General features: G+C 36.1%; 11 protein-coding genes, 1 long non-coding RNA gene, 1 other non-coding gene and 1 pseudogene across 14 annotated transcripts; 8 read left to right on the top strand and 6 right to left on the bottom strand.

Annotated features, from left to right (window-relative positions):
- Nucleotides 1-4,036: 4,036 nt before the first annotated feature.
- LOC112747843 (uncharacterized) lies at nt 4,037-6,329 on the bottom strand. The gene is made up of 4 exons (XM_025796050.1): nt 5,852-6,329; nt 5,699-5,766; nt 4,768-5,626; nt 4,037-4,689 (listed from the first exon to the last, which is right to left on the bottom strand). Exons 1-4 carry the CDS (start codon nt 6,327-6,329, stop codon nt 4,037-4,039), a joined length of 2,058 nt encoding a protein of 685 aa, XP_025651835.1.
- A 1,130-nt stretch (nt 6,330-7,459) lies between these two features.
- LOC112748789 (norfluorocurarine synthase 1) lies at nt 7,460-8,583 on the top strand. The gene is made up of 3 exons (XM_025797032.3): nt 7,460-7,945; nt 8,025-8,147; nt 8,215-8,583. Exons 1-3 carry the CDS (start codon nt 7,580-7,582, stop codon nt 8,512-8,514), a joined length of 789 nt encoding a protein of 262 aa, XP_025652817.1. The 5' UTR covers nt 7,460-7,579; the 3' UTR covers nt 8,515-8,583.
- Nucleotides 8,584-10,684: 2,101 nt separating this feature from the next.
- Nucleotides 10,685-11,440, top strand: LOC112747844 (uncharacterized GPI-anchored protein At4g28100-like; annotated as a pseudogene).
- A 272-nt stretch (nt 11,441-11,712) lies between these two features.
- LOC140179091 (formin-like protein 8) lies at nt 11,713-12,447 on the top strand. Its single transcript, XM_072217701.1, has one exon. The coding sequence runs from the start codon at nt 11,713-11,715 to the stop codon at nt 12,445-12,447; it is 735 nt and encodes a 244-aa protein (XP_072073802.1).
- Nucleotides 12,448-12,976: 529 nt separating this feature from the next.
- On the top strand, nt 12,977-17,013 carry LOC112748787 (pentatricopeptide repeat-containing protein At3g50420). The gene is made up of 3 exons (XM_025797029.3): nt 12,977-13,648; nt 14,082-14,218; nt 14,568-17,013. Exon 3 carries the CDS (start codon nt 14,588-14,590, stop codon nt 16,721-16,723), a length of 2,136 nt encoding a protein of 711 aa, XP_025652814.1. The 5' UTR covers nt 12,977-13,648; nt 14,082-14,218; nt 14,568-14,587; the 3' UTR covers nt 16,724-17,013.
- A 183-nt stretch (nt 17,014-17,196) lies between these two features.
- On the bottom strand, nt 17,197-22,178 carry LOC112748788 (nuclear pore complex protein NUP58). The gene is made up of 6 exons (XM_025797030.3): nt 21,438-22,178; nt 21,222-21,336; nt 19,458-19,928; nt 18,576-19,104; nt 17,824-17,861; nt 17,197-17,631 (listed from the first exon to the last, which is right to left on the bottom strand). Exons 1-6 carry the CDS (start codon nt 21,716-21,718, stop codon nt 17,593-17,595), a joined length of 1,473 nt encoding a protein of 490 aa, XP_025652815.1. The 5' UTR covers nt 21,719-22,178; the 3' UTR covers nt 17,197-17,592.
- A 1,141-nt stretch (nt 22,179-23,319) lies between these two features.
- Nucleotides 23,320-24,895, bottom strand: LOC112748790 (dof zinc finger protein DOF3.4). The gene has a single exon (XM_025797033.3). It carries the CDS (start codon nt 24,399-24,401, stop codon nt 23,649-23,651), a length of 753 nt encoding a protein of 250 aa, XP_025652818.1. The 5' UTR covers nt 24,402-24,895; the 3' UTR covers nt 23,320-23,648.
- Nucleotides 24,896-27,110: 2,215 nt separating this feature from the next.
- On the bottom strand, nt 27,111-29,215 carry LOC112748793 (GDSL esterase/lipase At2g23540). The gene is made up of 5 exons (XM_025797036.3): nt 28,592-29,215; nt 28,380-28,510; nt 28,046-28,294; nt 27,711-27,966; nt 27,111-27,571 (listed from the first exon to the last, which is right to left on the bottom strand). The coding sequence occupies exons 1-5, from the start codon at nt 28,890-28,892 to the stop codon at nt 27,342-27,344; spliced, it is 1,167 nt and encodes a 388-aa protein (XP_025652821.1). The 5' UTR covers nt 28,893-29,215; the 3' UTR covers nt 27,111-27,341.
- Nucleotides 29,216-31,020: 1,805 nt separating this feature from the next.
- On the top strand, nt 31,021-33,455 carry LOC112748799 (uncharacterized). Its single transcript, XM_025797041.2, has 5 exons — nt 31,021-31,407; nt 31,546-31,779; nt 32,190-32,273; nt 32,629-32,758; nt 32,848-33,455. Exons 1-5 carry the CDS (start codon nt 31,127-31,129, stop codon nt 33,310-33,312), a joined length of 1,194 nt encoding a protein of 397 aa, XP_025652826.1. The 5' UTR covers nt 31,021-31,126; the 3' UTR covers nt 33,313-33,455.
- Nucleotides 33,456-33,720: 265 nt separating this feature from the next.
- On the top strand, nt 33,721-36,204 carry LOC112748798 (cytochrome P450 CYP82D47). The gene is made up of 2 exons (XM_025797040.3): nt 33,721-34,958; nt 35,165-36,204. The coding sequence occupies exons 1-2, from the start codon at nt 34,005-34,007 to the stop codon at nt 35,783-35,785; spliced, it is 1,575 nt and encodes a 524-aa protein (XP_025652825.1). The 5' UTR covers nt 33,721-34,004; the 3' UTR covers nt 35,786-36,204.
- Nucleotides 36,205-42,127: 5,923 nt separating this feature from the next.
- Nucleotides 42,128-46,308, bottom strand: LOC112748802 (uncharacterized). 2 transcript variants are annotated; one of them, XR_003175058.3, is made up of 3 exons: nt 46,136-46,308; nt 45,984-46,038; nt 42,128-42,442 (listed from the first exon to the last, which is right to left on the bottom strand). It is a non-coding gene; the product is annotated as an uncharacterized lncRNA (long non-coding RNA). The 2 variants fall into 2 exon arrangements; XR_011872938.1 differs by having other exon boundaries at nt 45,984-46,301.
- Nucleotides 46,309-48,375: 2,067 nt separating this feature from the next.
- On the top strand, nt 48,376-50,542 carry LOC112748804 (cytochrome P450 CYP82D47). The gene is made up of 2 exons (XM_025797046.3): nt 48,376-49,426; nt 49,759-50,542. Exons 1-2 carry the CDS (start codon nt 48,494-48,496, stop codon nt 50,386-50,388), a joined length of 1,563 nt encoding a protein of 520 aa, XP_025652831.1. The 5' UTR covers nt 48,376-48,493; the 3' UTR covers nt 50,389-50,542.
- Nucleotides 50,543-50,841: 299 nt separating this feature from the next.
- On the top strand, nt 50,842-51,038 carry LOC112752870 (U2 spliceosomal RNA). Its single transcript, XR_003177280.1, has one exon. It is a non-coding gene; the product is annotated as a U2 spliceosomal RNA (small nuclear RNA).
- Nucleotides 51,039-51,459: 421 nt separating this feature from the next.
- On the bottom strand, nt 51,460-56,828 carry LOC112748803 (extra-large guanine nucleotide-binding protein 1). Its single transcript, XM_025797045.3, has 8 exons — nt 54,936-56,828; nt 54,691-54,828; nt 54,479-54,583; nt 54,204-54,389; nt 53,913-54,090; nt 53,358-53,599; nt 53,061-53,224; nt 51,460-52,380 (listed from the first exon to the last, which is right to left on the bottom strand). Exons 1-8 carry the CDS (start codon nt 56,106-56,108, stop codon nt 51,789-51,791), a joined length of 2,778 nt encoding a protein of 925 aa, XP_025652830.1. The 5' UTR covers nt 56,109-56,828; the 3' UTR covers nt 51,460-51,788.
- Nucleotides 56,829-61,984: the final 5,156 nt, after the last annotated feature.

The raw sequence follows: 61,984 nt of genomic DNA on the forward strand, positions 1-61,984 counted from the left end.
TAGTAGTGGATATTTGGTTGTAAGTGTGTATCCTAATTGCCATATAAGAAATAGTGACACTAGGGTGATATTTGAGTGTGAGAATCCCATACGAAAAAAAAATGGATATTTGATTGTAATTGGATATTTTTTTTTAAATAAATAAAACAAATTTTATTTATTACTAAAATATTTCTTCACCCACCATGTCTCAGGACCACTGATAGTTGGAGAGCAGTTTCATCTGCAGCGTCATCCTGTCATTGATACAGTCCAACTCATTCTTTAGCATTTTTGTCCTACAAGGTGCAGTAAGGCAAAACTATCACTTCAAACCCTCGTACAGAAAGGTCTGGATTACGAAGTAAAAGGCAATTGTCCAGATATACAGAGATTGAAAAGAGTCATACAATAAAGTGCCAAGATTGCTGCAAGCACTACAGAGTTGTTGTCCCAAAACGATGTGTGAGATCAGTGCTGTACCATACTACGATGGACACCTTATGGTGCATGATTGCAGCATGTTTGATAAGGCATTTTGGGCTTTCCCTGCCTGTGTGGAGGCTTCCAAGCATTGCAAGTCGTTCGCCTCCATCGATGTCACGCATCTGTATGGAAAATATGGTGGTGTTTTGCTTATTGCAGTGGCATAAGACGGTAACAACATCCTTCCTGTAGCGTATGCTATTGTTGAGTTTAAGACCATGCAGTTTTGGTCTTTTTTATCAACCTGAGGTGACACGTAACCCCACAATAAGACCTGTTGACTATTTTTTATAAATCTCAGGTAATTAAGACTGCACTAAGAGCTGATGAAATATTAAAAATATTTATTTTGGTAAATAAAACATTTATTTTGTTTATTTAAATAAAAATCTAAAAACATTACTAGTATTCTCTCTATTCCTATGATACACGGACACTGACACGGACACGTGACACGACACGATACGGGACACGCCAACATGCGAATTTTAAAATCTTATAAGACACGGAAACACACATACATATAAAATATAAAGTATTTTTTAGATAAATCTCAATAATATTTTAATATTTTATTGATATTAAAATATAAATTAATTTTTTATTTATTTTTAATATCTTATTTTAATTATATCAAGTATTTAAAATATTTTTTTGTTTTAATACATAATAATACATACTATATCTAAATTTATTTCAAGAATATATATTAAAAATAAGAGTGGACACGTTGACACGTAATGGTATTTAGGTGTGTTTAAGTGTGTCCAGAGAAGAATTTTTTATTAAGACACGATTGGACACAGCAGACAAGCATGTCAGACGAATGTCAGTGAGTATCGTATCCAAAATGTGTACGACACACAAACACGACAACTCATCGAAATATCCGTGCTTATTCATAGCTCTATTCTCTAATTCTGCCCTCACTAGTTTATCCAAAACTTACCACGCCAAAATAACAGAAATTAATTTAGTAATGGATCAAATAATGGTGATAATCATCAATATGGGTGCATGGTGTGTTGTCCACATGTGGACATGCGTTACTCAGTCTTCTGCAAAATGCAGGTAACATTTTGCTTGGGACGAAAATCAAAACACTGCCATCTACTACAAAATGCAGGTTGCAATTGGCAGGGAAGGGAATCCAGAAATCGAAACGTGTCCGTTGGCTCCCTGCATGCAGAAAGGAGCAGCCTTTGACCAGCCTGGGATTCCCAAAACGCAGATTACGTTTGGCAGGTGTAAAAGGAAAGTCGCAGGTTGCGATTGGCAGTCTCCAGCCTTACATGCGCGACACGTGTTGACATGGGTGATGAAACCAGTCTTTAAAAACCAAAACGCAGGCAAGCAAGAGTGAAACATTGTGCTGAGAGTGAAAGGAAGGGTAAGTGAAACATTGTGTCGAGAGTGAAAGAGAGGTTAAGGGAGTTAAACATTGTGCTGGTGTGGAGGAAGAATAAAACGGTGAAGGGGTAGGATTTTAGTGAAGGAAGAAGAAAAAATGGTGCGTGATTTGACTAGACCTGAAGAACACATCATTGAATATTTGGATCATTCTCAATGAGTAAGTTTTTTTTTTAAATTTTATGGTCAATAAATAAATATATTTATTTGTATTTTATGTATTTGTGTTTTAATTAGTAATTTTATTATTAGTAGTTATTATTATTGTTAGTGACATTGTTATTATTGTTAGCCATTATTATGCTTAAGTCTCCGAAAAAAAATTATTATCATGGTTAATATAATAGAATACTGTTTAGGATAATAATAATAAATTATTTTTTTAATAATAAATAAATAATATTATTTAATAAATAAATGTTTATTACTTTTTAATAATTTGTTAATATTTTTCTAATAATAAAAGATACTGTTTAATAGTAGAATTTAAATAATTATCATTTTTCTTTTTGCAGCCTATCAGGAATTTGTTGTCCAGGAAATTCGATCCGCCAAATACCTTTAACGAGGTAGCTGCAGCGTCACTGGCCTTTACTGGGTTTCAACACGTTTCGCGAGTAGGCGAAATGAGAGGCCATTCTGCACTGCTGAGTGCATTGGTGGAACGGTGAAGGTAAAAAACTCACACGTTCTACCTTTTAGTTGGGGAAGTAACGGTGACGTTGGAAGACATTACATATATACTTGGCCTCCCAGTTAATGGGGAGCCCGTCACGGGTAGAACAAATAGCAGTCACCAGTTTCTGGTGGAAAACTGCATTGCTTGTTTTGGTCGGAAACCAGGTCCGTGGGATTATGTCTTGGGTAAGGTGAATCTTGCATGGGTTCGGCAGTATGAGCACCACTATTAGGTCCCGGCATATGAGCACCAGTATCAGATGCTGGCATATGAGCAGCAGTTTCTGAATCCAGCATATGCCCAACAGTTTCAGGATTCGGCATATGCCCAGCAGTTTCAGGCACCGGCCTAGGCCAACAGCAACAGCAGTGGCCAACATATGAGCAGCAGGCACCATACATACCGGAACCACAAGCACATCAGGCACCTGAGCCTTACATACCACAGTTGGTAATTTCAGCTGATGGTTAGTTTAGTCCGTTGGGTGGATCTGACACCCTCTGCTTGTCTCAGGTCCTGAGAGATACAGATTATCTATTTCCGATGCCACCGAAGGAAGGGCATGCTCCATCTCAACAGTCTGGTGGTCGTCGTGCCACATCAGGTCATGACAGTGACTTCGGCTTTGATCGATCGACGGGTCATGTAGATCCTCTCGGTCCTTTCGCACCATCGCGTACCTAGTTGTTTGACTTGAATGAATACCCGCAGCAGGAAGATGGAGATTTGGGGCATGACTTGCAGCACTGGTATGATCTTGGTGGAGCGAGTGCTCCGGGAATGAGTGGTTCCGGTTTGTATGACACTGGTGGTGCGAGCATGCCAGATTTTAGTGATCCTGACGTTGGCAGTGGTCTGGATGTCGGTGTGTCTCAAGGTCATCCGTAAAACTTACAGACACAGACTGCGTCTCTGGACAAATACACCCCATCCTTGTATTCGAAGAAGGCGCCGAGAAAGTAGTCTGTTACCGTTGATCTTGTACTGCTTGAGTTTATATTTCTTTTCAGTGTTGTATCTTATATTTAGATGATTCTGTTTAGTATTATTATTATTATATATTTAGCTTTATTGTCGTATAACTCTGTTTGAGATGATCATATTGCACTTTTGTAACGAAATATTTATTTATTATTCAGTGTTTACCGCATACATACATAAACTGCGCAATAACATAAAAAGTTACATAACGAGGTTAAAAACTTTATTTATTATAAAGTGTTAACTAGGTTAAAATAAATGACGAGATTACATAAAAAGTTACATTTAATTGTGAAGTAGGTCATAACAAAGTTACATTAAAAAGCTTAACCACTAATGACCTCTAGAGGAGCTTGGACCTGTGCGTTGAGGACATCGGCTGCGGCTATGTCCCTCGCGTCCACATATAGTACACCGGCAAGGACCACGCATATCCCGCGAATCCATCTCATTCAAGTAGCGGGTTGACTTCGGTCTTCCTTTTGTCACACGTCTCAATGTTCAGTTGGCGATCACCTTCTCTCCTTCATATCTATCCCATGTAGATGGGTCACCCATCGGAACAAACTCGCCTTTGTACACCTTGCAAATTTCAGACATCTTGTACATGTCGTGCACATATACTTGCCAATCAAGACGCTGGTTAGCGCAACATGCAAGAACGTGGCGACATGAGAGTCGCTCGACCTGGAAATGGCCACAGTCGTAGTGTCGTTGCGCAAGGTTAACAGTGTAAATAGAATCATCTTGCATTTCATGAACCTCAAACATCTCATTGCGCCTATCGAACCAATTGACCACAATGTTTCCTGCACGTCGAAAGCTTTCTTCAACTCTCTTTATTGCAAATTCTGAATACGTGAATCCGTTGCGGACATGCTCATGAGCCTCGGCACTCTTCCGAGTAAACAATTTATTCAGCCGATAGAAAGTAGACCTAACAATGGCAGTCACAGGAAGGTTGCGTGCACCCTTCAGGACAGAATTTATGCACTCTATCAAGTTTGTCGTCATATGTCCCCCAACGATGACCCCATCGAATGCCAACACCCATCTCTCAACACCGATGTCATCGCACCATTGAGTATATGCCTCACCCCACTCTTTAAGCCTTTGGTAGTTTTTGTTGTACTCCTGTTCCGTCCTAGAGTAGCCTGTTTAACAAACCATTTAATCACAAGCAGATGCCACAAAATTACTATGAATAGAACCATAACAGCAAAATGAAATACCTGTGTTCACCACGAGTTTATGCAAATACGGAGCCTTGAACCTCCTTAAGAAGTTGGACCCGATGTGCCTGATGCAGTACATGTGCCACGCTCTTGGTGGTGACCATGCACCATTACTACGAGCTATTGCAGCGTCGATGGAGGTATGGCGGTCAGAAATAATACCCACACCATCAATGGTAACAACATATCTCTGCAAATTGGTTAGGAAAAACTCCCATGCGTCTGCTGTCTCGCCCTTGACTATCGCAAATGCAATAGGCACAATGTTTTGGTTCCCATCTTGTGCAACCGCAACCAGAAGTGCACCTTTATATTTTCCGTACAGGTGCATGCCATTAACCTGCACCAATGGCTTGCAGTGTCTGAATGCTACAATACACGGATAGAAGCTCCAAAAAATGCAGTGCAACACTCTTACACCTTGAACCTCCTCACTCTCACGGTAAACAGAAAGCATTTTTATTTGAACACGAGACCTTGGCAACTTCGCAGTCATTGCTTTCAACCATATTGGCAGATTCTGGTAAGAAACTTCCCAATCACCAAAAATTTTTGCGACAGATTTCTGCTTTGCCAGCCAAGCTTTGCGGTAACTTACAGTGTAGTTGGACCTGGATTGAACTTCTGCAATAATAGACTTCACCTTTATCGACGGGTCTGCTTCGACCAACGGCCTAATAGCCTCTGCAATTGTGTCTGAGTCCAACTTGGCATGATCTTGCAAAATCATACCCATGGTGCACGTGTGTTTGCCATTGTATCTTCTGATCTCCCAGCAACCCTTCTTTCGAATCAAACTCGCTCGGATAAGCCAATCACACCCCGCACCATAACCCTTGCATTTCGCACAGAATGTCTGTGGCTCAAACTCATACACAGTGTAATCAACTCCTCTAGAGATAGTATAACTTTTGATTGCAGATATCACCGACTCTCTGGAACCAAATTCCATTCTGACACTAAACTCGCCATCTTCCGCCGGAACATTGCCTCCACCTGCGACGAACGAACCATTGTTAGTACAATGCAAGTAAAATTAATGGTAGTGGTAACTTTAATTAATAACCATAAAATAATATACCGATATTCGCATACTCAAAAAATTCTGGGGCATGCATGCCTTCAAGATCCAGAGTCCGCATAAAAGACGGAACGCCAAAGGAATGCTGACTTACAATCGCATCCGCCTCATTTTGTATCGCCGGATTGCTTGCCAAGTCTCCGTCATCATTTTCGTCATCGACTTCATAGTTGGCTTCAAACTCCTTTTCACTGTCATCGTTATCTTCTTCCCAATCTATATCCCCAAGCTCATCAACATTGACCTCCTCCCCAACCGCGTCCAACCCCGAATGCTGTTCGAACTCAACATACAACTCTATCATTGGCATGTGAAACCGGGTTTGTTGATAAATACCTAACATCTGCTGCATATTGGCATCGTCAATGATGTGCATTATTTGAAACTGTATCAACCCACCAAATACTTGTACAGGATTCCTGTATAAAATGTTGCTCACTTTTCGAAATGTGGCTTTGTATGTTATTACAAATCCCATTTTACAACTCTACAAAACTCATGGTACATGGAATAGCAAATGACAACGGACATTCACAAACAAAAATCACTCCTTCATGTGTGTTTGTTATAATCTCACCATTATAATACACTCACAAATTTGCAATACTTTCCATAACTTCAACCTCACCTAATCCGACTTTTTTGACACACCTAACTGCCAAAAAAACTAAGAACTATGACATATGTGCAAGAAAGAAGAATAGGATGAGTAGAAGTGAAGTGAGGTAAGTTGAACAAATCTTGCTTCGTATTTATAGGCAGGACTCTTGATTAAAATATTTTTTTTAAACAAAACGCAACCTACGTTTTGCATCTTCCAAAAAAAAGCTGACACAAAAAGCAAAAAACAAAACACAAGCTGCGTTTTGTTGCTTCAAAAAAAAATGCTGCCCATCACTAAACGCAGGTTGCGTTTGGGCTTAAACCAAAATAAAAAAAAATTTGAAAACCTTATAACAAAACCCAGGCTGCGTTTGTTTTGTTTTCTGATAAAAAAAAAAGGAGAGAGTAAAATATAGGTTATGTTTTGAGCTAATACTGTAGCAGTGAAAATTTTGTCCATATACCCATTTTATTGCATAACACCAACATGTTTTCCAGGACAAAAAAAATCAGCCCCAAAATAAACATATCAGCACCCCCAATTTATATATATGTTATTGGCGATACAAAATAAGGCTAATTATGGTATTTTTTAATTTTTGTTTAATTTATTTTTAATAACAAATTTTAAATATTTTAAATTTATTAATTTTTATATTTTAAAATTAAATATTAATTATTTAATTATTTTTATAAGTTAGACATTAATTTTTAAATATCATAACAAACATATTTTTTTAAATATCATACCAAACATATCTTTTTAATTTCTAAAAATAAAATATCTTTTTGTAAAAAAATTAGGTAAACCAAGTTGAAATTTGGAACATGTTTTAATTATACAACTTGCTCGTAGTTTTGCATACTTCAAGAAGACTTAAGCAAGTTTTAGTTAAGGTGATGTAATTATTTTTAGGTAAAGTTAATAGATAAAACATATGAAAACAACTCATTTAGAACGTTAGCTAAAAATTCTTCTTACATTAAAAAAAGCTTAGATATGTCATCATTATCTACAATTGTGAAAACAAAGTAAGATTTTTATATAAAGTATTATTAGGCAACAACCATAAATGGCAAATTATTAAGACGTAACCTAAAGCGGGTGCAACGAGTGAAGAAAAGATGGAGAGTATAAAAAAGCATTTCGTTGTGGTGCACGGAGTGTGCCATGGAGCGTGGTGTTGGTACAAGGTGAAGTCGGCGTTGGAGTCTAAGGGGCACAAGGTGACAGCCCTAGACCTAGCCGCATGCGGCATCAACACAAAGCAAATAGAGCAAGTTGAAACCTTTTCGGAGTATTCAGAGCCGCTGTTAGAGCTTCTGGCCTCGCTTGCTCCCAAGGAAATGGTTGTTCTTGTGGGTCATAGCTTTGGAGGAATAAGCATAGCCATGGCAATGGACAAGTTTCCCCACAAGGTAGAATTTGCCGTTTTCGTTTCGGCTTTCATTCCCGATACCATCCACAACCCTTCATATGTCTTACAGAAGGTATGAACTAAATATGATCTCTGCTTGTTTAAAATTTCTTGTAAGAAAAATTGGTTTTGATTTGGATTATTGTGTATAGCACACTGAGAGATATGGAAATAGGGAATCAGACAATGAGAGATCATGGTGTGGAGGCAAAACATTGATGATGCTTGGCCCCAATACCTTGTCTACCATGTTCTATCAACACTCTTCTGCTGAGGTACTTTCATTTTTCTTAATTAGCTTACTTAAAATAACTTATGATGATATGAAAATAATACTTGTAGGATTTGGAGTTAGCAAAGAGCCTAGTAAGGCGAGGGTCACTGTTTTTTGAAGAATTGTCAAAGGCAGAAAATTTCTCCAAGGAGGGATATGGGTCGGTTGAGTGTGCTTATGTTGTGTGTAGCCATGATTTGGCAATTCCAGTGGAATTTCAGCAATGGATGATCCAAAATTCTGGGGTTTCTGAGGTGCGACAAATCAACGGAGCTGATCATATGGTTATGATTTCAAAGCCCCAAGAATTGTCTTCATGTCTCCTTGTCATAGCGGAAAAAGCACAACTCAAGAAGAATATTTTCTAAATGATGCTTCTCTCCATGTATCACCTTCATCTTTTAATGGAATAGTTATATTATTGATTGGCGATGGTATAGAGTAAATAGTCAAATTTATTTTTAAAATATTATTTATTTTTTAAATTAGTTTTTAAATTTTTTTTAATTAAATTTGTCTTTTAAAGATTTTAAATTAGTCAAATTAATTTTTTTTGTCACTTTCGTTGTTGACGACAACAAAATTTACTAATATGAACATTAAGTGACACTACAACACATATCTATAGCAGTCCTAATTAACTGTAATATAATATGTTTATAAAATTATATAAAATCAATTTTAGATTAAAAAATTTCAATACCTCAAAATTCTCTTCAATTTAAGATTCATTTGATATAATTTTAAAAATTTATTATATTAATAACTAATTAAAACCATCAAATATGTATTATTATCAATGTAGTATCATAATTAATGTATCACATTAATAAATTTTAATATGGTCAATAACAAAAATAATAAAAAAATTAATATGACTAATTTAAAATTTTTAAAAAATAAATTTAATTAACTTTTTTAAAAAATAAATTTAATTAATTTTTTTTAAAATTAATTTAAAAAACAGATGATATTTTAAAAATAAATTTAACCATTTATTCCTCCACTATACATTGCCAATAACTTTTTGATAGAGCGCTAATGCCTTCCTATATTAAATAACACTACCTTTTATCGAGCAACTAATGCGGCTCATTTTTTTTTTGTGTCTATAAAAATGAAAAAAAAAAAAAAAGGTAATCTACTCAAATACTATGATTTTTTGTATTTTTAAAATTGTGGAAGATACACAAATTAAAAAATTCAATTTTCGTATTTCGAATTTTTTAATATTTTTAATACAAAAAATCAAATAATCTGATTTTTTTTATCCTAAATTAAACAATATTATATTTAAAATTAACGCACCAACCATTTATAATTTAAAAAAATACCATTATCAACTTAATATAAAAAAATGAAAAGTAACCTAATACAAGTAAACAAATAGCAAATATTTAATTGGAGTGGGTATCTGTTACTTTCACACGTATATTAAATACATAGATAATTTTATCTCCTGGATTAATAATTTCTTAATTTAACAAGACATGTTTGGAACTTTTATTTTTATATATTGAATTATGAGTGAGAAATTCTTTAAAGATTTTTAAATTATGTGTTATATATTGTTATAAGTGTTTCACGTTTTATCTTTATATAATTAAAATAATATTTTTTTTTACAAAACGTCAATAACGTACGTCAATAACATTTTGTATTATTATTATAGTAATGTAAAATACTAAAATGATCAAATATTATTATGTTTCATATTGAAAATATCCATATCTAAAAATTTTAACCAAATGTTTACCTGAAATCTATCATGGATTTATGATTAACTAACACTCATAGTTTGAGATCATTATAAACATTTAAACTTTTAAAAATAATTGGATCACAATTTGTTTTATGAAAAAAGTTTAAAGATTATCAATTTTAATTTTAAAAATATTATTTGCATACTAAAATCAATCCTAATATATTTATATACAAATACATATATAATTTATTTTATTTTTAATATATATTTTATATTTCAATCTAATATTATATTTTTAGTAAACATTTGTAAATATTATTAGCCAAAAATAATAATTTGTACTAATCTTATAGTACTATTGTATTTTTATATATAACAATTAAGTAAAATGATGATGAAGAGTAAGTGTTTTGTTTAGTTTATTTTAATTTATTCCAATTGGAGTTAAGAAAAAAAAAGTTGAAAGACTAGCATTTTTTATAATCAATTTAATATTTTTAGTTTAACAATATATTTTTAATTTATATTTTTAAATATTATTAATTAATTACTAAATAAAAATAATAAGACTAAAAGACAAATAGGTCTCTGACCTTTTAAAACAGGGACATTTTCGTCCCTCAAGATTGGAAAATACATTTCGATCCCCCACGTTTTAAAACGGGAGACAATTATACCCTTCTATCCGTTTTGGGCCAAAAACGGCAATGGAGCCAGCTGACATGGAGGGGCAGTGAATGACGTGACCGTTACAGTTGGTGAGGTGGATTGGGACGAAATTTTAGTGGACAATTATACCCTTTCTTTCTTTTTCTCTCATAAACATTTCATCAAACACCATGTCAGCTCCACTACCACTAACCCTTTTCCTCTTCTGCATTATCATCTTCTTCTTCCATTGCTACATGTGCAATGACTCATCATCAACAACAACCCTTCAAACCCTTAAGCCCATCCTCCCAAACAAAAGCCCAGGCCCAGGCCCATCTCATCCATCAACAGCAACCATCCCTGCATTCCCTGAACAATCTGATGTCAAAGGTTGCCCCTTGACACTCTAAGATGAACTCTTTGACGGTATAAAGAATGCTTGTGGAGGCGGTGGTGGTGGTGGTTCTGACATGGAGCTCCACCGCACACGATGCTGCCCTGTTCTTGCATCATGGTTATACTCTGCATATTCTTCCACTGCATTAACCCATAGCCATACCCACATATCATCATTGTCATATGAGATGCCATTGTTACCAGATGACTCAAAAACATGTGTGAATGACTTAGAGAATGCACTGAAAGTGAGAGAGATTCAGCTGAAAAGACCCAATGAGACATGTGATGTTGTGTTCTGTTTCTGTGGGATAAGGCTTCACCCTCTGAGTTGCCCAGATGCATTTTCAATTAATAAAAATGGTGAATTTGTTGGGGATAAAACTGTGAGAAGGTTAGAGAAGAATTGCATCAGTAGAACCAACAATTTCAATGGCTTTCCTGGTCTTGGTGGCTGTTCCAAGTGCTTGAACACACTCTACAACAGTTTTCTATTAATCTTTTCCCAAAATAGATAAAAAAAAAAGAAGTTTTTGTTTTGATTTGGGGTTGTTTGATTCGCTATTTTGACTTAGAATTTGATGGATCTTTGTTGAATATGATGAATTTGAGTTCATTTTATTGATGTTGATCTTCTTCATGATTTGGTGATTTGGTAAAGTTGTGTTTGTTTTATCTTTCTGTTTGAGAGTTTGGTTACTCTCTAAGTTATCTTGCAATGTCACCATCCTTCACACGCCTTTGGAGTTTGTACGCTTCACGGAAGTCATAAGAACCAATTGAAGCCAAAGTTCTTGAAAAGGGTTACAAGGAGATGAGGGCTAGTGGCCTATTACTGAAGTTTCTTGAGGCAATTCTCAAAGCTGGAAACCGGATGAATGCCGGAATTTCTAGGGGAAATGCACAAGGTTTCAACGTAAGTGCTCTTAGGAAGCTTCCTAATGTGAAAAGCATTGATGGGAAGACTAGTTTGCTACACTTCATTGTAGAGCAGGTGGCTCAGTCAGAAGGAAGAAGAGAAGTTATGAATCAAAAGCATAACATTCCCAAAATCAACGGTGATATAAGCAACTCCAATGAAAACAATAATAGCCTTGTGCAACACGAGACAGAGAAGGAGTATCTGATGCTTGGTTTACAAGTGTTATTGGGAGGTATAAATGATGAGTTATCTGAAGTAAAGAAAGCAGCAATATTTGATCATCAGAATTTCATTAGGATGTTATACATTCTCAATGCTCGTGTTAGCGAAATTCGAGAGATTGTAACCAAATGTTGTAGCGAGAACAATGAGAGAGGTGGATTTGTTAAGGAAATGAAAGGGTTTGTAGAGGAATGTGAGGATGAGCTTAAAGTTGTGAAAAATGAACACCTTAGGATCATGGAGCTTGTGAAGAAAACCAATGAGTATTATCTAGGAGGTGGAGGAGGATCAAATCCCTTTGAACTGTTTCTTATTGTGAGAGATCTTGTGCATGAAGAACCCCCCTCGCTCATCATGGACGATCGCACAAGCAGCGGCCATGACTTCCACCTTGCGTTTGGATGAAATAGGGCTCACTGGTGGAAACGGCGTCGTTTGGCACTTCAGGGATGAATTTGTCCAGTTAAATTTCGTCCCAATCCACCTCAGCGAGCGTAACAGCCACGTCATTCACTGCCCCTCCATGTCAGCTGGCTCCGTTGCTGTTTTTGGCCCAAAACGGACGGAAGGGTATAATTGTCTCCCGTTTTAAAACGTGGGGGATCGAAATGTATTTTCCAATCTTGAAGGACGAAAATGTCCCCATTTTAAAAGGTCAAAGACCTATTTGTTTTTTAGTCAAATAATAAATTTTATTGTCTTACTAGAAACAACATATAATACTCAAAACAAAAGTAGCACAATATAATGTTTATAGGAATCGGGTACTCTTTAAAGTTTAAATACCATCCATAGTTTTAAAAACGGAATCAGATCTACGATTAATTTTGGTTAACCGAAAATCAATCTAATTAATTCGGTTGAAATAAAAAAGCATCAGATAAAAATCGATGAAAAAACCAGTTAAACCGATTGATTAATTGGTGAATTATTTGAACCGAGCAGGTTTTTTTTAACATTTTCGGTTTTTAATAAAAAAAAAAAAAAAAAAAAAAAAAAAAAAAAACAGAAAACCCCCCTTCTTCCTCTGTCTCACAGAACCCTAACCTAAACTAAACCCTATCAGAGGCTCAGAGTTGCAGCCACCACTATCGCCGCCGGCGGTGACAGCCAGCGGTTGCCGTCGTCGCTCTCGAAGGTCTGCTCGTGCTCGGAGCTGTTGGCCTCGCCGTCTTTGTCCTTGTCGTCATATCAGACTCATCATCAACAAAAGTTCAAAACTCATTACCCAGCCCCCACCATCGCCGAAGGCAGCAGCCCCCACCATCGCCGAACTCCTCTCCTCGGCCGTGGGTACCGTCGCCGCCGGCATTGTGACAAGTATAGGGTGTCATCTCGCCGCCGAACGTCTCTGCCACTCACCCTCTTCTCGCCGTGAAACCTTTGCTCGGAGATCTTCTCTTGCCGTCGCGAACAGTTCCTGCTCGGCCGTATTCTCCTCGTCGTCGCGAACTCTGCGCCCAGCGTCACTGTCTTCAAGCTCTCTGTTACCGCCATGTTCCTCCGAGCTCACACTCTCTTGGAGATCACTCTGTCACCGCCGTTCCTCCCTCGCCGCCATGAGGATGATGGCTCTGATTTGGTTGGTTGTGCTCGCTCCAGTCAGGTATATGCCCTTATTTCTTAGCTCACATGCTCTGATCTGTTATTAATATTCTATTTTGGTTTGCCTGATTGGTAATGCTTCTTCATAATTGCATTTGCACGTGTTTATGTTTGTTACCGAATATGTTGATTTACCGAATTTCTGGAGTTTGAGTTTCAATTCAGTTCTGGTATGATAGGATACAGAAATTAATTAACATATTGGGAATTAGTGCGGCCTAAGAAAACCATGTCTGAGTTATTTGAAGTAATTAATTCTTTGGTGAATGGAGTCTCAATTGTGGCCTCGTATATATGACTATTAAGAGAGGTGAAATAGTTCCGATGCTATGCAATTCGATTTGGTTGAGAATTGTGTTTTAAAATTTAAACCTTTCTTCTCGATTGTGGCTTCGTATATGACTATTATGTTTGTTTCTTTTGTTGTGGATTAGGTGTATGTTGACTTTGAAGTTTGTGGTGGGGCAATGAGATTGAGTTCTTGTTGTTTATAATGGGACTCCATACCAGACTCGAGAGCAAGCTTAGGAGAGGTGTTGATATTATTGTTGGCACTCCAGGTCTCGTGAAGGTATTGCCTTTATAATATTTGGTTTCATGTAATGGTTTTTCTTTTGCAATATGATTAATACCTATTGGGTTTTGATTTTTTTTTATATTTAATTAAACTGGTTTAACTACGATTTAACTTCGATTAGACCATTAAACCAGTCAGTCGATCTATTTATTGACTGGTTCAGTTCTCGCAACCTTGCTAAATAGTAAATACACATATTTGTAACTTTGTATTATTGGGTTTGGATGTATATGTCCCCGCCAACAAAATTTTGTTAAGAGTAAAATATACTGTGTCGTTTTTAAGATACTTCAAAAATATTTTTGACTTTTAATTTGATTCTATTTGCTTGCATTTCATCTAGGCGATTGTTAGAACAGGTAAATGAACAAGGCATGTTGTTGTGCAACAGAGGCTCTTGCACTCTCTGCGCTCCAAAAATGCAGCACCGTCACCTCACTCAGAGAGGCGCGTCAACTTCACGCCCTCATTGTCACCACCACCACCACCCTCTTAAGCTCCAAATCTCCCTTTCTCTACAACAACATCATCTCTATGTATGCACGATGCGGTTCTCTCAGCGACTCTCACATATTGTTCGACAAAATGCCTCACAAAACGCTTGTTTCTTACAATGCGCTTCTTTCTGCTTATTCTCGGGCCCCGGGCCATGCCGTTTCCGCCCTCAAACTTTATACCCAGATGGGTTTTATGGCCGTCAGGCCCAGCAGCAAGACCTTCACAAGCTTGCTGCAAGCTTCTTCCTTGCTTGAAGATTGGTGGGTTGGGTCTTTGCTTCATGCCCAGGGTATAAAGTTTGGTTTTTTGAGTAATATTTGTGTCCAAACTTCTCTGCTTAATATGTACTCAAATTGCGGGGATTTGGGTTCTGCTGAAATGGTCTTTGGGAACATTGGTGACAGAGACGATGTTGCATGGAATTCTTTGATTATTGGCTATCTGAAGAATAATAAGATCAAGGAAGGTCTTAGTCTTTTTTCTGCAATGCTGAGGGATGGTTTTGTCCCTACCCAGTTCACATATTCTATGATTTTGAGCGCATGTAGTCGTCTGAAGGGTTATCAATATGGGAGATTGATTCATGGCCATCTGATCGTTAGGAACGTCTCATGTGATTTGCATATGCAGAATGCTCTTCTTGACATGTACTGCAATGCTGGCGATACACAAACAGCAGATAAGTTTTTTTGTGGAATGGAAAACCCGGATTTAGTTTCTTGGAATTCGATGATTGCTGGTTATTCTGAGAATGAAGATGGGAAGAAGGCTATGAGTTTGTTTGTCCGGTTGCAGGAATTTTGTTTCCCTAAACCAGATGATTATACCTATGCCGGCATCATATCTGCAACCGGAGCATTTCCATGTTCCAGTTATGGAAAGCCTCTTCATGCTCAGGTTATCAAAGCAGGATTAGAGAGAAGTGTTTTTGTTGGAAGTACTTTAGTGTCTATGTATTTTAAAAATTGTGAAATCGAAGCTGCTCAAAGAGTATTTGATTCGATCTCCAGGAAGGATGTTGTTCTCTGGACTGAAATAATCATTGGTTATTCTAAGACGGATGGAATGAGCGCCATCAAATGCTTCTCTGAAATGTTTCACAAAGCCCAAGGCATCGATGATTATGTTCTCAGTGCAGTTTTGAGCGCCTGCGCTGATCTTGCCATTTTAAGACAAGGTGAAATGATTCATTGCTACACTGTTAAACTGGGCTATGGTGTTGAAATGTCTGTTTCTGGGAGTCTAATCGATATGTATGCCAAGAATGGTTGCCTTGAAGATGCATATTGTGTATTTTCTCATGTTTCAGATCCAGATTTGAAGTGTCGGAACTCAATGCTTGGAGGATATAGTCGCCATGGAATGGTGGAGGAAGCATTTAAATTATTTGAGGAGATTCTGGAACAAGGTCTCATCCCAGATCAAGTAACGTTCTTGTCTCTGTTGTCTGCATGCAGCCACTGTAGGTTGGTTGAGCAGGGAAAATTCCTCTGGAATTATATGAACAGCATTGCTTTAGTTCCAGGGCCTAAACACTACTCTTGCATGGTATCTCTGTTGAGCCGGGCAGCATTACTGGAAGAGGCAGAGGAAATTATCATTAAATCACCTTATGTTGAAGATAATCTTGAACTATGGAGAACTTTGCTAAGCGCCTGTGTTATCAATAAAAATTTGAAAGTAGGAGTTCATGCAGCTGAGGAAGTTTTGAAGTTGGATGCAAATGATGGTCCAACACTTGTCTTGCTTTCGAATCTATATGCCTCAGCAGGGCGGTGGGATAAAGTTGCAGAGACTAGAAGAAATATGAAGGGATTGCTGGTTGAGAAAAGTACAGGGTTAAGTTGGATTGAGGCCAAGAACAACATTCATGCATTCTCTTCAGGAGATCAATCACACCCCATGGCTGATGAGGTGCAGGCTGAACTGTACAGATTGAAAATAAATATGGTCGGAACAGAAATTGATGAACATGAGGCACAAAATGCATATGCTACATAAGTTGCAGCGGCTAAGCATGTTGTGGATGTGGAATTTAAGTAAAATAAAATAGTGTATAGAGAAACTGAACTTATAGTTATGGGGATAGAACGACAAGCTTCTACAGATAGGAACGATAGTTTGTTATTTTCCATCTCCCCTTTGCACTATAGAGTCTAGAGTCTAGAATATAGATGTTTCCTATATAGTGTCCAGCTGGAAAATTGTTACATGCTCCTCAGTTCACGAAGTATTATGCAAAATCTGAGTTTCTGACCCAAATATTAACTGAGTAATATTTCAATCATTAACTACCTAGAGTATTATTGTTCTCTCGTATGGAAAATGAAGTTATTCTTAACTGCACATTTTTTGTTACACTAATACATAACTGAGTTGTGGCACTTGGAAATTTGAGTATAATGAGTAATAAATTAATAATAATAATAACCAAAAGTATTCAAGGAAAAAGGAAAAGGGTCAACTACTCCACGTTGTGTCCAAACAAACTGCTTAGTTAATGGCAATTGATATCTTTTACAACAGCGAACCATTTATGATCGACAGGCTTGCTACAATTCATGAGAATTTGGCAATCAAAATCATCTAACCTACAATTAATCTACAACGTTAAATGAAATGGAGCCAACAGTGACTCACTGAAAGCCTAATGGAAGAACTCAATGAATCAAAACGACCAAGAATCCAGAAGTGAATACATCAACATCTACCAGCGCCCTCACAGCAGTATCCATTTTCCCACATCACCAGATTCAGAGATGACCATTTTAGGACCAGACCTAACAAGAAAAACCATGCTTCATGCAGAACATCGCATGCTTGGATGCAGTAAAGGGTATCATCAACTTTATGATCTCAGCTCGCTTTTATTAGCGGCGAGCAGGTCGGGTTTTCGGCCGCGGATTTTTCTACAAGATCACAGGGAAACAAAAAGAAAAGACTTAGAAGATTCAAGAAACTGCAAAACAGATAAATCGCAAATTTGGAAGAAAACTACAATACTTGACTCTGTCAACACAGAAAGTACCCGATATTAGGAATTTTTTAGATTCATAATCAGACTTAATCTAGAAAGAGTAGAAAGGATAAAATTTACTTACAGATCCTCCAAAGCTCGCACCGGATCCTGTTGCAGCACCTGAATAGGAAGGAATAAATGGTTAATGTTGTGTGAACACAGGAATGAGAAATCCGAATAAAACTTCACCCCAACACAAAGCATAAGAGAAGAAACAATGAAATGGGAAAAGAAAAAGCTTAAATTCAACAATGCTCCATTTCGTGATTTCAAAAACCTAATTGCAAGCAAGAAATGCTTCTCCAGAACTGGTACTATCACAATTATAGAAATTTTTAACCATAAGCATACAGTTGTTCCATTACATAAAAGAAAACTTGAGAAATGTATCCAAAACAGGCAGAAAACAATTCGCCAGCTTCAATGAAATCATTGAATGTACCAAACTGTCACTGATTCAAGTGATTTGACACTTATTCTCCGTAGTAGGCCACCTAAAAAAAGGTCCTTGAAAAGCTTTATCAAGTTATCTCCATAGTAGGCCACCTAACTTGAATCAAATGCGAAGAAATCCGAAAGATAATACTGGTGACATAAACTAAACAAAAACTATCCAAAATACAAAAGATTACAGATCCAAAAATGGCAATTATTATTTATTTGGTTGGAATGAACTACTAGGATGAATAATTTCCTTTTTACAGGTTTTGGTCAACTGGTGTTACTTTGGTTAAACATGTAAATTTCAGCTGTCTTTTGTTGTCTTGCAACAGCCCTCAAAATACAATTGTGATTGTTAAATAAATTTAAAAGAACAATAACTCAAGAAGGTACCTGACACGAATGAACTTGAGAAGAGCGAATTTCCAGCTGGAGTTGAACTAAACAAGGGAGCAGTATTACTAAACAAAGAAGGAGTTGAAGCAGGACCAGGTAAGGAGGATGTAGAACCAAAAAGTGAGGTTTGAGGTGTAGCAGTAGATGATCCAAACCAAGAAGACCCTAGGGCAGGAGTTGATGGGGTTGCAAACAAAGACGATGACATAGAAGATGATGGAGCAGAAGAAGGTGTACTAAAAAGAGAGAGTCCACTTCCTGATGATGATGTAGTTGCTGTGGATGTCTGTGGGGCAGCCAATGCTCCTTGAGTTCCTGAACTAGAAAACAACCCTGCAACTTGAGTTGAGGGCTGTGAATTTGCAGGTAAATGCAACGTCGGGTGAACTCTTTTTGAGGCGGCTTCTTGTCTTGCAGTTTCTCGCCGGTCAGCCTCTAAAAATGGATCATTCACCTCCCCCCGTCGGCGTTGATCAGCTAGATATGCTGATTTCATAGATTCAATATATTGATGAATGCTCTCGACCTAAGTAATTAAAACCTGTTATTACTAATGTAGAAGAGAACTGGACAATAACATCTAGCAGTGACAGCAGTAATTCTATGTAAGAAATTTTTTAGCAAAGGGGCATACATGAATAATACTCTCTAGTATACCAGTTACTGTCCTTTGTTCATTACAATAAGGGAAAAAAATAGCATGGGATTGAGTATAGAATCACCATGACACCATATGAAGAATGGACAGTTATTCCAAAAATAACAGATGATGAAATGTTTTGTTTATGCAACTTAGCCACAATGCCACATGATGAAAACTACATAGTATGTTGTAAAATCAGGTAAGAACTAAAAGGGCTATATTTTTTTTCTCTTTACCTTTGCAGCCACATGAACAAAAAAATCATGCACATTTGTCATGACTTTGGGAAGAGATTGCAACAACGAGGATCCATTAGAGGAACCATTTCTCTCAGAGTCCAAAAGAATAAGCTGCTCCAATTCTTCAATCCACTGATGACATTCACCAAGATACTTCTCAAATCTTAAAACTGTTTGCTGTAAAAAGGGTGACGGTTTCTTTGGAAGACCACTATAGAAGTCAAAAACAGGCACTATAGATGTAGCAGTTGGTTGGCTACTTGGACCAGATGATGCAGTTGCACCAGCAGTCTGTGATGGGGCAGTGGCACTTGATGCTCCCCCACTGGGATGAAGAAACCTTGGACGTAGCATCATAAAGGAACGAACAGCTACCTCAGTGTTGCGTAACATATCCTTGACAACAGACATCAATTCCAGCAGCACAGTTTTCTGTCTTTCCATACCAGTGCTGATTCCACCAAGTTCCTGTCAAATGACAAAGTAAATAGCTATTGTTTCAACTTTCAAGAATGCAGCAACAACAACTAAGTCATGTCCCGCTAAGCAGGTTCAAGTATATGGATCAAATGATGCCACAGTGTTTTATGATAAAACATATTTATATTCAACTATTATCATCTAAATATCTTTCAATAGTTGATCTGTGATTTTTCTAGATCTCCATATATCTCTTATATTGGACTATCCACTACTTGATCCAATCTCCTTGTTGGGTCCTCCTCAGGTCTTCCACACATTTCTAAGCTGCTAAGGGAAGATTACAGCATCTTCTTACAATAGATAGCACCCCAACTTCTCTCTTTTTCCCTCCAATACTCATTGCCTATCCTATATTCTTTCGAGAGTAGATCACTTTAAAGCCTGAGCATCAAAAGTAATCAAGAATAGGATACTTGGTGTTTGGATCTCAAAGTTACCTTCTAAGATCATAAAAATCCTGAATTCTTAATTCAGCACTGATAAAATAGGCTTGCGAATTTCCAGAAAAGCTTCAATAAGAATAAGATTATATGCTGAGTCTAAGATGAATTACGAACACTAATGACTTGACGCTGCTTTTAGGATCAAGAAAATACATTGAAAGTTCACAAACCACTTGTGTTATTCAAGTATATGCCCTGCCTACACAAACTAGACAAAATTTATATGCTTCCTTTATTATAGAAGAACAGAGCAAACCACATATTGGCAAGTCTCAATTGGTAACCAATTTTGCAACATTTTTCCTACTTTAAATCTAACTAACATAGCAGAGATATCTATATTTCCCGTAGAGTCTGTGTTAATTGTCAGCAGAACACCTAAATAGCGTCCTGTTTATTTTTGCACTCAAACCATCAAAATCTATTTGTTTTAACAGTTTGACCTTTGTTTTTCTAGGTCTTCCTCTACTTCTAGCTAATGGACTGCTCTTCATCTAATATACTCTCCTTACTGTGGCCTCTCAAGGCTTTCTGTACACTTGGTTAAAGCAGATAACACGAGACTCTACCATATTTGAAAGTATCCCTTGAATATTGTGTCTCATATAATGCAACATCACCATGTACCCGCAACATCTGTAACATATAAAATACTAGCAAACCAAGCATGCCTTAACTTAAAAACACTTAACATTAATCCATATTCAATACTCCTCCTTTCCCCTCTTCTTCGTAAGAAATGCACTGCCTTTCTAGAACAGCTAAAAGTATACAATAACAATAGGGGAATGGATAGGATAAAGAAGGAACATAAACGAGAAAGAAAAAAGAGAACCTGAACAATGTGGCTTGCATCAAGCTCAAACCCATCATTGGAAACAGAAGAATCATAAAGACGACTACATTGATCAAGCCTCTGGCTTTCGTCCCGATACTCCAATATCCGCTCCCTTAAGTAACAAATTACAGTTAATACTACTAAAATATTTCAAACAAGAAGCACATAGCAACCCGGAAAAGACTCCAGACTTGTAGGGAAAGTAGGACATACTCGATCTGAAGGAGAAACTTCTGGGAATCAGGGTGTAGATCGGACCAGTTGGTACTGTAAGTAGCGGGAGTTTTATCATTGGTGAACAGAAACAACTGCTGTTGCTGTTGCTGTTGCTGCTGCTGCTGCTGCAGTTGTAGTTGTTGTTGTTGTTGTTGCTGCTGCTGCTGCTGCTGCTGAAATTGAAGTTGGAGCTGCTGCTGTTGCGGCTGCTGAAACATGCTACTCTGCTGGAAAGGCGATTGCTGTTGCTGCGGCGTTGAAAACAAGGAAAATGACATTGTGGTAGGTGCTATCGAATTGCTGAGAAGCCCTGCTTAAACCCTAGAAAGAGGAATTAGATTGAGTGTTGAGGCCTTCAAAGTTAGAGAGCCTTGGTTCCGGAATTTTGAGAGGGGAGGGAAACTCTAATTGATTCTGAATTACTTCTCTTGTGTTATCAAACTTTTGAGTTTCAATTTGGGATTTGCTCATTTGCATACGCACCCTCAGTTGGGGCTCAACAGTCCTTTCCCTTTTGCATTCTCAGTTGTCGCGTCCCGCGCCCAGCACCCCACGCCCGGAGTCTTACACGGGTTTTCAAATTTAAATGCTACGGCGGCCCATCAAAATATCAAGCCCATTTACGCTCTCTCAGAAAGCAGGCCTTCTTCTTTCGGCCCTAAGTAGCCCATTTAAACTCATTTCTTTTTATTTCCTATTCTTCTCCTCTTTGTGTGCTTTATTTCCGAAAAAAAAAAAAAGAAATGCTAATTTATTCAGTAGATAATGTGATTGATTGATTGTGAAGACTAAATTTGACAAGGCAGGTGAGCCCCACAAAATGAACATTTTCATGTGCGAAACGATTATCGAAGCAATCACATCCCATCTTTGAGAAAAATGTAGTACAGTATGTAGAAACACAAGAAGAATGGCGGCCGAGTGGAATTAGCTCCATCCACTGTACAGTAAACAACACCAGTATTATGCAATTGCATGGAAAATCCAGTTGTCAATGTCAATATAACCATTTTTTATGTAAGCTAAGATTTTAACTTGTATATACAGTTGCTCTAATTCAATTTAAATAAATAAAATAAAGCACTTTGGGTAAATTATTCCAATTCTTCCAGAGTGTTCTGAAAATTGTACTAGTTGATCAATAATACCCTCCAAAGAGAAAGAGTGGACCTTGAGTCTTTGATATGTTTAGTTAAACTAAATGGTAAAGCTAAGTCTCGAATTCTCCAAATTGAATACAATATAACCAAAGTAAATATGATGCACAGCAAGAGTAAAGAGATTAAATTCAGGTTGCAACGTACAATGGTAACACATACTCCTACTGCCCTACATGTATGGAGAACCACGACTTTCCTCACATAGTCACATAACATACTATTCGTGTCTTTCCAATAGGGAACAAAAACACAGCTCTGAAATTATATTAAAGAGGGTAGAGACTCACCTGAAATTTATTTCCTACAACATTCTCATTCTGCCTAGCGCCAGAAATTTATTTCATAATTAGTACAAACAATTAAGCTCATGAATAATAATCTCTTTATAATGACTAGATGGATTATGAATACTAGTTTACTATAGAAGCAACTTGCCAATAATTAGATTAGCTAAAGCTTTTTAATGCATGGAGATCGCCCATTATCGCAAAATGTTTTTACAGTAAAAACAACCAAAATGAAAGGTCGGTCCTTTAACTATTTAATTAAGCACTTAAATTTGCCTTTGGTTAGCTACTTTTTCTAACTACTCTAGTAAAAGAGAAAATTCATTTTGTAGCATATTTTATAATATAAAATACACTTGTTAGGAAGAAGTGATTATAGGCATATATCTCTTAAAAATTAAAATAATGGTAGAAATCAAAGAGCAAAAGACATTAACTGAGAAGAGAAAGACTAGCAAAGCGTAATACACACGCCAAAGGGAATACACACACACAGGTCAGGTCATCCGAAAGCAAACCAATACAATCACACACCTCATTTTAACTATCTCTAATAAGTTTAACATAAAGAGAAACAGGAGAGGAGTTAAATACAAAAGATTTTTTTTGGGGGGATGGGGGAAAGAGTAGAGTCGTGATTCTAATTCGAAGTAGAAGATATACCATGATTCCCTTAAACATTAAGTACGTAACCCTAGATTTAAACCTGAAGGGAATCAAACCAAAACAAAATAAACCAAAAAAGAGGTTTTTGTTTATCTTTATTTGAGACCATTTCCGGGTGTGGAAATGGCTAGTCCCGGCCAAGGGAAGCAGTCTCCAGAAACAAAGCCACCTTGATCGCCGCCTTCAAACTGCCACGTGTGCCCAACACCGGATCCCGCAACACCGCCGCCAATGCTGCCTCCGTCCGCCACCACGCCCGGGAAAGCCCAACCGCCTCTCCCCATCCCCATCCCAAATCCAACATCTTCGAGGCCAGGCCCAAGACCAAGCCCAAACCCACCCAGAGCCAGAAACCCACCAGGACCCTGCTGTGTGTTGCTCAGCAACGAAGTGAAGCTCCCACCGCACAAGCTCACGTTATTACCCTTTGCTTCACCATCCACAACTACTCCACCGAACTGCACGGGTGCTCCGGGGTGGTTGTTCCCGGCCACGGGAACCATGGTGAGCGGGGTCACAGAAGAAACCGAGGTGACGGCCGCACCTCCGGAGGAGGAGGTTGTGGCGGTGGAGGCTGAAGGAACGGTGCGAGAGCGCTTGGCGTTTTTACGGCTTCCACCGCCGACGGGGATGTCACGGAGAGTGCCGCCGTGGGTCCAGTAGCGGCGGCAGGACTTGCAGAAGTGGCGAGGCTGGGAGAAGTTGTAGTTGTTGTAGTAGCAGAACTTGGTATTAGTAGAGTCGCAGCGAGGGCACGGCAGGTGCTCTTGCTCGGCCGGCGGTGGGGCTAGGGAGGTGTTGTGAGGCTTGGCTGATCGACGGCTTTCGCCGGAGTCGGAGGAGGGCATGGCGTTGTGAAATGGGATGAAGGTAGAAATAGTATGTAGTTGAAATTGAAATAGTATGTAGTCAGAAACAGTAGAAGAGAATGGAATGAGTGGTGTGGTTGGGCATATGGGGAAGGGTGGGGGTTTTTATGGGGAACAAGAGAGAGAAAAGAAATGAGGGTGGTTTGGAAGAATGTAATGAGAGACAAAATTTCTGAGGGTTATATGAGGCAGAGTGGAATGCAGCTTTAACAGTGTTGTTGTGTGAAGCACGACATGCATTTTCAGTCGCCTACAGATAGAGACTTATGCTTCCTTGGGTCGGCTAATAGCCCTGCACTGTGCACACACCTATCTCCTCACCTCATTTTATTTTTTTATTATTGTGAATTTCGTTATACGTTCAATCTTGTACAAACAAAAAAAAAAGTGTGTATAAATATCGTTACTCGGATGTTTCTTTCTTTCTTATTCTTACTACTATTCAAAATGAAATCATTAATTTTGCTTGGCTTTAATTTGTTTTCTTCCCCTTTATTCCTTTTCTTATAAAGGGGTTGGGCTTTTTGGTTTTGGATCATTAGCAATTATGCATGGTGCGTAAAGTGAAGTGGTGGAAGCATCATCTTGGCATTTGCCCTTTGAAGCAATTATGGCATGTAAATCTATGGCCAATTGAAACAAAAAGCAAATCCAACGAGACATTATGTGTTGTAGCTTGTACGTGCTGCCAATTCCAATTACCACCAAACCCCCCATGGTCAAGCTAATCATGAATACGGTTAATTTATACGCATATTATAATAATGTCATGTCTCCTCCTCCTGTCATTTTCCTTATCCAATCGTCTCTTCCCTGAAAAACAGCCCCTAACTAAGTCGTGTTTTCTAATGCGATGGGCTATTTATGCATGCATAGAAATTTGGCCTTTGTTGTCATCAAGAATTTAGGATAATAATTGCACTTTAGCCACTAGCTAGGTAGGCCTACGATTTGATTATTGCATTGTAGGTATAAGGGCACACATGAAATAATTCTTTCTAGTAAAGTATTATTATTTAGTATGATACTGTAACTAACCGCGAGCTGGTTGCATAATTAAAGAATGAAAAAGTAACCTAACTTTGATTTAAATGATTAGTGGAGAAAACACAAAAGAGAGAGTGGAGGGGGGGAATTAGAATAATGAATTGATCCGATCCGATTTGGATTGTTTTCCCAAAGCGTGCGCCTAAGGAAAGTGGGTGCATGGGTTAATGGTGGTGAGATAGAGCCAAAATTTGAAGGTGGGTAGGGCGGGTCTAATGAGTGGGTGGGGACAGTAGAGACAATATAATGAGTGTCGGGCAGCGTGGGGAGCAATAATTGGGTCTACCCTCTGATTTCGGACGCGTCATGTCCGCATCAGATTCCTCCTCCGTACTACTCTTACTATCTACATCTCTAATCTCTCACCGGATTTACCGCTACACTGTACCCATTACCAAACAAACTGTTTGCTCCCAACAGAACACGCATCACTTCCTCACCCTTGGATCCTCATCGGACGGAGCCCAATGGGTGTGTGCTTTAAGACCCAGTCGTTGTTGTTTTGTGGGGTTTAGGTGAAAATGGGTCCGTCAGCCATGATCACTGACCACTGACACTCCTTCCTCCCGGCCAATTCCATGGTGTACTATTCCCTCCTTCTTCCATGCTTGCTTCCCTTCCAGTCACACTCACACCTCTCTCGCTTTTCTTTGAGCTCCACAAACATCATTATTCATTCATCCCCTCATCCTCATCAATTCCCCTCCTCCCACCTCCCATGTGTTTCATTTTCGATTCTTTCTTTTCCATCTAATCATCTTCACACCACTACTTCTTAAAACCAGGCAGCTTTTCATAATAATAAAACCAAAAAAAAAAAACCTTCCATTCTAAAACTCAGTTATTACTTACTAAACCAAACATATTTAATTTAATGATTAATTTTTCATATAAATATAATACGGTTGTTTGTTCAATTTATTGAATTGAACTAAGTTTTTTATTAAAAATATTGCATGTTTTGAGTAGTTTTTTGTCTCATTCTCATAACAACCAATAATAGTATAAACTTGTCTGTGATAGACTTACTAACGGTGTTAATAGAAGAATTCTTTAAACAAATAGTAACAACGAAGTTTTTTTTTTTTTTTTTTAAAAAAGGCGAGTGTATTACTATTAAGTAACAAATTTACAGGATTAGAAATTAATTGGATGAAAAATAATAAACCTAAACTTAGAACCAGTAACAACTGGGTTGATTTTATTTGATCAGCGTATAATCCTAATTGTCATATTATCATTATTATCAAAAATAGGTGAATGGATCTTTCTCCTAACATAAGTATGCTTTTTTTTATAAATCATTTAATTATGCATGCATTCTCACACACAAAAGGAAGAAATCTTAGTGTATCATTATTTTATATAGTAATGTAAAAAGTCTTCACATATATTGTGTTAAAGTAGTTAATGCATTAAAATAAAAATCCTTAAATATTCAAATTGAATTGAAGTGACAAAGTGATAAGTGTATGTTAGACTTTTAAAAGTAGCAAGTCACAAAAGTTGTTGAACAAGATGCTTCTGCTTATGACAAAATCGTGAGCATGAACCTACTAGAAAATGAAATCATTCCCATATGTAACCCACTTGAAAGTTGGAACGAATCAGTAATCACTATCTCTGAAAAGCTGAGTCAAATGGAACAGAAAGCTAACACAAATTGAATTACTTAAAACAAGGCGGTTACATGATCAATATATTGAAATTACACAACAAATCACAGGCATACATCTTGTCCAGAGCTACTACACACTACATACTGTTTATAATTTGAGGTAGAAATGAATGAATGAAAGGAAACGAAATTGGTTGCGTGAAGTAACAAAGTAGAAATATTGTTACATTATTAGTAGAAGGAAAATGGAAAGATTAAAGAGCGGAGAGTTGTCTAACATTGAAGGGGGATACGTATCTATTGTCTCCATCAAGGAGCTGTTTGGCGAGGATTAGGTTGGCAGCTTCACTTGGATGGTATGCGTCCCAGAAGACGTGCTTGTACCTATCTGAGCACAAGCTAGATGTAGGCCCACATGGAATTATCCCTGCTAACTGCGACTGGCCCCCAAATCCACAGCATGCACTGCTTCCTGTCCTCAACCCTATTTCCATAACCATTTAGTTACATCGCCTATTATCCATTGGTATATATAATATATTACTCTCTAACTAATCACAATCTTCCATCAGTTAATTCAATTAATTAAGATTATTATATGAAACAACAAGTCACTTATTTACCATATTTGGCGTAGTTTGTTATGAGTTCCATGACTAGATCATAAACATTGGCAAGGACGAAATTGGCTCCGGGTAGGTTGTCGTTTAGCTCAGCAAGCAAGTCCTTCAATCGACCATTGTATTGGACTGCAAGCTTGTTAGCCAAATCCGAACACTCATCTTCATTCAGCTGATTTATGGCCCTTTGGTAAGGTATGCATCCTATTGGCCCAACATTACTCACCACAAACTTTCTCGCATCCATTTCATATAGTCTCTGCCACACAACCAAGCCCAATTAACAAGAAGGCATTAAAAATGTACGAAATAACACATCAATATATTAATGTGCGTACAGTTAGTTGGATCCTAAAGTGGTTGATCATTTCGTCGACAAAAGCGTCTGGACTTTGATTAACTCTGGCTCCAACTGACACAAGCGGGAGAAGGTAGTTGTTGAGGAAGTCATTGGACCCAACGCTGATGGAGAAAATGGATCTCTTCATTATTAACTCCCTACCATTCGATTTGCCTAATAACTTGTCTATCTCTTTTCTTGTTATGTTGAAGTAATCTATTTGAATATCCATTCCCAGCCTGTTCACCTAAAAAAGTTTTAATTATGAATAACTAACGAGTGACATACACAAACATGCATGGAAAAATTACACATTAAATTATTATACTCACAAATATATTTCCTGTTGCATTCAGAATACCTCCTCCTCCCGAAGCATAATTCACTCCAGAGAGTATAGCTTTCCCGGTAGCATTTGGTGCGAGAAAAGGGACAGCATAGTTTGGTTGTCCCAATTCCTCTCCTAAAAGGCATAATAGTTTGTTAAAAATTAGTTTCTAAAATTTATCATTAAGCATAATTAGAAAGTCTCAGCTAAACATACCTACGATATCTGAGATGGTTCTACCGTTGGTGAAGCGGCCGGTGGGGTTTCCACCGGAGGCCTTAAAATCAATTCCATTTGGTGTCATGTTTGCCCTGGAAAGAGTTGAAAGATAGTTGTTGTTTCCAGCATCCACTAATGAGTCTCCAAAGATGAAAGAAGCTCCTAAGCTCTGTTTCTGAGCAGCATAAGTTCCATAGCTACTAACAAGCAAGAATAATAAAGTGGCCAAGGTGTTATAGTAATTCAAAGCCATGATGGTTTTCGTCATGCTGCATGAGCTCATATTAAGCAGCACCATATATATATAAATAGCCCCAAGTGCAAGAGGAAATCAAGATTCTTCTCTAATTTCTTCACTAAATTAAAAAGAAACTGCAAACATCTTTACTTTGAATTGGCCTCTGATCAATTACGTGTGTGTATATGTATATTTTTAAAATACGGTGTGAAGGAGTACAAATTTGAATAGTTTCGGATTGTCATGTGGTAGGTCATCAGCATATGAATAAGTTCATATTTTTCAGCATGTTATAGCCTTGGATCGTATATGTTTTAGAGGCTGATGAGACCGTTAATTAGGTATTGTTTGGTAACCTTAACTATAACCAAATTCCTTTGCATGGAGAAACAATTAGAAAGGGGTGCCTATTTGACTATTTGCCAATTACAATATTATACTATATTGTAACTTCGTTGTTGAACTAGAACTCGTAAAATTAACATTCCTCTGTCTTCAATAGCTGAGGAAATAATTAAATATTCAATTATTTCTTCCCTTGTACTCGCTAGATTATTATGAGTCGTTCTTGCCTTAAGAGTTTAGATAGATGATGTCAAACCGTATATAAAACTTGACGTAGATTTTTGGAAAGAACATTTTTTTTTATAGGTAAAAAACTCAACAACATTTATTTGTCAGTCTGGGTAAAAAGCACATTGAAAATTTGCTTTTGGTAGCCACACATTATAAAATATGAATAACAACAATGAATTTGGGCCTTGGCCCGCTAATGCAGTCTTAAAAACAAAATAAAAACACCACATATCGGTCCAAAAAAAAAAGACCAAAACAAATTTTTTTGTATTTATTATGACCAAAAAAAAAAAAAAACAAGTATGTATTTATCAAGATTACTCGTAATAAAAAAAACTATATTTTTTTCTTTAATAAATAAATTAAAAAACTATTAGAGATTTTAAACTTTTGTTTTTCATTTCAACTATATATATTTAGCTAATCTAAAAATAATATGACTAAAGAATGTTTTTAAAATATTGATTAAGAGAGTTAAAGTAAAAAAAAAAAAACACCAAATTCTTAACTCTTTAGATTATGACTATGATATGTATATATGAAAAATTAGTTATTAAATTAATAATTTATATAAAATATATTAAAATAAATTAAATAGTATATATTTATTACAAATACATGGTAATTAATTTTACAAATGTACATGAACTTTTTGTTTAACATGTTATCAATGGATTCCATTATTCTATATATATATATAGTTTTTGGTCAAGCCATTCTATATATTTAAAATTTCTAAAAAAACATTTTCAAAAACTTCCTCTAAGACAATAGCAAAGTTCTAGAAGATAGACACAAAAAAAAAGATTAATCTCTACGTACAAGTGTTTTGCGCTTACAAGCTTTACAAGCTTCAAGAGAATAAAACCCACTAAACGCGTTGCTTATATTACGTACCTCTTTAGCAGACTTTTAAATCAATTCAAATTAATTAACGCGCAAATATATATCTTCCATCTTTTAAAAGATTTCGTTTCTTTTTTCGAATTTCTTACTAAATTTGTTGGATCTCCTTCTTGCTTCGTATTTTTTTCGATTTTCATGGTTTTTGAAATTAAGTTTCGAAATTGTTTTGAAGATAATGGAACTTCAGAAATACACTCAAACGATTACAGAAATACACCAAAACGATTACAAAAATACACCTAAACAGTTACATAAAGAATTACAGAAATACACCCAAACGGTTACAGAAATACACCCAAAGGATTACAGAAATACACCCAAAGGATTTAAGAAATACACCCAAAATATGGGGGAGACAGTATATTTCTTCTTGAAATCTTTTAATATTTTGCTGGTTAAGGATGAGACACATGACAGAGACAATCTAGAAAAAAAACCTAGAAGAACAGTAAAATAGTATCTTGAATAATGTTTCTTCGTTTTTTCTGGTAATTTTTTATGGAGATAAGAGTACGGCATAATGAACGTGTTGTGGAAGGGTGATTAAGGCGCGTTGGACGCTCGATTTTGAAAGAGTGGTGCGCGTATTTTTTTTTATTTGGACCAATTTGTATAAGTTGTAAGTAAAAAAGACTTGTATAGGTACCAGGCCTAAAAAAAAAAGCCTTTAGAAAAAAAAAATGGAGGGCTCCAACCTCTCGGTACTTTTCTCTCTTTTACAGAGGACAGAGCCAACTCACCAAAATCGAACGTTAGAAAAAACTCAAATTCTGAAAAACACCCTTCCATCTTCCAAGTTCCAACTCTCGGCAATGCCCGCTCTCAGGAAGAGAAACCGCGAACCGGATTCGTCTCGTGCTTCCACTGTCACCAATAGTCCTGCGAGCCATGATCACCAACACCAAATGTTGGAGTATGAGCTCAGCAGGGAGCAAAGAATCCGAGAAAACCAAGAGAGATTGGGAAAGCTTGGTATCTTGGATCTCTCCCTCAAGCTCAAATCCTCTAACCTTCCTTCTAAGCGCACTCGATCCTACACCCCCAAAACCCCTCCTACTTTCCCCCTACCCGGTCCTGTTCGCCGTTCCTCCAGGTTCTCCTTCCCCGAAATGAAACATGGCTTTCAAGTTTTGTGATCTTTTGCATCTCCTTTTGGCATCAAAATCTGATCTTTCTTATATATGATTCGTCCTTTCTAGTTTTCCTGCATGTAACTTATTGTGTTTTACAGATTGCAGAATGTGACTCCTGTTAGTTACTCTGAGGAGCCTGTGAAGAAATCTGAGTTTCGGGATCGTCCGAAGGTTGTGATCCAGGAGGGTTCGAAGCCTGAGGTGTACACTGAAGAACACGAGAAGCTGTTGGGTAATACTGATAAGAGTTGGACTCTGTTCGTGGATGGTGTTGGGAAAGATGGAAAACGGATTTATGATTCCGTACAAGGGAAGACATGCCATCAGTGCAGGTTAGTTCATGACTTCATTCTCCATATGCAACTGAAATGGAGTAATTTGTTTCTATGAAATTGTTTAATGAGTTTCCAGTGGTTTTAAAGGTGCATTTTCTACCATGATGATGTGCTGCTTTTGCTAGTTATTGATTGTGTCAATAGTGTTATCCTTTTCTTTTATGTAGTGCACACTTGTTAGCTGTTTTTTTTTTTTTTTTTTTTTTTTGGTATGTAATGCTTGTTGCTTCATCTGGAATATCCAAGTGATGAATAAGTTATCAGGGTTTTACATGTTTTGCTATGAGTCCATGATAACATTGTTACCATGAATTTCGTTATCTGGTCCATCTATTTGTCTGATTTCTATTCTGTTGCTATTTTTTTCTTATGGAACTTGCTTGCTACATGAAATTACTGTTCTGCAGGCAAAAAACACTTGGTTATCGTACCCGCTGTAACACATGCAACTTGGTCCAGGGGCAGTTTTGTGGAGATTGCTTGTATATGAGGTATGCTTTCTAGTTGATCTAACATTGTTTTTGTTGGTCATCTTGTTTATTAACAATGAAACTGCCTATTTAGGATTTATGGTGCATGATTTATTATGATGGAACCTTATCTGACAAATCCTAAGATTATTCTTTGGAATCAATATGAAGTTACTTATATATAGGCCAAGAGAGTTTCTATATCTTGTAAATTTGCTGTATTATTATTGCATTAAATATTGTTAAAGCATTCCTCGTGATCTGTTTTGTTGCTTGGTTTGATTTGAACGAGACCTGCCCAGCAATTTATGATGCCCTATATGGGACTGTACCTTTAATCTAACCTGATGCTGGCTTTATCTTATACTTTTTGTAGATATGGCGAGCATGTACTTGAAGCATTGCAGAATCCAAATTGGAAATGCCCAGCTTGTCGTGGAATTTGCAATTGTAGCTTATGTCGTCAAGCAAAAGGATGGGCCCCCACTGGCTCTCTATATAGAAAGGTTGCTCCTAATTCTCAGGCAAAATTTGGTTTTAATTTGTTTTTCCAAGGGTTTAGTTGGAGCTAAGCTCAATTTTCTCCATATTTTAGATATCAGCATTGGGTTACAAATCAGTTGCACATTACCTCATCCAAACCCGGCGCGCTGATAAAGATGTGGAGAAAAGTGCAGATTCCAACTCGATTTCAGCAAAAAGGACACTACCGTTCTCTGATGTAGAGGTCAAAGAGATTCCTGTTGGATTAATGAAGCCTCTAGCTAATACTGAGAGCGATGGAGATGAAGTTTTGACAAAAAGATCGTTGCTGAATCATGTACCATTCAATGAGTCTCTTGAGGTCAAAGAGACTCGTGTTGAATCACTGAAGCCCGTAGCTGAAACTGAGAGTCATGTAGCTGAAGTTTCAGCAAAGAGATCATTGCTTTTCTCTGATGTACAAGATCAGGTTGAAAAAGTTGAGTGTTCATCTACCATGAAGCCACCTGGTTCTTCATCCAGGCCTTGCTCAGACAGCATTGCTGGAAGACTTAGGTCCAGGCTCAAGAAACCCTGATGCCCCCCCTCCCCTCCCTTTCTTTTTTGGAATGTAATATGTATGCTTGATTTCTAAGAAACAATATTTTGAAAATCAGGAATCTTGGAACATTGCTGAAATGGAAAAACATTTGTCATGGACTGACAATTTTACTTTTAAAAGGGTAGTATTGTTATGCGCCTTCAATTCTTAAGTACACAGGAGTGATTTTCAGAATTTATTAAATCCTTTCCCAAACTCTTCCCTTAAGTTAGATGATTTGATTTGAATTTATTTAAGATGCCGGGGAAACAAAGCTAAGAAATATATATATTATATATAACGCACTTGAGTGTTGCATTGACTGAATACTCTAATCTCACTTCCTGCAGGAGCCGCCTACATTTACTTAAACTTATAAGTTGCAGAAAGTCAACCAAAGAGACAAAATGAACTCCAATCATACTGATCCATATGAATATCTAAAGCAATAAAAATATTGGAGTGATCCTCCTACAAATAAAATATGGTGGCGTTCATAATGTTTCAATGAAGTTCAAATTTGTCAATTTGTTTAAAGAAAACCTAGTACAGATGCATACAACCTGCACCAGTTCTTTATAAGATAATGCAAAATTAGGATTCATCAATTCTCTTATACAAAGGATCTTATCATATGTTTAGTATATACTAATTTTAGTTGCTTGGTTGCTTCAGGCATAACAGCTGTGATGGAGGATGTGCTTCAATCTTCGTCAACCTCGATTATTTACATACTTGCCTTGCTGATCTGCATCTTCATTTATTATCTTGGAAGATCAGTTACTAAAAGTGAGAGCAAGACCTGTACTGCACCACAAGCAGGCGGGGCGTTGCCGATTATCGGCCATCTACACCTATTTGGTGGAAAGAAACTGCTCTTTGAAACACTTTGTACCATGGCAGAAAAATATGGACCAGCCTTTACCATAAAGATGGGTTCAAACAGGGTCCTAGTTTTGAGCAGTTGGGAAATGGCCAGAGAGTGTTTCACTGAACATGATAAAGCTTTCTCAGACAGACCCCTAGTTACTGCTTCAAGATTACTAGGCTATGATGGTGCAATGTTTGGTTTTGCGCCTTACGGTCCTTACTGGCGTGAGATGCGCAAGATTGTTACAATCCATCTTCTATCAAACCATAGGATTGACCTGCTTAAGCACATACGAGCTTCGGAGGTGGAGATGGCAATGAGAGAGCTGTATGGCTTATGGTCAAGCAAAGGCTGCCCAGAGAATGGAATATTGGTTGAAATGAAGCAATGGTTTGGTGATTTAGCATTTAACATTATCTTGAGAATGATATCATGTAAGAGATACTTTGGAGTAAGCTCAGAAGATGGCAAGGCACAATATTTCCAGAACATAATAAGGGACTTCATGAACCTATTTGGGGTGCCTGTGATCTCTGATTCAATTCCAGCTCTTTGGTGGTGGGACATACATGGTTACAAGAAGAAGATGAAGGAGACGGCTCAAAAACTTGACCAACTAATTGGGGAGTGGTTAGAGGAACACAAGCAGAGAAGACTATTAGGTAAGGATGGAGAAGAAGAGCTAGATTTCATGGATGTGATGCTGAGAGTCCTACAAGAAAACCCTATTGCTTCTTTTGACACAGATACCATTATCAAATCTACTGTCCTGGTGAGTTCTTGAGACATCTTTGAACTTCAATGTATTTTATTCATTTGACTGAGTTTGAGACAACTTATAAACTTGGCGTTATTTCAAGATTCTAGCTACAAGATATACTGTGTTAGTTCATAGGAATCATGTCTGTATTTTGTAAGTCATAACTTGTTTTTTAATACTGCATTGGAATAGTTTTGAGTAGATTTTTGTCTCTGCAGAATATGTTGGCAGGAAGTGACTCCATTATGGTAGCTATAACATGGATCTTGTCTCTGATGCTTAATAATCCACAAGTACTGAAGAAGGCTCAAGATGAGTTGGACAACAAAATTGGGAGGAATAGACAAGTGGAGGAATCCGACATCAAGGATTTGGTGTATCTTCAAGCCATTGTGAAGGAATCTTTGCGGCTAAGTTCTCCGAGTGGTGTCATTTTTCCTCGTGCAGCAATGAAGGACTGCACGCTTTCAACTGGCTATCACATCCCAGCAGGCACCAAGTTGATGATAAACATATGGAAAATAATGCATGATGAGAACTTGTGGCCTGATCCATATAGCTTTCAACCTGAGAGATTCTTGTGCAGCAGCCACAAGGACATAGATGTGAGGGGCCAACACTATGAGCTTCTTCCATTTGGCTCTGGAAGGCGTTCGTGCCCCGGAATTTCACTATCTCTCAATGTTATCCATCTTATTCTGGCTGCACTGCTACATAGCTTTGAAATTACTACTCCATCCAATGAACCTGTAGACATGACAAAGAGCATTGGTTTGACAAATGTGAAAGCAACTCCACTTGAGGTTCTTCTTGTTCCACGCCTCAACTGTGTTTTATGATGGGGAAGGCTAAGGGCGCTCTATTTTTCTGCTGTTTGTGTTGTGCCTTTTATTTTTGTACTTAGATGTATTATTAGAAAATAGTTATTATCATCGTACTAAGATGTGTTGGAAGAAGATTGACAGAACATCTAGTTAGAAGGATGGATCAGATAAAAGATAAACAGGTGGTAAAACTTAGGAGAAGACCTAAGAGATCAGTATGAGATAGTTAAAGGATATCTAAATATAAATGGTCTTATTATAGACATGATATATAATAGGACTTAATGGTGTTGTTTCATTCATGTATCCGACTCTACCTAGCGGTATAAGATGATAAGACTTTGTTGTTGTTGTTGTATCGTACTAATGTGTAGACATACCATTTATCTTATAGTAAATGAGTGGTATGTATAATCGAAGCCATGTTTAACAGACATCTCTCTTTAGCATTTGTTATAGGCTGTTAGTGCTTCTTGCTAGGTTTGTCATGTCAAGTCTCCTCATTGCTTCCTAAGTGATTCATTATCACAATCAAATTATCAAGTTTTCAAAACAACAGATGCAGCTGTTATTGAGGTCAAAAGCAGAAATGATACAATTCAATTTAATCACACCTCACTTCACTTATAATTTTAGCTATGAATAGAGCATCATAGAAGAACCATATAGTAGAATAAAAAAAAAGGACTTCTCAGAATTCATCAAATTCATCAAATTCTAGCACCATATGCGGTGCACCTTGCATAATCCTTTACTTCAATTTTCTCCAAAGTTGATCCACAAGCAGATTGGGCCCTCTAACTCCATATGTGGCCGGCAAATGATGCATAATGAATGACATTAATACTCTATAGCAAGTATCAAATATGTATACCAATTTATCCTTCTGCCATATGGATAGGTACACTGAATCAACATTGGTCAAATGCTAAGAAAAGTAAAAGGTAAAACCAAGGTTAGGTTCATGTGCACAATGCTAAAGTTGGAGGGACAAGGAGTGATTTGGGGTGAACATAGCCTGTCCATAAAGTTAAGACATGTTTTTTCAGTATGCCTAAAAATACACATTTAATAAAATAAAGTGATAATTAGATCTAATGAAGATTTTAATTTCGGATAAATTAGTCCTTAAAAAATATACCAATTAGATCCTCTACAATAACAAATTATACTCTTTTGTCAATTCACCATGTAAACTTAATAACGATACTTTTATGTATCATTGACTACAATGACATTTATTTATGGAAAATTGTCAAGGAGATAACGATTTTTGGAACAAAACTTCACTTTCCTGATTAGGATTTCTAGTAAATAGAGAGTAATTGATGAGAATTATATAAAAATTTAGAAGATAACAAATTAAATGTTTCATTGTCCAAAATATTCTCGTCCCCAAGCTCATGTGACAGCAACGGGACACGCCACATAAATGAAACACATGGGCAACTTTATTTCATTTCACATTTTCCATAGACAGAAAGACATAATTTGTCCACTATTTGCAATTGTAAAAGATGTAACATCCTACTACATAGAGTTTTACATTTAAACCATAAAATAGAGGTGGTGAGATATTACGACCTCTAAGATAAAATATATACACATAGATATAGTTGAAGGAATTCAGAACTAGGAGCCTTGAGAAAAAGTTTAAGCAAAAACCGCAAAAAGAAAAGTACATCGCACACGTAAATGGATAGTCAAATAAACAGAAAGGATAAAGCTTATATACATAAAGAACAGGATATCAAAAGAAATAAAATATCAAGCTCCAAACTCGATCTGCGAAACCAAGGCCGGTCGGAGTATAATATACATACATATATATACAACCTAAAATATCCCAAAACAAAAAACCGACAACCTGTTTCTCCAAGTCACCTCTAAGAGGGACAAACATAAAATATATACAGAAGAGAATCTATATACATATATACATAGTATAAGTACAAAATGCAGCCTCCAAAAACTCCAAACTTTGCTTGCACAGAAAACTCCAGAAGTTCAGCGAGGTGTCTTTCAACCTATATCTGAAAATAAAAATATATATATATGGAATGAGAACTGGGGGTTCTCAACATGGTAATGGTGCCAACATAGATAATATATAAGGTCTTGGAAAAGTTAGAGGCATTCTTAAAATTCCGACACTCAGAATTAAACTTAAAGGAATATACTAAACCAGAAATTAGGTAAATTATCTAAGGTATTCAAGTTTTAAATCAAACTTTAACTCAACACTTCACTTTCTGCCTCCTCCAACCCTCCAAAACACCTATGGAACTACCCTCGTCACACCTCCGCCAAACGAGGGTCTCTCAATTGCAAAGACATACAAGACAAGCAAAGAAAACACAGATAGAATGCAATTACAGCAAGTAGAACAAATAGCAGATAAGCATTGCTATTCAATTAGGCAATCCAAGTAATGCACACTCAAGCAAAACAAACAAATGTATATGATGTATGTCTGTTCTATGACTGATGAGTCTCATCTGTCGATTATATAGCCAAATTTGATATGTCCGGTAGCTAACCCTGGACAGTCCCTCCATGTGCGCATCCTTAAGAGTCTATGCATATACTCACAATCATTCATTTATCATCTCATTTGAGAAATTTCCGAGGAGTTAAAGTGTCCGGCTACATCTTGCGATGTAGGATCAACAAAGTATCGAGTCTCAACTTGGAGCAAGTGGTGGCAAGCAACTGCGTCTACCTAGAAAAACTCGTATCTCAGATAATAGAAGTGCAAATGCCATTAATCATTCAATATCAATCAATCATCATCAATACGGCTTTCATTCATTTCATATTTAGCATTTTCGCACTTCTCAAACATAAATCATCATTTCATAATCTTTCTTCACTGCCAATTTAATTCCCTCTTTAGTTTCACCCCTCTCCCTGTAGTTAGAAACTAGGTAATCAGACCTGAGAAGGTAATTATATGGGTTTGGAAAGTTAGAGAATTGTTTAACGTTCAAAAATCTCATTTCTGTCCAAACAGAAATTTCGCGTACACAAGGGTATGTCCGCATATGCGGGGTATGAAATTAGAAATTTAGCGTATGCAACCCCTGATCCGCGTACGCGAGCTTGCAAAACAGATGAGAATTCCCGCGTCGCATGTGCCCTACTCGCGTACACGAGCGTTCAAATTGACAGGTTCGTGTACGCAGCACCATGCCCGCGTACGCGAGATCACCAACAAAAGGAGAATTTTCGCATCGCGTGCAATGGTTTGCGTACACATGCACCCTTTTCTTTCAAAAATGCTAAGTTTGCAGAAAATCATATTTTTGCACCAAACTTTAAACGCGTATAACTTTTTCGTTTTAAATAATTTTTCATCCGTTTTCCAACGTCATAAACTTCACTGTAGAGCCTTTAAAAGAAAAAAAAGAACGATGGGCCAAGCCCATAACTTTTTCTTATTTTTCTTCCCTTTCAACGACATATACACACACAGACACCATGCTACACCCTTTCTCACCGCCATAATAGGTCTCCCTCCTCTCCCTCATGTCACTTTTTCAACAATAATTCCATAAATTTTTATTTCAATTCATTTCACTACTCTTCTTCTACTCCAACTCTATTATACCCTATCAAGTGTGCTTTCTTATGTTAGTATTGTTCTAAAACTCCATTGAAGTAGCCTAAGTTTGAAGAAGAGAAAAATAACCTTTAATTCAAGTATTATCAATTATTAAGACATTTTGGTGATTCTTTAGTTTGATAATTACTTATATCTTTAATTTTTTCATGTATATAATTATGGGTATTAGCAAATCCGAAAATTTAGGGTTAGGATTGTTAGGATTTGGTTGAATTAGTCCCACATTACTCAGGATAGCAAATGGAGTGGGTGGCCTAGGCTATAAATATGAGGCTAAGTTCTCCATTTGTTCTTGCACCAGTCAGAAACACTTTAAGCTTGTATCTGATTTTTCTTTTTCTCTGTACTTTTTGATTAGAGAGTGTTGTGAGGTGTAGTTAGATATTTGCTTTGAGAGAGTGTGGGTGTACTGGGGTGCCGGTGAGAGAAAGAAGTCTATGTGTTGTAACAATTTTCACATAGTGATATTCTCTGGTTGCATTTGACAACGGCCATGGTTTTTTCTCCGGTAATTAGAGTTTCCACGTTAAATTCTTGTGTTGAGATTGTGTCTATTTTATTTCTCTGTCAAAGGTGTTTTCTCAAGGGGGAATGGTGTCTTATTCCCAACAAGTGGTATCAGAGCTTCGGTTCGGTGGGATTGAATTTTGTCCTGTGGCTTGAGGTTGATCTTTGGTTGCTGTTGTTGTTGCTGGAAGGCAGTGTGACACTGTGAGAGTGCTGTTTGGAAAGGTTATGGCTAAGGAAAGACTTGGTATTTAAGTGTGTCCATTGTGACCCACCTCTCTTTCCTGGGGACCCTTCCTAGTGCACAGTTGAGTTATACTATTCCAGTATACGGTTGCAACAATGTCAGGATATTCAAGTGCTGTGAAGCTTGAAATAGAGAAATTTGATGAAAGAATCAATTTTGGCTTGTGGCAAATACAAGTCAAAGATGTGTTGATACAATCAGGTTTGCACAAGGCGTTGAAGGAGAAGATCTCTGGTTGCTATCTCTATGAGAAAAGATGATGTTCTCTAGAAGACAAGAAGTATCCTCATGGTATTACCGCACTGCCATGGATAAGGATAAGTTGTGGCAATCGGGTCCACAATTGCACACGGGCATTGGTTGGCGTTGAGATGCAAGGTGTGTGGCGGAGTTAGGTCGATGGCTGAAGAACTTCCAGGAAAAGCCAATTTGGAAGTTGCACCATGAATTTTCAGCAAGGTTTCGATCTGTACCAAGGCGAAATACTTAGAGTGGTCTAATTCCAAGTGAGTATACTTTCATGGTGGAGTATGATAGTTCTCTGAACTATGATTGTCGGTATAGACAATGGCAGCAAAGAATTGTCGGTGTTGACAATGGAAGCTGAAGATGTGTGACTATTTCAATCAAGGTGGAGATTGTTAGGATTTGGTTGAATTAGTCCCACATTGCTCAGGATAGCAAATGGAGTGGGTGGCCTAGGCTATAAATATGAGGCTAAGTTCTCCATTTGTTCTTGCACCAGTCAGAAACAATTTAAGCTTGTATCTGATTTTTCTTTTTCTCTGTACTCTTTCATTAGAGAGTGTTGTGAGGTGTAGTTAGATATTTGCTTTGAGAGAGTGTGGGTGTACTGGGGTGCCGGTGAGAGAAAGAAGTCTATGTGTTGTAACAATTTTCACATAGTGATATTCTCTGGTTGTCATTTGACAACGGCCGTGGTTTTTTCTCCGGTAATTGGAGTTTCCACGTTAAATTCTTGTGTTGTGATTGTGTCTATTTTATTTCTCTGTCAAACGTGTTTTCTCAAGGGGGAATGGTGTTTTATTCCCAACAAGGATAAGATAGAATTTGAGATTTTTTGGTATATAAGTTTTATTATATCAATTGATGTTAAGATTAACTTATTAGAGTTTTATTGTTATGTTTGTGGTATTAGATACTCAAAGGAATTACTCTCCTTACTTGTTAAAACCAGTGGAGTAGAAGTCCCTCTCTTGGATTTTAGTTTATGAGTAAACTTTGTATTTATAGTTAAATTTTAGTATTGTATCATTTTTATAATTATTAAAAATAATTTTAAAATTAATTATTTAGTTATTTATTAACTTATTTGTCAACATGATGTTATATTAAATATTTTACAAAGTAAAAAAAAATTCCACTTGAGACATAGTATTTTGTGTTGAAATTAATTGTCATTTGAGAAATTAAATTACAATATAGATATTATCTTACGTATACACTTTGAATGTAAATTTAGTATTGAATTTGGATAAAGTTATTACATGAATTATTACTATTGAATTGATGATGCACTAATTGATTTGTTTGACAACTTTTAGCTTGATAATAATTTGTATGTCAAAATATTTTGGAAGGTTCTATGACAGAAACTGCAGCTAGCAGCAGTAAGCGCTAGACTTGGTGCACTTTGTCAGTATATAATTACATTTTCAAGACCATATGAGATGAAATAGTTCCTGTTTATTTCATGTCCACAAAACTAGTGGAATATGTCTGTTTCAGAATTCACACAAAGAAAAATGTAACACCCTACCACACAGAACCTTACGCTTAAATCGTAAAGTAGAGGTGGCGAGGTATTAAGACCTATAAAAGTAAAATACGCACATAATTATAGTAGAAATAATTCATATCTAGAAGCCTTCAAGATTAAGCTAAACAAAAGCGACAACAGAAAATCATTTCACATTCGCGTGGATAATCGTAAAACGGATAGATAAGGTCAAAAGAAGGCTAAAAAAAACATAATATATAGATCAGAGTTCCAAAACACAGATATCAAGCTCCAAACTCGACCTGCGAAGTTAAGGCCGGCTAGAGTATATAATTATATATATACATACAACTCAAAATAAAACTCAAACTACATAATAAATACCTGTTTCTCCAAATCAACCTTTAGGAGGGACAAACATAAAATATATACAGAGAAAAATTTATATACATATATACATAGCATAAATACAAAATACAGCATCCCAAAATAATCAAACTTCGCTTGCACAAGAAACTCCAGATGCTCAGCAAGGTGCTTCTCGACCTACATCTGAAAAATAACAGAATATATATGGAATGAGAACCGGGGGTTCTCAATATGGTAAAGATGCCCACATAGTTAATATAAAAGGTCTCGGAAAAGTCAGAGGCATTCCTAGAACTTCGACACTCAGATTTCAACTTATAAATCCAACTAAACCATAAATTAAGTAAGTTATCTAAAGTTTTCAAGTTCTAAATCTAACTTTAACTTAATACTTCACTTTCTGTCTCCTCTAATCCTCCGAATAACTAGTGGAACAACCCCCTCTCTCACCTCCGCCAAGAGGGATTTCTCAAAAAACATACACATACAATTTAAGCAAGGAAAACATAGATAGACGAGCAATTACAGCAAGTAGAACAAGTAGTAGATAAGCAAACCAAAACAATGCACACTCAAGCAAAACAAACAAATGTATATGATGTATGCCTGTCCTATGGCTAATGAGTCTCATCTGTCGGTTATAAAGGCAAACCCGACATGTCCGGTAGCTAATCCGAACACAGTCTCTCTGTTGTGCATTAATACCATTAGAGGGAATACGTGCCATGTCATCATTAGAGGGAATATGTGCCCTATCACCATTAGAGGGAATATGTACCCTGTCACCATTAGAGAGAATAGGTATCCTGTCACCCTTACAATCAAAGAGAAAACACAGACATACTTGTCATCAATCATCCTCAATCATGTCTCATTTATCATAATCATTCAATTTCATAATCAAAATCAGTTTTCATCATTCTTCTTCCTCATCTCTTTCTCGAAGCAAGTGGACAACGCCACTGCCTCTTACCCGAGGTCTCAACTTTTAATCAAATTCAATTTCATTTTCAAATTCATTTTTCAATATCATTCAGTTCATTCAGAAATCATACTTTTGAAATCAAATATCATCATCCTTCCTTCAAATTCAATCATCATCATTCCTCACATTTCGTTCATTAATAATTCAAACTCAAAACATAATTCATTCTTTCCTAAATAAAACAAACTCGAAACGTAATCCTTTTCTTAATAACTCAAAATCAAATTATAAAATCCTTAAAAAATCTAAATCTTTCTAAATAACCACCTCAAGTCAAAACTCCAATTCTTATAGAAATTTTGGCAGTATCTCCTCTAAAACTCAAACTCCTACCACCCTTTAAGGGTCCTAACCATCAAACCAAACACCTCTCAGTCATTCAAATCATTTTCAGTATCAAATTATTTCAAAATCAAACAAATTTCAATATTAAATCTTTTCTCAAAACCAACCAACTCCAATAGCAAATTATTTACAAAAACCGAACCACACATCATATACTATATACATAATCTATCAAAAATTCATTCAGTTCATTCTTATCTTAAGGTCTCTAGCCTAAGTTTTCACGTGACATTAAACATTAACTACGAGAAACCAAAACCATACCTTAGCCGATTCCTCCCTGAGCTTAGAACTCCTCAAAAACCTCTCTTTTCACAAGCTCCAACCTTCCAAACGTCAATTCCTTAAACTTAATCACCTGGATTTCGTTTCAAACCGCCCAATTGAACTCCAAATTAACAAGAACACAATCTAATTCACACAATATCACTATAATCATCATAGGGTTCACTAATTCAATATTTCACAAGGGTTCAACAATTCTTTACCTTACCCACAGATTAATTGAACAAAACCCAGTGATTATCCGTTGCTAGAGTTCACTTAAACCATCAAAATCATTCAATTTCTCAATACCCAAATCCTAAAATTATGAAATTTAGGAAGGAGAGAACTGGGAGAGAAATGCTAATCTCTTACCACTTTGTTCAGATAGAATTGAAAAAAATTTTGAGACAAACACGTGGTCGCTGACGACTCATCAATCAGAGCTCCGGATTGAAAGTTATGGACGATTGAATTTTCGGTGGCGAGAGTTAGGGTTTTAGCATTAATTCCCTTTCCTCAATGCGTTTGCATGAGTGAAATAGGGAAAAGAAGCTCTCTGCCTGTTTATAGGGTGGGCTTTGGGTTCTCGGGCCTGGTTCGGGTTCGGTTCAGCCCGTTTGGCCTAATTTTGGGCCAAATTCTTTAAAATTAGTGTCAAAACTCATATTTTAATTATTTCTACTTTATTAAACTATAAAATTTAATTTCTTAATTTTGTTAGTTAATAGTTAATTTATTAGTTAATTATTTACTAATTACCCAAGGTTTACAGAAAACAATTTAAGTATGATTTCTGTCTGTTATTTTGACTTTTCTAAATTAGATGACATTCCGCTTATATTTATATAAAATAAGAAAGTTTGAATGTTTGATATCTATAAGTAATTATCCTTGTGTTTGAGTATATTTCTGTCACTATTATTAAAATGGATTTATTTTGACTAAAAGTTAATTATTTATAGAATTGTCTCTCGTGGGGTTATGGATGCTCTATTTACTAACTGAGTTGCAAAACTCACTCTGTTGTTCGTTCATTTTTTTCAGATATGGGCTTGATTCTAATCCAACTTCATCAGTTCCGCTCTAGTTTTGTTTATGTTTGTGAGTCCTTTACTGTTCAAGGGCTTGATGTTTTGTGTAAATAACTTTAAAGCTCTTTAGAGTTGTTAAACAGCTCTATGTGACACAGGCATGATCCGACTTTAGTGACTTGAGTATGTTGCTTTGTAAATATTCTAGTAAATGAAACTAATAGACCATGTTTTGCTATAAATATTAAAGTCAAATTTTATGAAATATGCTGAGTATGTTTTAAATATGATGTTGAGAATGTGTTGCCTTTTAGTATAATTGGAAATTTTATTTGTTATGTTTTCTGTAATATTGATTTTTGAGGCTTGCTTTGGAAGATTTTCCTAAGCGCCAGTCACGGTCAAATTGAGTCGTGACATTCACGGGCCCAACTTTCATTTGAAACAAGTTTGACTAGATTTAGAAATCCGGAAGCCAAGTTATGACCCGCCGAAATTGATCAAAAATAAATTTTTTACCAAAAAGTTCAAAACCTCATTCTTTCCGAAACTAACCAAATTATTCCTACTCTATATCACACATTCATTTACTTACATAATTAACATCCCTTCCACTTGATACATTAATTTAACACAACATCACACAATTTCACCAATATCATTCATATACACACCAATCATCTTAAACATCACCTACATGAATATATAACATTAAATTCATCACTCCAACTATTCAAACCATTCACAAAAACCAACAATAATCACCAATCCTGAACAATTCATATAATTCAACTTATCCTACGGTCAATTAGTCTAAGTTTTCACGTGACATTATATATTATTTATAAGAAACAAAAATCATACTTTGGTCAATTATTCTCTAAGTTCGAAACACCTCAAAATCCTCAACTCACATGCTCCAAGCTTTCACCAAATAGATTTTCAGCTCCCAATACTCAACTCAATCTCAAACTTCATCAATTTTGTTCTAATTCACATATATACCACCTAATTTCACATCATTACATACATATTCACAAATTTAATACCTAATCTCACATAATTAAAGAATTCACAAGAATTTTGAATGCCTCACCTTACCAATGGACGTTTGAGACAAGACCCAATAATCTGCCAAAGCTAATTCAACCCTATGACATTAAACTCACATAATCCTCAATACAACAATCCAAATTTTCAAAATTGAAGGAGGGTAAGGAGCTGGGTGAGAAATGAAATTTTTTTTACCATTTTGTACGGATGAATTTGTAGAGTTCGACGCGGTGGCCACGTAGCTACAAACGGTGCAGCGACCAGAACTCTGAATTAAAAGTTGTGATGAATTGAAATTGAAGAACAAGGATTTGGAGCTCTCTTGTTCTTCCCCCTTTATGTTTCAATGTGGCACTCTAATGATTTCGGGCAAAAGAGCTGAAGCTCTTTCATCTAAGGGCAAGTGGGTTTGGGCCTTGGGTCTAATGTGGGCTCGATTCAATCGGTTTGGTTCGACGGCCTAATTTTAAGCCAAAATCTTTAAAATTAATATTAAAATTCATATTTTAATTATTTTTTACTTCGTTAAACTATAAAATTTATTTTTCTAAATTTTTTAAATAATAATTTATTTATTAGATAATTATTCATTATTTTCGCGAAATTTACAAAAGACTTAACTGATATTATTTTTTTTTTCACGGACTAATTAGTTCGAGGTTAAAATCCTCGGACATAGTAAGTGGTGGTGTGTACTATGGTACATTAGATGGCCTAAAATCCTTTAGATTACACATGAAAAGTAGAGGTGTTCATGGATCGGATCTGATCTGCATATTTACAATATTTATCCGAATCTGATCCGAAAAATGCGTATATCGATCCGATCCGCAAGGTTATTGAATCGGATTGCGGATTTTATATAGGTATCTGCATATCCGCGGATCCGCAAAAATAAATAAATAAATAAGTAAATATTATTTTTATATTTTATTTTAACTAATAATTATCATATATCTTGTATTATTTTATTTTTATTATGTAAGAAAAGTATGTTTAATTATATTTTAAGAGTAAACATGTTTAAAATATTAGAAAAATAATATTTTATTGATATTTTTTAAATAAAAATAAGTTTTTTAAAATATTTATATATTTTGTGAATATATCCGAGATCCAATCCGATCCGATCTGCAAATATGTGGAGTGGATTAGATCGGATCCAAGCGTAAAAATTGCAGATATTGGATCCGATCCGTTAATTTTAGTGCGAATCGGTTCGAGATTTTGGTTATATACGAGTCGATCCGATCCTCCTTCACCCCTTAATGAAAAGCAAACAAGAGGATTTCTAAATACAGAACTAAGAACACTTTAACTGAAAGAAGATATGCTTTGGAAATTAGGTTTGATATTCTTGGCAAATCAAAAAAACAAAATAGGGATTGACAGTTCCATTCTGATAAACAAGTTGATTTATGATCAGATCATCACTGTATCTTATACTACCTACATCGCAATTCATTAGTGAATACAGTAGACAAACTAATCATTTTGTATTATGGAAGAGAGCATAGTGTATTAATTTTCTTGTAACAAGTAAATGGAAGTGCTACTGATTCTATTTACCTGTAAACAATGCACATTAGAGCCAATATAATATTCAGAAGCAACTAATTACAAGTTGCATTTAGAAGCCAAATGAAGACAAGAAAGTAATTAATCCATGCTTTAGGACACATAATCATGTGAAGTTTGTGCCAACAAGACAAAAGTGTAAACAAGAACAGAATCTTGAGTCAGCAAGAAAAGTAGTAAAACATACAGAAATCTGATTTCCTGTACCTGTTTGTAGATAAAGCAATAAAATAAGCTCAGCTTTTCTGGATCAAATCGTTGTTGGATGATTTGATTACAATAAATTAGTGTGACATATAAGAGAGACATACCAAAATTTTTTTTATGACTTTTCGTTATCCTTGGGAGTCATTTGTATAAATTCAGTGAGAATGAATCATCTCCAATCAAATTTTCCCTTTGATAAGTATAGTTTTTCATCATACAATTTTTAAAAGGGTTCAAACAAAATATGTGACATTATAACTGTATGATGAAATATTACTGTTAATATTAACAAGTAGGAAATTCAATAGAGAAGATTCGAAATCTTGGTGCAGATGCCAACTTGGTTTAATGATTTGGCCTACCCTCTCCTATCTTAGGACCACCTTTTATTTACTATAATTTCTAAAAAGATAGTACCAACCAAATACGTTTGAAAAGAAATTTGAATGTCAAATTCAAATGTAACATAGTTTTTAACCAAGCAATTCACTAATTAACTGGTCAAGTAACTCGTCAATTTTACAAAATACACATTTATAGTATTATAGAGTTGATATTTTAACCATGAAAATTGTACAAATATAAAGTTTAATTTATATATTTGTTATATTGAGAGCCACTGACATTATCCATGCCGAAAATCTCCTTATCCATACCTGCCACCCATTTTCTCAAGTCGGTTAGATACATTGCTGAGGTAAGCAAAGTTGTATATATAAGTGCTTTAGCATTGGAACATAACTAGGTCATGGTTAAGAATCAAAGATCATGGATACCTCAATGCTCAAAATTCTCGTTTCAACCATTCTTTCCCTCTTCATTAGTGCTTCCATTTTGTATTTCTTAAAGAAAAAACACACTACCAACAAAAAGAAACAATGCAGTGCCCCTCAAGCAAGGGGTGCATGGCCTATTATTGGCCATCTTCACCTCTTTGGAAGCCATCAACTCACACACAGAACACTTGGTGCTATGGCTGAAGAACATGGACCAATCTTCACTATTAAACTTGGTTCATACAAAGTTCTTGTGTTGAGTAGCTGTGAGATGGTGAAGGAATGTTTCACCATCCATGACAAAGCATTCTCCACAAGACCTTGTGTTGCAGCCTCAAAGCTAATGGGATATGACTGTGCCATGTTTGGTTTCACTCCTTATGGACCTTACTGGCGTGAGATTAGGAAGCTAACTACTCTTCAGCTTCTTTCAAACCATAGACTTGAACTCCTCAAGAAAACAAGAGAAACTGAGTTGGATTCTGCAATAAGGAAGCTTTACAAGATAGAAGGAGGGGTTTTTGTTGATATGAAGGAGTGGTTTGGCGATTTGACACACAGTGTTTCTTTGAGAATGGTGGGAGGGAGGCCATACTATGGGGAAAGTGGTGATGGCTATGAAGAAAGTGAAGAAGCAAGGAGGTATAAGAAGGCTATGAGAGAGTGTGTGCGTTTGTTTGGGGTGTTTGTCTTGTCTGATGCAATTCCATCTCTTGGTTGGTTAGATTTCAATGGACATGAGAAGGCTATGAAGAAAACAGCTAGTGAAATGGATACCCTGGTGAAAGGGTGGCTTGATGAACACAAAAGGAAAAGAGCTTCCAATAAGGAAGAGCAGGATTTCATGGATGTCATGCTTAATAATCTGCAGAATGCTCATGTTTTTGGTTATAGTGCTGATACCATCATCAAGGCTACTTGTTTGGTAAGTAAGTAATTCATTCAGCTAACCAACTGCTTTTTGCGTTTGCTTCTGTAACATGTCTCATTTGATCAACCATTTTACGTTTAAAAGGATTTGTAATAAAAAGAACTGTTCCAATTTCTAATAAAACTTGCATCTTTGGAATTTGGTTAGTCTATGTTGATCTTCTCACAGTTTATAGATAGAGAATTGTGTTATTTTTATGCCATATAATCTGATTCAACACTAAGATTAGTTTAGTAAAGGAATGGAATAATATAAGCCTTTTGGTAATGTTATCTTTTCAGTTTGGCATTTAACTTAAATACTCCTACTATGAATATTGTTTGCAGAATCTGATACTAGCAGGAAGTGATGCTACCATGGTTACTCTAACATGGGCGCTATCTCTGCTACTCAACAACAAAACAGAACTGAAAAGGGTGCAAGAAGAGATCAACATTCACATCGGAAACGAGAGGAAGGTAGAAGAATCAGACATAAGCAAGTTAGAGTACTTGCAAGCCGTAGTGAAAGAAACTCTAAGACTATATCCACCAAGTCCCATCATAACCTTTCGTGCAGCCATGGAAGACTGCACTTTCTCATGCGGATATCACATCCCTGCAGGCACACACCTAATGGTGAATGCATGGAAGATCCACAGGGATGGTGATGTATGGGAAGATCCACAGAATTTCAAGCCCCAAAGGTTCTTGACAACACACAAGCATGTTGATGTGAGAGGTCAGAACTTTGAGCTTGTGCCTTTCAGTTCTGGAAGGAGGGCTTGCCCTGGTGCCTCCCTGGCTCTGCGTGTCGTGCATCTAACGCTAGCTAGGTTGTTACAATCTTTTGAAATCGATTCTCCTTCGGATGAAGCTGTAGACATGACAGAGAGCTTTGGCCTCACCAATTTGAAAGCCACCCCACTTCAAGTTCTCCTAACACCACGTCTACACCCCAAGCTTTATGAATTATGAATTCTGAGAGCCTTTGGAATGTGATAGGTTTTCAATCTTTAAATGCTTTACTTGTTTAATCATTACTGGTGTAGCAACTACAAGCTGTTGCAATAAAGTAATCTGTAAGTTGTTACAATAAATTGAGATGCTAGTGGAAGTTGGCGAAAGAAAACATAAATGACACCTTAAACAAGCAAACATGTAAAAGCACGCTGCTAAGCATTTACAAAGTTCATGCTTCTTCTGCAGCAAAGAGATTGACGGAGGGTGAATCAAATTGGGACTGAGCGGCGTTGGATTCAACCAAAAAGAAACTGACAAGAAACAATGTTTGTTAGAGTAGAGGATGGTTGTACTTTCACTCATGTTGTAAAAGTAAAACAACTCACAATGAAGTCTCACATTGGCTAAGGCAAACAACAGAGAACTAAGGTGTCAATATAAAATAAACATATCAACACATGTCAAGGCATACCTTTCTCGGCCTTTTGGCTAAGATCAAGTGTAGTATCTGTTCTTATCAGTTTAATATCTGATATGTGAGCCAATGGCTCACACGGTTATAAATTAATTTATTCAGGGTGAGAAGCCACCTCAATAGCTTGCTATTGGGCTTCTTCTGCGTCGCCCTTTGTGTTGCACTATTGCAAGGGCCTGGCGCAACCCACCAATTTAGTTTGAAGATTTGTGGTCTCTTGTTCCTAGGACTCTATTTTTCTCCTAACTGTATGGCGCGGGGTTGTGGCGGTAATCTTTTTGGGGGTTTGAAGGTTCCTGTTTTCTGGTCTAAGGAAGGTGCGTTGTTGGGGTTGGGTTTAATTTTGAAAGAAGCCACGTCGTTGGCGCCATGCTTTACGAGGACGGTCTAGGCTATAAGTCAAAAGAGCCTTTCATTTTGTAGATTACTTGATTAGTGGTGCCGAACTGTAACAAGATAGCTGCTGCGTTTTGTTGTTCTTTGCAAGTGATTCCGTACCAATGGTTCACTTTTATGAGTTTATCAAATTCTTTACTCTCAGCTCCTGTTCACTAAAATATAAAATGTATCTAACACATGGGCTCCTCATATAACCATTACCTGCCATCCCATTTCTCCTTAAAAAGACAAAAGTTTGATTCCAATTCCAACTCAATCTTGAAAGGATTATCAATGTACATACAAATCCAAACATCCAGATTCTACTTTAACATGTGGGGGGAGGGAAAAAAAAAGAAGAAAGAATTTGACAATTACACCTTGATCTGTGTGATATGTGCTCAAGCCATGACATAAACAAACCCTAAAGCCTGAATCCTAGGACTAGTGCAAGCTTGAGGAAGGAATATGCTCCTTGTTACTCCTAGTTAGGTATATATGTACATCGACAGAATTCAAGTCACAAACAGGTATGACCCAAAAATCTTGTCTAAATTAGAAATCAATGAGAGAAGGAACTCGCTTCCATGCTATACATTGAGTACTCACTGGAGCTAAAGTTTGGTCTCTCCTCGCTCCACTTCAAAATTTCCTTTGCATATTTAAGTGCTGCATCAACACTACCAGGCTCCAAGCCCTTCACCACAGACACGTACAACTTTCTCCCTGTAAGAGATGAATAAAGCCTCTTGAACTTAACCGCTATGTAATGAGAACCCAGCTGACCAAGGGAGGGGTTGTGATTGATGCTGTTACTGTTGCTATTGGGCCGAGGTCGGCTAATTGTTGGATGAAAATCAGAGAACCAATCACACTTGGTCAACGGAACTTGTTCGATCTTCTCCTCAAACTGATCAACTTTGTTTAATATCAATAAGAAGTCCATATGCTCAAAAGTTGGGTGAGTGACAATGGCTTCGAAAAACTTCCTACTTAATACCATCTTATTAGTGGAACAACCATTTCCATCAACGGTAAACTGATCATAGTCACTCAAGGAAACACAGAAAATGACCATTCCAACATCCTCAAACATCTCCAACCACTTGCAATTTTCTCCTAGCCCCCTTGCATGCACCCTAATAAGTTGATACCTGCTAGCCATCCAAAACAAAAAGATGCATCAGAAACATCGTAATAATGACTTCGCCCCTAATGTAATATTCCTTTTTCCTTTCTGAAAGAGGGTAACATGTAGACAGGCATTTGAAGAGGGGAGCAAATCAATTTAACATTTCCTTATTTGAGCCAAACTTACATACAAGAAATTTCAGCAACTTCAAATAAATCCCGCAATATTTACATATCATATAACTAAAAAGCTAAAAGTTTTTGCCCATAAAATTCATGAGTCCTTGCAATTCTGGACCATCTCTCTCCTTACTAATTATAAACCATCAATATCCTACTCGTCATATTGTTAAGTGGAAAGAATTGTCTCTATAGACATATGAAGTTCTTATGTTTCTTCTGCATGCACTAAACCCTACTGCATTTGTCAAATATCATGACAGCAGGGACAGACAAAGAAATTTTCATATAAGCATTCCAATAATGTGTAGTGGAAAAATATTTTTCAGCTTCATAGGCTACTTACTACATCAATATGTACTGTATTTATTCTCCATCATATCGCATATGCTGGTCACAAAATTTACCGAGGAAAAAAAAAACTAAACAATATATTAACCAAAGGGAAAAGGGCACAATTTTTATTTTTGACAGAAAGCCACAATATTTGTTTGGCAGGAGACAGGCACAAATATTGACGTACCTAATCAATGAATCATGTAGATCAGCAGTTTCACCAGTTTCCTCAGGAGATGATTGGGGAAATGAAAACTCCACACAAGCCAGACCATTGGATGAAGTAACTCCCTCAGCATAGAGGATATCCAAATCCGAGGGTTCATAATCAGTCCTCAATATCTTAACAGCCTAGACATAGAATTGCCATGTTATAGACATATGCAGAATAAGAACTAAATTCGTAAAACAGTAATATACAATATACAATTAAATTATAAGAGCACACATATAAAATACTGATGAAAAATAAAAGTTATCTTACCCGCTCTAAGAAATAATTCGCGACACTAGGCAACATTTCTAGTTCACTTCTTCTTGCATATGTGGCCTTAATGGCTGCATCATTCCACAACTCCTCAATCAATGGCGCATATTCGCGTGTAGCAGCTGGAAAGATGGCATCAAGTTTGCCCGATACCATAGTTTTCAGCAACCAATCAGAGAATACTTTCAGCCTTGTACCAATGGAATACATCGTCTTCTCATCAGATTCTGGTCCAGGCCCTGTTGTGAGCCATAAGCAAAATCTTTCAATACAAATGCCAAGATAAATGTTAAATCTGCATACCTCTTATCATCTTATTCAGTAATCACTATCCAACTAATAAGGGGGGTTTTGTGTTAATTTTGGAAGGAATTATCAACCATGTGACACCTTAAACAAACATCTAAGCATGCTGCTAACCATTTAGATTTTAGACCCACAAGTACAAGGCGCACGTTTGATGGACAGTTGAACACTGGGCCATGTATTTTTCGGTGCTGAGCCAAACTGTGGCAGGAGAAGTGTATAGAAAGGAGAAAAATGGTCTCATACCTGTGTTACCAGGAGTAGAAGACTGCCATTTCTTTAAATGCCCCAAACATTCGTCTTCAAAACGCTCACGACCCTCCAGGAGTACGCCAAGATAGGCATAGACATTGCTCTGGATGGTTAACTTTATATTTTCACGCTCATCATCTGAGAAGGGGACACTGTTGTACAGAATCTTGGCCTGTCATAATTATTTAAAATTCTATGAATTTGTTGACTCTTGCTATGCATTCTTTGACACTACTGAATTAATTATTAAGAAGGACTAGATTAAATTATGAAATAACAAATCACCTGCTTGAAAATGGTACTTGTTCCAGATCCACTACAACCAACTAAGAGAAGCTTCTGAATTATTGCGTGGTCAAGGTAGTCAGGAACTGCTTTGCTAGACAGGTTGGAGTGTTGTTCTCCATAAGAATTTGAAGATTTAGAAGGTACTGGAAGGGACAGGAAAGCACATACAAGCTTGGTTCCAGCCTAACAAATGAAATAAAAGAGTAAGAAGCAAAAATTGACAGAGCAGAATGAAATAAGAGACAAATAAAATCCCATGGGAAAATGATCACCTTTCCCCATATATACCCTCGTGTATTCTTCTGTCCCTCTTCTTGGTATGAACCATCCTCATTGACCCAAAAATGTGGGTTACCAGCACATTGAACTCCTGCCAACTGCATTGTCAAAACAGGATTCTTTCAACAATTTTTCTTCCACGACAAACAAGAAATAGTTATTAAGACCTCTAAAAAGATTTTTCGCTTTATATTAAAATTTCAACCTGCAACATCCGAAGCTCTACTTTTGTTATTTCCCGACCATTGATGAAAACTTGAGTGTTTCCATTGCTAGCATCAGGCTGGATGGGGCCTCCAACATTCAGATGGGGACTGATAATCCTGGAAGGCTTTTGCCCTTCCTACAAAATTACAAGCCAATCAGCATCCATAGCAAAGCACTAAATTTAGAAGTCATGTAAGATACAAATCAAAGAAAAAAAAGGGGAAAAAATAAAATAAAGAATACCTTCCCCCAAAGACCAGACACTTTGTCATACCAATAGTTTCCAGGCTTCAGCTTCTTTGGAGGGTTTGGACAGTTCTGCAAGGTAACCAGCTCCTCATACGCAAGGGGCTTCCCATTAACAAAAATATATTCAGGTGGAAGCTGATTCACTTCACAAAACTTCTCCGCCTTCATTATCTGCCGAACCTCCAATTCATTAAGCAATCGCTTGAGCATCCGTGAGCATTTCCCTAAATTCCCTCGTTTTGACTCATCGATGGGGAATCCAATACAGGCAACACATTTCCTACCCTCCGGCATGGACCCCATAGCTCGGAGCACACAATTACTACAATACTTTGCATCACAGACAAGGCAAACCTCCTTCTCTGTGAATCTATTCCCCTTGAAGCATCTATAGCAAGACCCTTTCTTCCCCTTTGTGAGAGGCTCCCTCTTAAGAGGTCTAGTCACAGCTTCCTCCTCACCACCAAAATCCCCATCCAAAGCATCATCAGAATCCACATCGAAGGTAACAACAGGGGGGCGCCTAGCATCACCACAATCCTCAGCCTTCAGGGAAGAAACCCGAGTGGAAGGGTACTCCAAACTCAGAACAGACTCAGTGGAGGCCCATTCGTGCTGATGCAACTCGTTCGAAACCCTCAACGCACTCGAGCTTCTCCCTGACTTGTCAAAACTCTCGCAAAACTCCACAGTGCCGGAGCTTCCAGCTCCCCTCGATTCCTCCAGCATCCTGGAACTCCCACCCTCATCGGAAAACTCGCCGGAGGCATAGTTCACGTTAGAGAACTCGAACGCACCGGAGCTACTCAACTCACCCGAGAGCTCACAGACGTTGTTGCTCTGCGAAACTCTGTCCTCGAAGGCGATGACAGAGGTGGGAGACACCGTTCTCTCCGAACCTAACTCGACCTCCTTGGAAACCCTAGCTTCGGAGCCGAGAGTCCGGAGCTCCTTAGAGAATTTAACGGTGGGGTTTTTGGGCGCCACGATTGGTTGCACAACGGGTAAAGAGAGAGTATCGGAGAGAGGTACTTGAGAGACGACGGAAGCTACCGGAATGTCGTCGACGCTGATGGGAACCGCCCGGGGGAGATCGAAGGGGAGCGGCGGGCCGTCGTACTCGAGGGCGAAGGAATACTGGTCTCCGTGATGCGGCGCCGGCGACATGGTACTGTAGGGAAAATGGGGAAAAGGAAGGGGAAATAGTTAAAGAGAAAAACCATGAAAGAGGAAAATTTGAGGTTTGGTTAGAGAGAATAACAGGAATACGGGTGGGCCATTGAATAGGGGAATGTGAGAGTGAAGGGACAAAAAGATTCCTAATTTTACAGCGGAAGGAGTGTGAGATAGTGGGAATGAGGGAACACGTATAGCTATGGTGGTTGGAGGTGGCGAGAATGGGTAGCTGCTGCGTGCGAGTGAAAGAAACAAGAGTGGGTGGTGAATGCAGCAGAAATGGCGTGTTGTGACTACTACTGTGGCCTGTGGGAGGGTGAAGATATGAAAATGACAGCCATTGCGGAATCTCTTTTACTTTTGTGGGCAGGGCTCCCTGTTGCCCACCACTTTGTCTTTTTACACTAGCAACCAACTTTCCCTTTTCTTTATTATTTTATTATTCAACCAATGTCTAAAATCAAAAAGTGTGGTCGTACGGATTAGGCGAAGAAAAAAGAACCGACGGCCAGCAACGCCGGGGGTGCCATGATAGTAACGCCATTGGTGACTTCACTGGTGATTAGGAGCGGGTAAGAATAAGGAGGAGATAATGTTAGGTTAGCAGAGTTAGCAGAACAGAGTAACGCTGCCAAAATTTGTAGAGAAAAAATAGACCGAATTGAATTAAATAGTTTAGGTGTTATGGCGTGTTTTTGTTTTTTCGAGTTCAAGAGTTACTTTGTAGAGAGGAGGATGTCTTTATTCTCCTCTTATTTTAAATTTTTAGTGTTTTAAATTTGTCATTCTAATAGTGAAGTGTTTTTGCTAGGATTTTGATGCTTAAGCATGGATCATAAAAAAAATTAAGTTAGAAATTATATTCGGGTGCACTATTTGAAATTGTGCATATATTGTGAGGTTATGATATTATGAGTTTTTTTTATATGAGTTGTTTTGTTCATGAATTATTCTCATTATAAGATATATTTGATGTTTTTTGTAGTATTTTTTTATATAATGTTTTAGACTTATATATAATTAATGTTATAATATTTTTTTTTAATAGTAGAATGATGGTTATAATATAACAATTAAGTTATTATTAGTCATTACTCATTAGAATGAATTATGAAGAGTTAGTATTCTCTTTGTAACATATTCTTTAGAATCCAAGAAAATGTTTAATCATCAAACCAGTTTTTTAGTATTGGGCTTATAGAAATGTTCCATAACAAATTCTCAAATTCGGTATGTCTTTCTTTCGAAAAAGATTTTACGAATTTCAGATCTCAATCCATGCATCTTATCTTTTAAGGGGAGCCTTTTATTTTACTTACTTTTCTTATGAGTTCGAATTCTAACCATAACTTCTATCAATTGTAGGTTATCACTTATCACCTTGAATTTTGAGTTTGGGAGTTAGATTTTTTAATCAAAATTTATATATTGTGATTCTAGGATCAAGAGTCCACGTTTTCATTCTTTAAATGTCAAAATAATTTTTTTTATTTTTTTTTATTTTTTGTTTCATGAATTTTCCGTGGTAGGTACCTCTGACTCGTAACTTGTACGCTCGAGTGTCCGAGTTTTCGAGATTTCGAGAAAGACATATCAAAATAAATTCAAGTTATCATAATCAATATTTATTACATTTATTATGCTTGAATAGTAATTCAATCATAAAAATATTGAATTTAAAATAAAAAAATTATTTCTCTTAAATAATTGTATAATGAACTTTTTTTATTTTAAATGTAATCTATCTAAATGAAACTTTCTTCGATTTAAAGTAATTATTTATCTAAAATAATTGTTTGGACAATTAAATGATGGATTTTATTGGTTTAGATGAGTTGATTCATAAATTTTTTTTTCAATAAACAATTATTCAAAAACTATTCCTTTATTTCTACCACAAATTTTCATATTATTATTTTTTAAATAATAATATGCTTTAAAATATTTTATAAAAATTTAAATAAAATAAATCATATCTTTATGTATCTAAATATGAATGTGTTTGGCTTTAAAGAGTTTAGTTAAGATTTTTAACATGAGAATGAGTTTTTATCTTCTGACTTTGTAAATTTCGATTTCTTAGTGTCAAGTTGTATTTCTTGTGATAAATTTATAAAAAAAAATTATTTCTTACTTCACAACTTTTACATTGTTACTAAGTCTCTAAATCATTAACTATCTAATTGGTTTAACAATTATAAGCATTTGAAGCATATGGTGATATACTCACAAATTTAAATTTGTAAACATTTTCATCTCTTTAATGAAATTTTTGTATTATGTATTTTAATGCTTGTCTTTTGTAATCATGTATTTTCTGTTCTTTTTTTTACATTGTTCATCTTATAAACATGTCTATGCTAAACTCATCTCGGGGTAGAACTTAGAAAGAAGAGAATGTGACAAGCGACGTGTCTCCACAGACGGCGTCATTGTTCAAAAAGTGTTTTTTCTCTTCCGAGTTTAAGAGTTATCTGAACAAAATTGTAGAAAGTAGGTTGGAGACACGATGTTGTCATCGTCCTCCTATTCCAAATTTCTAATATCCTGATGGTGGTGGGTGTTCCTACAAGGACTCCGACGCCCAAGTTAGCATGGGTCACAAGAAAAACTAAGTTAGAGATCATACTTTAGTGCACGTATTTGGAATAGTGGATATATATTACGAGGTTATGATGTTATGAGCTTCTTTTATGTGGGTTGCTCTTTTTCACGAGCTACTCTCATCATAAGATACTTGATGTCTTATTGTGGTCTCTCTTCATATGATACTCTTAGGCCTATATATAGTCAATGTTATAATATTCTCCTTTAATAGTAGAATGATGATTACAATGTAACAATTAACTTCATAAACTTGAGTTGTTAGGCATTAGAATGAGTTATGAAGAGTTAGTATCCTCTTTGTAATATATTATTTGGAGTCTAAGAGAATACTTAATCATCAAACCAGTTTCTTAGAACTCCTTATACTTTTGAACTCGGTTTTTAGTATTGGGCATATAAAAATATTCCAGAACAAACTCCTAAACTCGGTATATCTTTCTTTCAAGAAAGATTTTTCAAATTTTAGATCTCAACTCAAGCGTCTCATCCTTTAAGGTGGAGCTTTTTATTTTATTTACTTTTCTTATAAAGTCCAGACTCTGACCATAACTTCTATCAATCGTAGGTTACCACCTCAATTTATGAGTTTTGGAGTTAGATTTTTTAATCAAAGTTTGCATATTGTGATTCTAGAATTCAGAGTCGATGTTTTCATTTTTTGAATGTCGAAATGATTTTTCTTAAATTTTTTTATTTGGTTTCATGGACTTTCCGTGGTTGGTACCCTCAACTCGTAGCTTGTAGGCTCGAGCGTCTTAATTTTTGAGATTCCGATGAAAACATATCAAAATAAATTCAAGTTGTCAAAATCAATAATTATTAAATTTATTGTGCTAGAAATAGTAACTTAATCATGAAAATGTTGAGTTTAAAATATAGAAATTATTTCTTTTAGAATAATTGCTTGATCTTTTTTTTATTTAAGTGTAATTTATCTAAATGAATTTTTTTCGATTTAAAGTAATTATTTAGATAATTGAACGATGAAAATTTTCAATTTAGATTAATTGACTCATGATTTTTTTAATAAATAATTATTTTGAGATTATTTTTTTATTTCTACCACAAATTTTTATTTTTTAAAATAATAATATTTTCTAATATATTTTATAAAAATTTAAAAAAATATATCATACATTTACGTGTTTAAGTATGAATATGGTTTGCCTTCAAGAAGTTTAATTAGGATTTTCAAAAAAATTTTTTTTAATAGAGAACAAATATCCATCTTTTGTCTTTATAAACTTTGATTTATAAATATCAAGTAGTGTTTTTTTTTGTAGTAAATTTGCATATACCTTTTTTCCGAATTTTTGCCTCACAAATTTTAAATTGTTACTAAACCTCTAAATCATTGACTATTTAATTGGTCTTATAATTATAAGTCCTTGAAATATATAATGATATGATCATAAATTAAAATTTATTAATATTTTCATCTGAATTTTTGTATTATGTGCTTTAATGCTTGTGTTTTGTGATCATGTATTTTTTGCTCTTTTTTCATATATATTGTTCATATTGTAAACATGTGTTGTGCTAAACTCAATTTGGGGTAGAACTTAGAATGAAGAGAATATGACAAGCGACGTGTTCCCACAGACGGCGTCATTGTTCAGACGTGTTTTTATTCTTTCGAGTTTAGGAGTTATCTGAACAAAATTATAGAAAGTAGGTTGGAGACACGATATTGCCACCATCCTCTTATTCCGAGTTTCCAATGTCCTAAATTCATCACCCCAATAATAAGGTGTACCTGCAAGGACTCTGACACTCAAGTTAGCATGAGTCACAATAGGAACTAAGTTAGATATCATACCTAAGTGCACTATTTAAAATAGTGCATATATTGTGATTTGTGAAGTTATGACATTATAAGCTTCTCTTACGTAAGTTGTTCTTTTCATGAGCTACTCTCGTTATAAGATGCTTGATGGCTTTTGTGATTTCTTTTTATATGATGCTCTTACACCTATATATAGTTAATGTTGTAATATTCTTCTTTAATAATAGAATGATAGTTACAAGATAATAATTGACCTCATAGAATTAAGTTATTAGGCATTAGAATAAGTTTCAAAATGTTAGTGTCCTCTTTATAATATATTCTTTGGAATCTAAGAAAATACTTAATTATTAAATTGGTTTCTTAGTATCAGGCTTATAAAAATATTCCAGAACATTAGACAATAATAAAAATATTATAACTACGTGATAAAAATTATAGTTTTTTAAAATATATAAAAAAATTAAAAAATTTACTTATATATTATAAAAATTTATGAAAAAAATAATAGGTACGAGATAAATCTTATTAAATTTTTCTCATATTTTTAGTCATTAATTCTATATAGAATTTGGCATTCATTAGAATATATTTTAACCATCTATATATAATTTGTTAATGGGAGCCACTCAGATAAAGACGTCTAAAACGTCTTTTTTTAAAGATGTTTTTTTTTAATTAAAATTTAACACATATAATCGATTAAATCATGTTATTTTTATCAAAATTAAGCTAGACAAATTGATTTGACCGAAAAAATAATGAATCAAATCTTAAACTGATCTAAATTAATATTATTTTTTATGCAAAATGACTACAACACCCTATTATAAAAAATTGCTAAAATATTTCTATTATATATATATATATATATTGATTTTGAAAATTCTAAATTCTAGTCTTTTACTTTTCTGTTGTCATTGAGTTTGGATTTAGAATTTTCAGAATTAATTAATATATATATATATATATATATATATATAATAGAAATATTTTAATCATTTTCTATAATAAGGGTATTGTAGTCATTTTTCATTAAAAATAATATTAATTTAGACCAATTTAAAATTTGATTCACTATTTTTTCGGTCAAATCAATTTGTCTAGCCTAATTTTGATAAAAATAACATGATTTAGTTGATTATGTGCTAAATTTTAATTGAAAAAAAAATATCTTTAAAAAAAGATATTTTAAGCGTCTTTATCTGAGTGGTTCCCTTTGTTAATAGTAGTGATATGAAAAATAAATAAATCACTAATTGTTTAATATCAATTTAATATCATCAAATTATCATCTTATATAATTTTATCAAGTTGTAAATATCAATTTAATTTTATCATTATATAAAATTTATTTTCAACACATGATTAACTAATAACTTATTTTTGGAGGAAGTCAAAAATCTTAACTAAATTAGTCTATCCAATTTAAATGAAGTCAAAACTTACAAGTTAGTTTATCCAAACTACCATC

Source organism: Arachis hypogaea, chromosome 15 (assembly GCF_003086295.3).
Source record: "Arachis hypogaea cultivar Tifrunner chromosome 15, arahy.Tifrunner.gnm2.J5K5, whole genome shotgun sequence".
Taxonomy (NCBI): Eukaryota; Viridiplantae; Streptophyta; class Magnoliopsida; order Fabales; family Fabaceae; genus Arachis; species Arachis hypogaea.

Excerpts from the sequence above, each read along its gene's own strand:
- LOC112747843 (XM_025796050.1), bottom strand. The coding sequence starts at position 6,329 with ATGGGATTTGTAATAACATACAAAGCCACATTTCGAAAAGTGAGCAAC. Across the intron at positions 5,767-5,851 it reads TTTTGAGTATGCGAATATCG|GTGGAGGCAATGTTCCGGCG; the intron begins GTATATTATTTT and ends CGTTCGTCGCAG. Across the intron at positions 5,627-5,698 it reads AATTTGGTTCCAGAGAGTCG|ACATTCTGTGCGAAATGCAA; the intron begins GTGATATCTGCA and ends TTTGAGCCACAG.
- LOC112748789 (XM_025797032.3), top strand. The coding sequence starts at position 7,580 with ATGGAGAGTATAAAAAAGCATTTCGTTGTGGTGCACGGAGTGTGCCAT. Across the intron at positions 7,946-8,024 it reads CTTCATATGTCTTACAGAAG|CACACTGAGAGATATGGAAA; the intron begins GTATGAACTAAA and ends TATTGTGTATAG. Across the intron at positions 8,148-8,214 it reads ATCAACACTCTTCTGCTGAG|GATTTGGAGTTAGCAAAGAG; the intron begins GTACTTTCATTT and ends TAATACTTGTAG.
- LOC140179091 (XM_072217701.1), top strand. The coding sequence starts at position 11,713 with ATGAGGGCTAGTGGCCTATTACTGAAGTTTCTTGAGGCAATTCTCAAA.
- LOC112748787 (XM_025797029.3), top strand. The coding sequence starts at position 14,588 with ATGAACAAGGCATGTTGTTGTGCAACAGAGGCTCTTGCACTCTCTGCG.
- LOC112748788 (XM_025797030.3), bottom strand. The coding sequence starts at position 21,718 with ATGTCATTTTCCTTGTTTTCAACGCCGCAGCAACAGCAATCGCCTTTC. Across the intron at positions 21,337-21,437 it reads AAGTTTCTCCTTCAGATCGA|GGAGCGGATATTGGAGTATC; the intron begins GTATGTCCTACT and ends TTGTTACTTAAG. Across the intron at positions 17,862-18,575 it reads CTCAAGTTCATTCGTGTCAG|GTGCTGCAACAGGATCCGGT; the intron begins GTACCTTCTTGA and ends CTTCCTATTCAG.
- LOC112748790 (XM_025797033.3), bottom strand. The coding sequence starts at position 24,401 with ATGCCCTCCTCCGACTCCGGCGAAAGCCGTCGATCAGCCAAGCCTCAC.
- LOC112748793 (XM_025797036.3), bottom strand. The coding sequence starts at position 28,892 with ATGGTGCTGCTTAATATGAGCTCATGCAGCATGACGAAAACCATCATG. Across the intron at positions 28,511-28,591 it reads AACCATCTCAGATATCGTAG|GAGAGGAATTGGGACAACCA; the intron begins GTATGTTTAGCT and ends TATGCCTTTTAG. Across the intron at positions 27,572-27,710 it reads AACAAACTACGCCAAATATG|GGTTGAGGACAGGAAGCAGT; the intron begins GTAAATAAGTGA and ends TTATGGAAATAG.
- LOC112748799 (XM_025797041.2), top strand. The coding sequence starts at position 31,127 with ATGCCCGCTCTCAGGAAGAGAAACCGCGAACCGGATTCGTCTCGTGCT. Across the intron at positions 32,274-32,628 it reads GGAGATTGCTTGTATATGAG|ATATGGCGAGCATGTACTTG; the intron begins GTATGCTTTCTA and ends TACTTTTTGTAG. Across the intron at positions 32,759-32,847 it reads CTGGCTCTCTATATAGAAAG|ATATCAGCATTGGGTTACAA; the intron begins GTTGCTCCTAAT and ends TCCATATTTTAG.
- LOC112748798 (XM_025797040.3), top strand. The coding sequence starts at position 34,005 with ATGGAGGATGTGCTTCAATCTTCGTCAACCTCGATTATTTACATACTT. Across the intron at positions 34,959-35,164 it reads TTATCAAATCTACTGTCCTG|AATATGTTGGCAGGAAGTGA; the intron begins GTGAGTTCTTGA and ends TTGTCTCTGCAG.
- LOC112748804 (XM_025797046.3), top strand. The coding sequence starts at position 48,494 with ATGGATACCTCAATGCTCAAAATTCTCGTTTCAACCATTCTTTCCCTC. Across the intron at positions 49,427-49,758 it reads TCATCAAGGCTACTTGTTTG|AATCTGATACTAGCAGGAAG; the intron begins GTAAGTAAGTAA and ends TATTGTTTGCAG.
- LOC112748803 (XM_025797045.3), bottom strand. The coding sequence starts at position 56,108 with ATGTCGCCGGCGCCGCATCACGGAGACCAGTATTCCTTCGCCCTCGAG. Across the intron at positions 54,390-54,478 it reads GAGGGTATATATGGGGAAAG|GCTGGAACCAAGCTTGTATG; the intron begins GTGATCATTTTC and ends TTCATTTGTTAG. Across the intron at positions 53,600-53,912 it reads TTCTACTCCTGGTAACACAG|GGCCTGGACCAGAATCTGAT; the intron begins GTATGAGACCAT and ends GGCTCACAACAG.